Source organism: Tamandua tetradactyla, chromosome 12, assembly GCF_023851605.1.
Source record: "Tamandua tetradactyla isolate mTamTet1 chromosome 12, mTamTet1.pri, whole genome shotgun sequence".
NCBI lineage: Eukaryota > Metazoa > Chordata > Mammalia > Pilosa > Myrmecophagidae > Tamandua > Tamandua tetradactyla.
Window position 1 is genome coordinate 96,569,965 of NC_135338.1, and position 69,679 is coordinate 96,639,643.

General features: G+C 51.4%; 2 protein-coding genes across 5 annotated transcripts; both read left to right on the forward strand.

Moving 5' to 3' along the window:
- Positions 1–19,227: 19,227 nt before the first annotated feature.
- Positions 19,228–25,635, forward strand: AEN (apoptosis enhancing nuclease). Of its 2 annotated transcripts, none has more exons than XM_077124156.1 (4): positions 19,228–19,289; positions 21,594–22,181; positions 23,770–23,970; positions 24,478–25,635. In XM_077124156.1, exons 1-4 carry the CDS (start codon positions 19,230–19,232, stop codon positions 24,688–24,690), a joined length of 1,062 nt encoding a protein of 353 aa, XP_076980271.1. In that variant the 5' UTR covers positions 19,228–19,229; the 3' UTR covers positions 24,691–25,635. The 2 variants fall into 2 exon arrangements, with proteins under 2 accessions (XP_076980271.1, XP_076980272.1); XM_077124157.1 differs by lacking the exon at positions 19,228–19,289 and adding an exon at positions 19,351–19,479.
- A 3,831-nt stretch (positions 25,636–29,466) lies between these two features.
- On the forward strand, positions 29,467–42,959 carry ISG20 (interferon stimulated exonuclease gene 20). Of its 3 annotated transcripts, XR_013160130.1 has the most exons (5): positions 29,468–29,711; positions 30,182–30,412; positions 40,082–40,282; positions 41,756–41,949; positions 42,768–42,959. XR_013160130.1 is itself a non-coding variant. In XM_077122386.1 (4 exons), the coding sequence occupies exons 2-4, from the start codon at positions 30,185–30,187 to the stop codon at positions 41,870–41,872; spliced, it is 546 nt and encodes a 181-aa protein (XP_076978501.1). In that variant the 5' UTR covers positions 29,469–29,711; positions 30,182–30,184; the 3' UTR covers positions 41,873–41,975. The 3 variants fall into 3 exon arrangements, 2 of the variants coding, with proteins under 2 accessions (XP_076978500.1, XP_076978501.1); XM_077122386.1 differs by lacking the exon at positions 42,768–42,959 and having other exon boundaries at positions 29,469–29,711; positions 41,756–41,975; XM_077122385.1 differs by lacking the exon at positions 42,768–42,959 and having other exon boundaries at positions 29,467–29,711; positions 40,082–41,871.
- Positions 42,960–69,679: the final 26,720 nt, after the last annotated feature.

Genomic DNA, 69,679 nt, shown 5'->3' on the forward strand with positions numbered 1-69,679 from the left:
TCGCGTGCACAACAACGGCGGACTCAGGGTTTCGGGCCTCTGCTCTCCGCCTCACCTGCCGCGGCCGGCTGCATGCTCCTGCGGGAAAAGGAGGCACGTCCTGAAGTCTGAGTGCAGAAGTCTCGGGACTCTGCCTGAAGATACCCCGAGAGCCCAGCGCCGAAGGAAACAAAAAATGTGGAAAGCGTCGGGTGGCAATAGGGTAAGCCCCTGAGTGCAGAGGGCTCCTCTTGCCACCCTCTGCCACCACAGCAGATAATCCCACCAACCCCGGCGGGGCAATCAAGTGGCGCCACAAATTGCGCCCCGGGGGTGGGGGTGGGGTATTTCCGTCTGCTGAAAAAGCCCAGATAGTCCCAATCTCGCCTTTCCACGAACGGAACACCTGCCATTTGTATCCCGCCGTCCCGGGTCAGAATCGGGCGGTTTAAGAGCCCGAGAGCCCGAGAGCCCCTCCACGACGAATTTGAACCTCCAGTTTCAGCACTCGAGGCTGGACAGCGCCACGGCCCTGCCGCGCTCGCGGGCGGTCCCCGTGCGGCCCAACCTCCCGGCCCCCCGCGGCTCGCACTCTCCAAGTCTCAGACCCCACGCCAAGGAGGTGAGGAAGGGTTCCCGGAAGGAGTCATCATCTTCCTCATTTCTCCAGGGATTTAGGTGTCCGACTCTAGGAATGCATTCTACCTCCCCTTCACTACTACGGATGAAAGGATTTGGCGCTAAGTGCAGGCAAGGTGCCAGAGAAGAGGCCCGGGGGCCCGGGGTACGAGGATCAGCCGGGTGCCCCAGTCACTGGTTCTGTGAAGGATCACCACGTCCAAGCCCTGTTCTCCTCCCTCCCCCCCTGCTTGCCCCCCAAATCTCAGTACTCCTTAAGGGGGGGGGGGAGGTGGCAGGTAATGACGCCTGGGGTGGAGACAGAGATATGAAACACTTTTATCTGGGATCCAACATTTGGGTGCGGATAAAACCTGTCCAAAATGAACACGAAGGTCCACATTTTTAGCAAATGGAACCCAAAGTGCCCTTTGATTGGAGAGCAGAGATGACTGTTTTGCCAGAAGGGGGGTGGGGCAAAAAAGCCTCTGAGGGGAGACGCTACCATAAAAGGGTTAATGGAGGGGTGGGAGGAGGAGCCGGGACAGGATGGGGGCCCTAGAATGTGGTTACCAGGCAACCAGCTGCAGTCCCTGCCTCCTGTCACCTAGGTTACGGTGAGACCAGGAGCTTTGGCTATTGATTATCCGTGAACACCTTGATTCTTTAAAAATACCTGCTGGGGAGCCCATGCCTCCCCAGGGCTGAGTGGGAATCACAACCCAGCTCTCTGCATGATTTCCAGGGGTTACGTTAAGAAGAAATTCTAGGTGATTTTCTTTTTAACTCAAGGTATATGGCAAAACAGCTACCCTACCACCATCGCAACCCCTCAAAGAGGTAATCCATCCCATTCTACTGTTTCTCTGAGGTTTGCACTTAGGACTTTTTTTTCTTTTACCCTTTAGACTGGAGGGATTGGCTTCTCCCCTACCTCTCCCCCACCCCATTAAATGAGGAAAAACACACATTTACTTTTTATGAATAAACAGGAGGGAGACAGGGAAACTGTCCAAGAATCTCGATGGTGGAGGGAGAGGCTTTCTCCCTCCTTTGGCAGTCATTCCTCCTTCCACATAAACACTTACTCATATTTTAAGTTGCCTTGGTGGGGGGGGGGGGGGAAGGTAGTTCCTGAATTCTAGAAGAAACCCTCTTATCACCTTGTCCCATAGACCACACAGAAAGCCCAGGTAGGTAGTAATGGGTGCATGTGCTTTCTCCAGATTCTCTTCTCCTTTCCTTCTCCCAAACATTGCCATCATAATTAGCAAATACTGCACTTAAAGCTTCTAATCCTTTGATCTTTTCCATTTCCTTTGATTCACAGACACTGACTCTGCCTTTCACCTTGTCAGCCTTGCCTGCTTGTGTTCATTTGTAGCATCTGTACAATGCTTGCCTAGAGTTCATTTGTAAAATCATTAAGAAATCATTTTACTCATAATTTTCCAAAGGCAGCCACAACAGTTGCAAAACAATTCAAGAGGAAGTCACTAGTAAATTATAGAACAACTTTTGTTCTATGCACAATTTCATCTAGAATCCTTCTCAGTAAAAACCATGAACTTCCTCTTTCCAAAACAAAACCTTGTTTAAACAGAGTTATCACTGGGCAACACAGGAATGGAGGAAATCTCCATGTTTCAGCTAGTAACTATTATATCTTTTTCAGTGATACCACTGATTCAATGAATACACCTATCTTTCCTTTTCTCTTCTATACCTTTTCCTTTACCTATTACTATTATACATTTTCAAAAGATCATCATAATTCCAATTTAAATTTAAGGCCCAAAATTCCTTCTGTGGATTGGCTAGCTATAGTTTTGGGAACATTTACATTAAAATACTCTCCCTCAAATATCACTACAGAAACATGCGAACAACTGGTCTTTTGTTTTGTTTTTGTCCTTTCATTCCCACAGAGGTGCTTTCCATTATGAATTCTCTGGGAAGCCATCATCTATCACATCAGCAATGTCCCATAGCAACAGTGCTTTTTTATGATCATTATTCTCTTCCTGCTCATTTCTTAATGGGTGAAGGTCTGCTTTACTTTCAAGAAGAGAAGGGGGTTCTCACTGGCTGGGTAGGAAGAAGCATTCTCTCATTGGTTCGTGTGTGTTTCCTTGTAACCAATCAGAGTGTGCCTTTTATCCTGTTCTGACTAGCTGAGCAAGCAGAGTACCCAGAATTACTAAATCTGCCTTAGGTCCATCCAGGAGCAAAGGATGGAACTTGGGGTTCTGGGGTCCAGGATCTGGGATTTGCTTTGACTAAACCAGATTGCATTCAGCCCTACAAGGATGAACTTTTCTACCTAGGTACTTGTGACTATCTTGAACACAGCTGAATAATGTATTGCTCTATAGTTTTTTTCTTTCATTTAAATATATATGATCATTTTTCCAAGTCAGTGTGGGTTACTGGTATCAGCACATTAATGGTCCAGAAATTCTTGTATTTCCCCTAGAAGTACAGAATTGGTCCTCACCTGTAGGGATTTGGTAAAAATTTGGGGGGATGAGGATGGGAAACTGGAAGACGAAGAGACTGTGTTATCTATGATGAACAGGTATTTCAGCTTTGGGATTCAGTTTGCCCATTTTGGCATCACCTGGTTGTTTTATTTGTTTGCTTACCCGCTTTCATTCTTTCATTCTTCATAGCCACCCTTTTGGCCTGAATTTCCAGTGACAAGTGAAAAAGCTGGATGGATGGAGATAATGACCCTACAATTCAATGTAAGAGCACACCCTTCATTTCCCAGGAAAGCTTATGGCAGGTAGGTGATGGACGATTTCTAGGACTGCAGATTATCCCCGTCCCTGTGGGGTTGCATTTGGACAGCTCTGTTTCTCTCCTTCCTACACCTAATAGTTCTATTTAGGGATGCTGCGCTGGTCCTTACATCTCTCAAAGAAAGAGGAACCAAAGTGCCCCCTCCCAAGACAGAGACCCCCTGATGACAGTTCAGAGAAGCCTAATGTGAGTAGAGCCCACTTGGGTCATCCTTTTCTTGGTCCTGAGGTTGGAGAGGATGCAAGTAGTGGACAGCTCCTAATCGAGGTGGTGCCATCAAGAGCCATGTCCTTTGTTGGCCCCATTTGCGCCAGGACTTTAGGGGACCATGAGCCCCAGTGCTAGATTGTAAGCGCTTCAACTTGGGAGCCATGTCATATGCATCTTTCATTCCCCAAGGTGTGGTAGTCCTTAAACTAGGGGCTCAACAGTTGTTTGGACTGAATCCTACTGGCTAGTATTAGGACAAAGCCCTTGACTCACTTCTCTGTGAGAATGGAGGCTGTAACCTTAGACCCTCCCTCTCCCCTTCCCTGTCCTTTATAGAGCCTAATCGAAAGCCTTACATTCCTTAGCCCTCTTCACAAAAGATAAACGGAGGCTCAGTTCATTGTTACCATGGCTACATGGAGTGGCCACACTGAGGATCCCTGTCACCCACTACTGCCATGAGGTAAAAGAGAGGAGGGGGTCAGGATCACTGTCATGGGCGAAACCATGGAAACAAGCGTTGCCAAGGGGACACTCTAAGTTCAGCAGGAAGAAATTGGAAGTGAGCATGGGAGTTGATGGGCGCAACGTATACTTCTTTCTCAACACTATAGTAGCCTTTTTGCTACTTGCCTCTTCCTCCCACCCAGGCAGAGCCCAGAGTAGAAGAATTTTAGAAGATGGGGGCCATGATCAGGCACAAGTCCATCTACATTGACTTGCAAGGTAAAGGCCAACAGAAATAGATATACTATGCTCACACCTCTTGATCAAACCCGTATCTCTGAACTCTGCCTCTTTGCCAACCGGTCTCCTGTACCTGAGTCAGGCTCTGTCCTGGGCACTGGGATAAGAGTGAGAAACCCGGTCCCTGCTCTCATGGCACAGCTTCTAACGGGACAGTGACTCGGTGGGTGGCTTTAGAGCCAAGGTTGCTCACGTGGGCTCAACTAGATAGTGCAAGGTGGTACCCAGAGTGCTAAGCTTCCCTGTCAACTCTCTTTGTCACACCCTTTAGCTTGTGTATTACCACCTGAAGTTTACTTGAGAGCTCCCTGAGAAAGACCTGCCTTTCCTAGGACTACCTTGGGTGCTAACCTCACCAGTTCACGCCTGTGCGTGAGCCTTGATCACTGGTCTCAGCACCTCTGGTCTTTGTCTCTGAGACAGTATGTCAAGGATTATATACTAGCCCTCTCCCCAAGGTGGCAAAGAGATGATGACTTTAAATTTATTTTAGAAGACCTGAAAGAAAAATCCCCCAGGCAGCACCCTACTGGGGGAGGTGGGGGGGGGAGGGGGGTTGTGTTCTCAGCCTCCTGGGGGGGACATCTCCCCCTTACATCCCCAACAGAAAGACTTCTTGGCATGTGCTCAGGCCCTAGACAGGGCTGTACCCTATCTAGGACTGCCCCCCAGGAAGTGCTGGGGCCTCAGCGGGTGGGCCAGCCTGTCCTCTCTGTGCAGCCCGCCCTGCTCCTCAATTTCCCTATCTGCAGGCAAGCCCCTCCCCTCTGAATGGAGAGAGCAACCCAGAGATTGAAGGGGTGGGCTAAAGAGAAAGAGCTCGCAATTAAAAAGAAAAAGAACTAAAACTGCGGCAATAAGGGGAAGGATAATTACCCTTCAGCTGCTGCAGAAATACAATTAGGGCCACAGCTCTCTGAGCCTCCAGGATATTGTGACTTTTGCTAATTAAAGAGCGGATGTGCCCTGCCAGAGCAATCAGAGGCTGGCCGGGGCAGCAGGGGCCTCGCCTGTCCCCACCAACTGCCCAGCCCCAGGGGAAATTAGCCAGGGGCGCCCAGGGATGCGCCTGCAGTGGGGAGTGGGGGGTGAATAAGTGAGCAGGGTTGCCACCCTCCCTCCTGTCCCAGTCATGCCCCACCTTTCCTCTCCTTTCTCTTCAGTTTGCCCAGCACCGCCACACCCCTGGGCTCTGCCCTGTGGCTCAGGAACCAGCAGGAGGGTTTTTCACCCTGGGCTACGACCATAGACTTTGGGGTGGGGGTGGTAAAGAGGGGTCGCCATCCCCTGCAGCCTTTCCCCTTCTCCACATTAGTGCAGTGCTTTGGGATTAAAGATGAAAAGGCAGAGAGAAGAGCCTTCTGCCTATCGATGGAGAGTAAGACACACACACATTATTAAGGGAAGGCATGTTCATTATAGGAAAGTAGAACATTCAGGAAAGAAAAGGAAGAAAAGAAAAGGATTTAACTCCCCATCCTGAGCAGGGACTGAAGAGAATTCGGAGGGCGGGCAGACAAGGTCTTGGCCATGGGGTTGTGGGGGGAGACTTGGAAGAGCTGGCCTGGCTGGGGCATCCGGCAGGTGGTGGCCCCGGGGTGGGGGTGCGGGTGGCGGTGGCCACAAAAGCCCCTGCAGGACCGGCCAGCCCCGCCTGGAAGACTAGTGATTTTGTTGTTGTCTTGATGTGCGCTCAACAACAAGTCCCAGTCTGCCGCGCGGTGCTGGTCCCCACCGCAGGGAGCTGGCTGCCCCTCCCCTTTCTGGTCACTGCCCTCCAAGGTTTCTTTTCATGCCTTCTCTGTGCCCTAGAGAATTCCAAGAGGCAGCCCCGGGAAACCACTCTGACCGCCCCTGGGCTGCTGTGGCCCAGGCAGACTCTTCTGGAAGCAGCCAGGGGGAGGGCGGGGGCTTCCACGCCACTGGCCGGAGGGCAGGGAGAGAGACGCCCCCCCACCCCCAGCAGCCTCCCAGTGGCGCTAGGGGCCTGGCTGTCACTGGCACAGAGGCCGTGTGCTCATGCTCACGGTGCCCCAGCGCTTGGGGCCCCGGCAGCAGCGAAGAAGGCACTCCTGGGGGTGCTGGGGCTGGCTGCAGGAGCCTGGCCTAGTGCCTGCCGGGGGCATGGGGCACCCTGATGGCATTGCTGGGCCCTGGGGTGTCACTGCAGGAGAGTCTGGGATGGGAAGCCCAGTCCTCCCCATGCTTGGGGGCCAACCCCCACCCTGGCAGCGGGAATCAGAAAAACCATTTCCCACCCATTCTGCATGCTTGCGTGGGGGGGGGGGGCACCTTGCCCCAGTGATGAGACCTTCAATGGGGCTAAGTTTTTCAAGCAACAAACCCAACTGCCGTCCTCCTTCTCTTCCAAGTCTATTCCCAACCTCCTCCACGAACCTCATAGGAGACACTCGACACCCCTGGGCCTCTGGAGGAGAGAGGGGATCAACCTTGAGAAGCAGAAAAAGCTAGGAAAATCTTTCCTTTAGAACACTAGAGCATCGTACAAACTTAAACTGGGTTAGGAATTAAACTCCTGTAGGGAAAATGCAGGGATTAACTGAACTCACCCTACCTCTACCACTTGCTAGCTGTGTGACCTCTGGCAAGGCACCAAACCACTCTGAATCACATCACCTGTCACTTCTACCCAGAGGCTGCTGCTGGTGCTGCTTTAGCTGCTCCCCTCCTCTCCTCTCCTCCAAACTGGCTCTTTTCTTCCCCATTTCCTGCCTCTTCAGTTTCTGTTTATTCCCAACCTTGTCTGAAGCCAGCGGGCAGTGGCGGGTCCTATTAGAAATCTCATTCACACTTGAGAAGGCTGCAAATTGGTGTTGCTCAGTGGGTGTCTGCCTCTTCCCTGGGAGAGAGGGGCCCGGACTGGGCAGGAGGGGCAGAGCTGGGGAGCAGGAGAGCAAAGGAGGCCAGCACCTAGGACTGGTATAGGGATGGGATTGGGGGAAATCCTGCCTTGGGAAAACAAACATCTGGGAGAGAAATGGGGCACACTCCTGATTTGAGAAATAAATGAGTCCCTAGTGATACATAGTAGTATGCAAAACAGAGAGAGCAGGACACTTCCCGAGTGTCAGGGTGGAAAGGAGCCCTGGCTTCAAAGTCAACAAAGCCAAGTTCCAGTCCTGGCTGCACCACTTGCTAGCTGTGTGACCGAGCCAGTCACTTATCGTATCTGCGCCCAATTCCTCAATTGCAAAACGGAATCAATCTCATCCACCTTGCTAGGTTCTATGATAATTAGAGAAGTGTCATAATGCACAAGCACGGTGGAAATACTTAATGGTTATCTCTTTTAACCTCGCCTGTCAGGCTGTCCTCTTCCCCAACCTTGGGCATCCACCAGCCCCCTTCCAGGATATATGAACAAATGAGAGGCACTGTCTTTTATGAGTCTCCCACATCATGCAGGAATTTTATCCCATATAAATGTTTATCTTTCGCCTCCCCAGATCAGCATCGCGTCCATTCCAGGGTCTCAATATGTATTGAAAGAATGATTATAAGCCAAGTCTCCTCCCCGTTTCAAAAATGTAGGAGTGGAGGCTTGGAGAGGTTGTTTGACTTACCTCTAAGCCACCTAGCAAAATAGACAACTTATTACTTCTTAAGTCACATTCTAAGAGTCTCAGAACGCAGAAGGGTCGGAGACTCACTGGGGCTGCGGAGCCTGGGTCCCCTCCCCTTCGGCAGCGGTGTTTCCCGCGGGCGCCTCGGTTTTCCTATGAGCTGGGAGGCAGCGCCCTCTGCTGGATTCTCCAGGTAGCTGCTACAGCAAGTAGGATGAAAGCAGTGGTTCTCAGACTCCGCACCATGGAATCACCTGGAAAGCTTTAAAAATCTCCACCTAGACCCCCCACCCCAGACTAGGTAAATCATAAACTGGGGGATGGCCTAAGTGTCAGGATTTTTAAAGCTCGTCAGGCGATTCCAAAGTTCAGCCAAGGCTGCAGACCACTGGTTTAAGGTTTGATTTTGTATGTGAACGAACTGTAGCCTTGAATGGAGCCCAATGGAGAGTACTATCCCCTGGGTCAAATCCCTCCAATCTTCCATGAAAAATCACCTATGTGAGACATAGCCTGGAAATTCTCAGGAGTTAGGGGAAGGCATTAAGGCACCATAATTATCTTGTTGACAGACTGTGGGCGGGCCGAAAGTCTAGCCGCTATTGGATCAAGAATGCCCACAGTGGGGGAAGCTACGTGAACAAAACGAGGAAATTATTTACACTTGGCCCCTAGGAGTTTGTCGGCATGACACCATCTAAGGCAGTGGGTCTTAAACTTGGACTTAATCTCGATCAGAGACACCCAGAGGGCTTGTGACGGCAGATTGCTGGGCTCCACCCCTGAACTTCTAATTCAGCAGGTCTGCGGAGTCCACCAATCTCATTTCCCACAAATTGCCAGGTGATGCCAATCCTGCTGGTCCAGGGCCACGCTTAGAGAGCACTGCGCTACAAAGTGACAGCTTGACGGTTCCCTTCGAGCCTGTGAGTGCCCCGGCACCATGGGGCTCTCCACGGATTCCCCGCTACTCCTTGAAGCAGTCCCCGGAGGCGGCAGAATGGCCGTCTGACTGTGGCACAGTGATTTATAAATGCAAAACAGGTCCAGTCCTGTGTGTCCAGTGCTCCTGGGTTTGTGGAAAGGAAGGAGAAAGGCTGGGATCTGTAGGAATCCACTTTCCCCCCACAAGCTCCAGCTCAGAGGAGTGTGTTACAGAGGAGCCTGCCTTTGGGAAAGGAGTTGCTGTTTGCACTCCAAAACTTGGAGGGTGGAGTCAGTGAATTCCCTGAAGGTGGGGCAGGGCCGAGATGTGAGGTAACAGCGTACACCTGGGGATCTCAAAAGCTTTTCCTTGATATATATATAAAAAAGAAAAACAAAACCAAAAGTCTTATTATTGTAAGTTATTATCATAAGTTTAAAGGATATATTGTAAATATTGACATCTTTAAAAAATCATATCATTAAATGAATGCAATGGAGTCTAAACGTCATAGAAATTGATATCAACAATCTCCATTGTAAAAGTACAGAAAAAAACTCTTCTTATATATAAGAACTTACATTTCAGCTTCTGCTGTGGAGTTTAACCTAGTATGATATATCTGTGGTTGGCAAAATTTTATGACGTACCCTTTCATATTTTTTGCTAAGAAAAATAAGTATATGATTTGAAATTTAATTCTAAAACAATTTCCTGTGGCCATAGGCTTGGGATGTTGCAGTTATCACTAGTACGCATTTGATCAATATATCAAATATATAAGTGTTTCATATATGAAGATTAATTTTTAAACATACACATTTTCATTAGAAATGCCATTAAAAATTTATCTCTCAAAGGAAGTGGACTGAGTCAGTTATTGTTTTTTTCTCCATTAAGTTTACGGATCCAGGGATGAATATTACTCTTTGCAAGAATTGAGGACAATATTGAGCTTTACCCAAGCCCTGTGAGCCTTGAAAACAGCAAAAGTTGGGATCCACCCCCAATATCCTCCCCTTTGTGTTCTGGAAAGCTGTAAAGAGCCACCTTTCCCCTAATCACTTGGATGAGATTCACGGGCGCCCCCTTGTTTACTTATGGCAAAGCCAATCCAGACCCTCCAAATTCCCATTCTTGGCCTCATAAATGACGAGCTGAACTGCTGCTAGTGCTTGCTGATTAACTGGAACAAAATGCTCGTTAACCAAAATTTGGTTAGCTTCTGTCATGGTCAGGGAGGTGTGTCAACTTGGCCAAGTTGTGTTACCTGCTTGTCTGGTTGGGCGAGTGCTGGCCTGTCTGTTGCAATGAGGACATTTCATAGAATTAGTTGGCTGCATCCACAGCTGATTCCATTTAGTCAAAGGGGAGTGTCTTCTGCAGTGAGTGATGCTGAATCTAATCACGGGAAGCCTTCTAAGGAGGATTCAGAAGAGACAGGTTCTATTCCTGCTTCTGCGGGCGAGTCCCTCCTGTGGAGTTCGTCCAGACCCTCCTTCGGAGTCGTCGGCTTCACAGCCTGCCCTGCGGATTTTGGACTCTGCATTCCCGCGGTCACGTGAGACACTTTTATAAATTTTATATTTGCGAGTGTTCTCTATTGATTCTGTTTTTCTAGAGAACCCTAACTAATACAGCTTCTGTCCTCTCAGGTTCTCGAATTTTGGTCTGAGCTCAGCTGAAGCCAACATACGGCCTTTCCTTAGGGACCCTTCCCAGGGAAAGGCTGGCCTCAGTGTAAAACATCCTCTGATCTACGATGCAGTCATGCCGCCCTCTCATCCCACCACCTCATACTTCGTTCTTTCTAGCTTTGCTTGCTTCTCCCTTATAAAAGAAAAACCCTTTTGCCTAACCTTCGAGATGCTTGCAGATCTTATGGCTGGTGTTCTTCCTATTGCAATAACGTTTCCAAATAAAGTCTCTCCTTATTAAGTATGGATTTGTTTTTTATTTGAGAAAACAGTTGGGCTTTTTGTTCTGTTTTTATGGGTGTAAGTACTGGTGAACATTGTTCCTATAAAAAGCAAATAGGAGTGGAAGGACTTGTTGGCCACGCCATTCTATTTAAATCCCTATGCTTATCTATCATCAAAAGAATATTTTTAATTAGATCTTCCTTCAATCTTAGGGAAAGCAAAGAACGGGAAACCACCTGACTTGTATGAGGACTTCTTGCCCAGGCCTCAATAATAACCCATTATTGAGACTTGCCCTATTGTTTCTGTCTCCCGGGTAGATTTTTCTTTCCCAGAGTAATGCAGCGAATAAGATTTAGAGTGGGTGCCATGTGCCTTTCCTTTATAAAGTGGGAGATAGGTGGTTATAAAAGAGGGAAGTTGGATATCAAAAGCATCCCACCAGAGTAGAGGATGGGTACCACTTCCCTTAAAACTCTCCTTGCCCTCAAAGTTCCCTCTCACAAGTATGTATCTGAAGACCACTGCTTCACAGCCGCCTCCTCTTTCACGCTGCGCAATGCTACCTCCTAAGTAGTTTTTTTTTTTTTATTAACGGAAAGAAAAAAAAAAGGAAATTAACACAACATTTAGAAATCATACCATTCTACATATGCACTCAGTAATTCTTAACATCATCACATAGATGCATGATCATTGTTTCTTAGTACATTTGCATCGGTTTAGAGGAACTAGCAACACAACAGAAAAAGATATAAAATGTTAATATAAAGAAAAGAAATAAAAGTAGTAATAATAGTAAAAAACAACAACAACAAACAAACCAACAAGCAAACAAAAACAAAAAAAAACCCTATAGCTCAGATGCAGCTTCATTCAGTATTTTAACATGATTACTTTACAATTAGGTATTATTGTGCTGTCCATTTTTGAGTTTTTGTATCTAGTCCTGTTGCACAGTCTGTATCCCTTCAGCTTCAATTACCCATTGTCTTACCCTGTTTCTAACTCCTGCTGAACTCTGTTACCAATGACATATTTCAAGTTTATTCTCGAATGTCCGTTCACATCAGTGGGACCATACAGTATTTGTCCTTTAGTTTTTGGCTGGATTCACTCAGCATAATATTCTCTAGGTCCATCCATGTTATTATATGGTTCATAAGTTTATCTTGTCTTAAAGCTGCATAATATTCCATCGTATGTATATACCACAGTTTGTTTAGCCACTCTTCTGTTGATGGAGATTTTGGCTGTTTCCATCTCTTTGCAATTGTAAATAACGCTGCTATAAACATTGGTGTGCAAATGTCCGTTTGTGTCTTTGCCCTTAAGTCCTTTGAGTAGATACCTAGCAATGGTATTGCTGGGTCGTATGGCAATTCTATATTCAGCTTTTTGAGGAACTGCCAAACTGCCTTCCACAGTGGTTGCACCCTTTGACATTCCCACCAACAGTGGATAAGTGTGCCTCTTTCTCTGCATCCTCTCCAGCACTTGTCATTTTCTGTTTTGTTGATAATGGCCATTCTGGTGGGTGTGAGATGATATCTCATTGTGGTTTTGATTTGCATTTCTCTAATGGCCAGGGACATTGAGCATCTCTTCATGTGCCTCTTGGCCATCTGTATTTCTTCTTCTGGTAGGTGTCTGTTTAAGTCTTTTTCCCATTTTGTAATTGGGTTGGCTGTCTTTTTGTTGTTGAGTTGAACAATCTCTTTATAAATTCTGGATACTAGACCTTTATCTGATATGTCGTTTCCAAATATTGTCTCCCATTGTGTAGGCTGTCTTTCTACTTTCTTGATGAAGTTCTTTGATGCACAAAAGTGTTTAATTTTGAGGCGCTCCCATTTATTTATTTCCTTCTTCAGTGCTCTTGCTTTAGGTTTAAGGTCCATAAAACCACCTCCAGTTGTAAGATCCATAAGATATCTCCCAACATTTTCCTCTAACTGTTTTATGGTCTTAGACCTAATGTTTAGATCTTTGATCCATTTTGAGTTAACTTTTGTATAGGGTGTGAGAGATGGGTCTTCTTTCATTCTTTTGCATATGGATATCCAGTTCTCTAGGCACCATTTATTGAAGAGACTGTTCTGTCCCAGGTGAGTTGGCTTGACTGCCTTATCAAAGACCAAATGTCCATAGATGAGAGGGTCTATATCTGAGCACTCTATTCGATTCCATTGGTCGATATATCTATCTTTATGCCAATACCATGCTGTTTTGACCACTGTGGCTTCATAATATGTCTTAAAGTCAGGCAGCGCGAGACCTCCAGCTTCGTTTTTTTTCCTCAAGATGTTTTTAGCAATTCGGGGCACCCTGCCCTTCCAGATAAATTTGCTTATTGGTTTTTCTATTTCTGAAAAATAAGTTGTTGGGATTTTGATTGGTATTGCATTGAATCTGTAAATCAATTTAGGTAGGATTGACATCTTGACTATATTTAGTCTTCCAATCCATGAACACGGTATGCCCTTCCATCTATTTAGGTCTTCTGTGATTTCTTTCAACAGTTTTTTGTAGTTTTCTTTATATAGGTTTTTTGTCTCTTTGGTTAAATTTATTCCTAGGTATTTTATTCTTTTAGTTGCGATTGTAAATGGGATTCGTTTCTTGATTTCCGCCTCAGCTTGTTCATTACTAGTGTATAGAAAAGCTACAGATTTTTGAATGTTGATCTTGTAGCCTGCTACTTTGCTGTACTCATTTATTAGCTCTAGTAATTTTGTTGTGGATTTTTCTGGGTTTTCTACATATAGTATCATATCGTCTGCAAACAGTGATAGTTTTACTTCTTCCTTTCCAATTTTGATGCCTTGTATTTCTTTTTCTTGCCTAATTACTCTGGCTAGAACTTCCAACACAATGTTGAATAATAGTGGTGATAGTGGACATCCTTGTCTTGTTCCTGATCTTAGGGGGAAAGTTTTCAATTTTTCCCCATTGAGGATGATATTAGCTGTGGGTTTTTCATATATTCCCTCTATCATTTTAAGGAAGTTCCCTTGTATTCCTATCTTTTGAAGTGTTTTCAGCAGGAAAGGATGTTGAATCTTGTCAAATGCCTTCTCTGCATCAATTGAGATGATCATGTGATTTTTCTGCTTTGATTTGTTGATATGGTGTATTACATTAATTGATTTTCTTATGTTGAACCATCCTTGCATACCTGGGATGAATCCTACTTGGTCATGATGTATAATTCTTTTAATGTGTTGTTGGATACGATTTGCTAGAATTTTATTGAGAATTTTTGCATCTGTATTCATTAGAGAGATTGGTCTGTAGTTTTCTTTTTTTGTAATATCTTTCCCTGGTTTTGGTATGAGGGTGATGTTGGCTTCATAGAATGAATTAGGTAGTTTTCCCTCCACTTCGATTATGTTGAACAGTTTGAGGAGAGTAGGTACTAATTCTTTCTGGAATATTTGATAGAATTCACATGTGAAGCCGTCTGGTCCTGGACTTTTCTTTTTAGGGAGCTTTTGAATAACTAATTCAATCTCTTTACTTGTGATTGGTTTGTTGAGGTCGTCTATTTCTTCTTGAGTCAAAGTTGGTTGTTCATGTCTTTCCAGGAACCTGTCCATTTCTTCTAAATTGTTGTATTTATTAGCGTAAAGTTGTTCATAGTATCCTGTTATTACCTCCTTTATTTCTGTGAGGTCAGTAGTTATGTCTCCTCTTTCATTTCTAATCTTATTTATTTGCATCCTCTCTCTTCTTCTTTTTGTCAATCTTGCTAAGGGCCCATCAATCTTGTTGATTTTCTCATAGAACCAACTTCTGGTCTTATTGATTTTCTCTATTGTTTTCATGTTTTCAATTTCATTTATTTCTGCTCTAATCTTTGTTATTTCTTTCCTTTTGCTTGCTTTGGGATTAGTTTGCTGTTCTTTCTCCAGTTCTTCCAAGTGGACAGTTAATTCCTGCATTTTTGCCTTTTCTTCTTTTCTGATAAAGGCATTTAGGGCAATAAATTTCCCTCTTAGCACTGCCTTTGCTGCGTCCCATAAGTTTTGATATGTTGTGTCTTCATTTTCATTTGCCTCTAGGTATTTACTAATTTCTCTTGCAATTTCTTCTTTGACCCACTTGTTGTTTAAGAGTGTGTTGTTGAGCCTCCATGTATTTATGAATTTTCTGGCACTCCGCCTATTATTGATTTCCAACTTCATTCCTTTATGATCCGAGAAAGTGTTGTGTATGATTTCAATATTTTTAAATTTGTTAAGACTTGCTTTGTGACCCAGCATATGGTCTATCTTTGAGAATGATCCATGAGCACTTGAAAAAAAGGTGTATCCTGCTGTTGTGGGATGTAATGTCCTATAAATGTCTGTTAAGTCAAGCTCATTTATAGTAATATTCAGGTTCTCTATTTCTTTATTGATCCTCTGTGTAGATGTTCTGTCCATTGATGAGAGTGGTGAATTGAAGTCTCCAACTATTATGGTATATGTGTCTATTTCCCTTTTCAGTGTTTGCAGTGTATTCCTCACGTATTTTGGGGCATTCTGGTTCGGTGCGTAAATATTTATGATTGTTATGTCTTCTTGCTTAATTGTTCCTTTTAATAGTATATAGTGTCCTTCTTTGTCTCTTTTGACTGTTTTACATTTGAAGTCTAACTTGTTGGATATTAGTATAGCCACTCCTGCTCTTTTCTGGTTGTTATTTGCATGAAATATCTTTTCCCAACCTTTCACTTTCAACCTATATTTATCTTTGGGTCTAAGATGTGTTTCCTGTAGACAGCATATAGAAGGATCCTGTTTTTTAATCCATTCTGCCAGTCTATGTCTTTTAATTGGGGAATTCAGTCCATTGACATTTAGAGTTATTACTGTTTGGATAATATTTTCCTCTACCATTTTGCCTTTTGTATTATATATATCATATCTGACTTTCCTTCTTTCTACACTTTTCTCCATGTCTCTCTCTTCTGTCTTTTCGGTTCTGACTCTAGTGCTTCCTTTAGTATTTCTTGCAGAGCTGGTCTCTTGGTCACAAATTCTCTTAGTGACTTTTTGTCTGAGAATGTTTTAATTTCTCCCTCATTTTTGAAGGACAATTTTGCTGGATATAGGAGTCTTGGCTGGCAGTTTTTCTCTTTTAGTAACTTAAATATATCATCCCACTGTCTTCTAGCTTCCATGGTGCTGAGAAATCTACACATAGTCTTATTGGGTTTCCCTTGTATGTGACGGATTGTTTTTCTCTCGCTGCTTTCAAGATCCTCTCTTTCTCTTTGACCTCTGACATTCTAACTAGTAAGTGTCTTGGGGAACGCCTATTTGTGTCTAATCTCTTTGGGGTGCGCTGCACTTCTTGGATCTGTAATTTTAGGTCTTTCATAAGAGTTGGAAAATTTTCAGTGATAATTTCTTCCATTAGTTTTTCTCCTCCTTTTCCCTTCTCTTCTCCTTCTGGGATACCCACTACACGTATATTTGTACGGTTCACATTGTCCTTGAGTTCCCTGATACCTTGTTCAAATTTTTCCATTCTTTTCTGGATAGTTTCTGTTTCTTTTTGGAATTCAGATGTTTCATCCTCCAAATCACTAATTCTATCTTCTGTCTCTTTAAATCTGTCATTGTAGGTATCCATTGTTTTTTCCATCTTTTCTACTTTATCTTTCACTTCCATAAGTTCTGTGGTTTGTTTTTTCAGTTTTTCTATTTCTTCTTTATGTTCAGCCCATGTCTTCTTCATGTCCTCCCTCAATTTATCGATTTCGTTTTTGAAGAGGTTTTCCATTTCTGTTCGTATATTCAGCATTAGTTGTTTCAGCTCCTGTATCTCATTTGAACTATTGGTTTCTTCGTTTGACTGGGCCATATGTTCAATTTTCTGAGCGTGATCCGTTATCTTCTGCTGGCGTCTGGGCATTTAGTCAGAGTTCCCTGGGTGTTCGACCCCACAGGTTGAAAGATTTTTCTGTGCAATCTCTGGGTTCTGTTTTTCTTATCCTGCCCAGTAGGTGGCGCTCGTGGCACACGTTTGTCTACGGGTTCCACCAGTGAAAGTTGCTGTGGGTCCTTTAACTCTGGAAAATTCTCGCCGTAGGGGAGGTTCAGCAGCCGAAGTGTCTTGGAAGAATGCCAGCCGGCCTGGGGTTCCGAATGCGGGGAGGGTCGCCGGCCGCCGCAGCACGGGAGAGCGTCCGGCCGAATTAGCTAGTCGACCTGGGGCACCAAGCGTGGCGGGAGGGCGCCAGCTGTCGCAGCCCGGGAGAGTGCACTATTCCCAGCCAACGGGGGAGTCACGTGTTTGGAAGGGATCCCCCGGTCACTGTTCTCCACAGTCTGGGGATTTCCGACCCAACTATCTCAGTTGTTCCGGGGGGCCTCGTGTGGTGGGGGCACCAGCTGCCGCGGCCTAAGGAGACCGCCTGTCCAATTCTACCAGCTGGCCTGGGAAGGTGGAAGGGAGGGACTCCGGTCGCTTGCCGTCCCACCCAGGAAAGCCCGTGCCCCTTGGTGATCTCACCGGAGCTGGTTCTCCCAGATAGTCAGCCGTTCCAGGATGGGGTACGCCGTCCCTTTGATCTCCCTCGTGACTCCGGGAGCTGCTCTGTATTATCTCCACTCCCCCAGTAGCTGTTCTGGAGGAGGAAAGGTGAGGGCGGCAAGGCTGTAGAGGCTGGTGGTGGAGGAGCCGGTGAAGGCGGGGGAAGAGGGCACCGTGGTGGTTGGAGAGCGGCTGGAGCAGGAGGGGGAGGAGGGGGGAGAAGGAGGGCGGGTGGGTCGGCTGCTGCGGGGCGTGGGCGCCGCGCGGCGGGCCGGCGGAGAAAGAGAGGGGAGAAGGAGGGCGGGCGGTCCTAAGTAGTTTTTTAATCTGTCCCTACGTCTTTGTTTCTTTCACCATTCTGTCCATCACTGTCTTCTCTGGCCTGAATTTCCATGCTCACCTCCCAACTCCTCTTCCTCCAAGCCTTATCCATTCTTCTTATACCGCAGCCAGTGTGAGCTTTCCAAAATGCAAACCTGCTGGTGAATGAGCAGAGGCCAAAAGCTTCCAGGTTCCCCAAAGCTTTCAGGAGTCGTTTTAGTTTGTAAAAGCTGCCGGAATGCAATATACCCGAAATGGAATGGCTTTGAAAAGGGGGAATTTATTAAGTTGCGAGTTTACAGTTCTAATGCTGTGAAAATCACCAGATTAAGGCAAGGCTATAAAAATGTCCAAACTAAGGCATCCAGGAAAAGGCACCTTAGTTCAAGAAGTCTGATAACATTTGAGGTTTCTCTCTCAGCTAGAAAGGCCCAAGGCAATATCTGCTAGCTTTCTCTCCAGGCTTCTTCAACAACTTCCCTGGGGGGTTGTCGGTTCTAGTGGCTATTAAGCTTTTTCCAAAATGGTTCCCTCTTAAAAGGCTCCGGTAGGCAACCCTACCTTGAAATGGTGGAGACACATCTCCATGGAAACCATCTAATCAAAGGTTACCACCCACAATTAGGTGGGTCGCATCTCCATGGAAACAATCAAGAAGATCCCACCCAGCAATACTGAATGATGATTAAAAGACATGGCTTTTCTGTGGTACACAACGGATTCCAACTGGCACACCTCCCTCGCATCCTTTTCCCATGATCTGCTTCCTTCAAGTCTAGACTTCAGTCAGATATGGCTGGGAGCAGCTTCCTCTGTCTATACCCCTGGACTTCTGAGTGCCTTTGCCTTGTCCTCCTGCTTGCAAATCTGGGGCCAAACGGAGTTGGTATGGGTCATTTTTTTTTTTTTTTACTCCAGCTGTTTGTCAGTTTCTTCAACTGTAAAACGGAAATAGTCACTGCATAAGAATCCCATGCAGAATAAATAAGTATATTGTTCGTGCTCACACAATCAATGCGGTTTATCAATTGTTCTTGTTATTATTCACGTTGCACTGAATTCTCTGTAAACCTGCCTGTTACCCCGGCCAGACTTGAGCAACTGAGGTCAGGACTGAGGTTGTTCAGTGTATTCGGTGTCCAGCCGGTGACAGAGACTTGATAAAGACGAGCGCCGAAGGAGCAAACCTGACTTCCTGTAGTTCCCATCACGGGTATCATGTCACTGAATCCCTACAACCTGCGAGGTAGGTGGGGGTGATTAACCGCATTTTGCAGAAGTGTATGTACTCTGTGAGTCACTCGGCTTTCGGGACAGGGAGCTCACAGAAGCCCACATCCCGTCCAAAGAGGCGGGAGGGACCGGAGCCAGGAGGACGAGCGGTGCACACGCTCCCTTCCGGGTCCTTTAAAATTTCCCGCCAGCTCGGTGGGCTCCGGACACAGGTCACGCCCCTTTAAGGAATCCCCGCCCCTCCGGTTGTCTAAGCCAACCAGCTCGAGGCAGGCTCCCGGCCAATCGGAGGAGGCCTTAGGCGGGCGCTGTCGCTCCAGGAGCCAATAGGCGGGCAGCTAACCCCGGGCATGCCCGGGCATGTGGCCCCGCCGGCTGCCGGGAGCCACGTGCGGACCGGAAGCGGCGCGCGGGCGGCAGGTGAGCTCGGGCTCCGCGCGCGGGGGCGCGGGTCAGGGCGTCTGGGGCGGGGCCTCGGGGCCGCGCGCGTGGGGTCCGGGCCTGTGGGGCTGCAAGCCGGGCCTCCGGCGCCGCCTCTCCGCCCTCTGCGGCCTGTTCGGGGGTCCCGGGCCTGAGGAGGCGGCGATGGGCGGCGGGACTCGCCGGGCCGGTAAGTGAGCGACGCGCGGCCCTTCCCTGGGCGAGGCCGGCCTCCCACGGGCAGCGCTGGGCGGACGCGGCCCGAGGGCGTGAGCGCCCCGAGCTCTTCTCCAAGTTTCCCGACCCTCCTACTTTTTAATCGCACAAGGGGCCTTTCTCGAGCCCAGTTTTCCCAAACTGGGGCGATGGTTAAAATCATGGGGCGGGGGGGCGCTCGGGCTCAGAGTGCAGATTCTCAGGCCTCGCCCCCAAAAGCGGCCGTAAGGCAGCGGGGCCGGGCCTGGAAACGGGCGCTGTAAACAACCGTCCCGATTCTTCTGGTAATTGAGTGCGTCAGGGAAGCCCCTGTCCTATCAGCACCCTCCGTTTACGCCGAAGGGACGGTGACTTGGCGCAGTCCATTTCGCCGCTGAGCGCAGAGAGCCCCCGACCCTGCGGCCTCCTCACCGGCCATTTGCTTGGTAGCCCCCAGCCTCTGGCTGTTCAGATTTCCTGGTTCCTTTAGGGTCCTGTCCTTCCCATTGCTGGGCTGAGGCAAGTTGAGGGTCTGCATTCTGTCACCCCTGATCAGTGAGTTGGCTATATTGAGGAAGGTGGTTATAAATTCAGAGGGAGAAGGGGTGAACAAGCAGGGAGGGTGGATCAGTCAGGGTGGTTCATGGGGCCTTCTCCAGGCACCCCAAGCCCTGCTCATGCGAATGCTGACCTCACCCCATACCACCCTGTCACCAGACTCTGACACTTCACCACTCCTCTCCCCATTCCCTTTCCCTTTTCTCTTAATCTCTGCTCACATTCTTATCTTCTCCAGACTCTCCCCATAAGGCCGTTGTGAGCCTGTTGCTTTCTCCCTAAAAATCTTGTGCTTCCCCATCATTCTCTGGATTATGCCCCAGTTTACCCACCCTCCGGGATCATTCCCTGTCACTGGCCCTGCTCCACCCCTCCCCTCACCCCCATCTCCTTGCTTTTCAGCTGCTGCACCCAACTCAGTGCCCCCCCCCCCCCCCACTATGGTATGCTTTGCCTCTGTGTTTTCTGTCTGAATGCCCTTCCTTTCCTGGGCTACCCAGTAGACCTTCCTGGAACCCTTCAGCGTGCCTCTTCCACTGCCAGGCCTCCCCTCACCAGCAGTGGGAAGGCATCCCTCTGCTCCCATCCCGAGCACATTGTATAATTGCCCAGCTAATCTCTTCCCACCAAACCAGGCGGTCAACTCTACTCTCTGGGAAATAGCAACCTGACTTAAGCTCCCTTCGCACACTTCTGAAGCAGGGTCTGCTGTGTGCCATTTCCTAGGCTGGCTGTTGGGGAAGTGGCAGGGCAAATGGGCTCTGATTTACTGGTGATAGAGGTCGACTGTACATAACCATCTAGCTTGAAGAGTGTGATAAATTCTTCTCTGGTTGTGCTGAGAGCACACAGGGGTGACTTTCTTTGCTCCCCAGGTAGGCTGTAAATGTCCTGGGTCAGGGTCTGGGGCACCTTCACTCACTTGCCCAGCAGAGACTAGTTTAGGGTAGGGGAAGCTTGTGGAGTGGCTGATAGGAGGACCACCAGAGAGGGGGACAAAAGACCAAGCAAAACAAGGGGAAAGGAGCAGCCCCTGCCCTCCCGCCCGTGGTGCAACTTGTGCTTCACACCTCAGAAACCTCTTCCCTCCTCCCTCCATCCTGGGTCCCTCCTCCAGGCCTTTGCCACTAGCGAGGGACTAACTCCTCCTCTCCCTTCCACCTGGAGAGTGACTGATCTGCAGCACATGTAACCTCTTAGGAAGCCTCCCCACAGTTGTCATACTGCCTTTTCTGCTTCCCTAGACCTCTCCCTCGGCCCTTAGCATGCTTTCTGGTAACGTTTCTGCCTCGGTGGCTACAGACTGAACTCTTGGTAGTGGTTCTTTGTCCAGTGCGTGGCACAGAGCTGGGGGATCCTAGAGGCCCACGGCGTGGCATATCCTGTGGAGCCCAGTAGACGAAGGGACTGTTCCAAAGGGCTTTTGGAGGATGCAGAAGAGCAGCACCTGCTTTTAGTTCCTCTGCTCATTCTGGGCGCCCTGAGATAAAGCGTGGGGCTGTCTGGCACCGCCCTCACCCAGCCCTCCTGGCTTGCATGCTTTCTCTCCAGGGTGCCGCACTGTTGGAAGGCCACCTTTCAAGACTTGCTCAGAGCCACGAGCCAGCTGGGATGGTGTCGCAGGAGGCCCCCGAGGCTGCCCAGTATCTGTGCCCACCCCTCTCCGGCCTGAATGCCAAGGATGCGCTTCGGAGAAAGCACAAGAGGAGGAGCCGACAGCACCAGCGGTTCATGGCCCGGAAGGCCTTACTGCAGGAGCAGGGGCTGCTGAGCGCCCCCTCAGAATCAGTTCCCTCCCCCCGGCCCGACCCGGAGGGTCTGCCGAGTGCGAGTGCGGAAGCTGTGCGCAGCAGGAGGCGGCGTCCCCGGGTGGAGTGTGGCGGTGCGGCGTGCAGCCAAGGAGCCACGGGGCCCTTGCCCAGCAAGTGTGTAGCTATCGACTGTGAGATGGTGGGCACGGGCCCCCACGGGCGGGTGAGCGAGCTGGCCCGCTGCTCCGTGGTCAGTTACCACGGCGACGTTCTCTACGACAAGTACATCCGGCCCGAGATGCCCGTCACTGACTACCGCACGCGCTGGAGCGGCGTCACTCGGCAGCACATGCTCAAAGCCATCCCCTTCCGGGAGGCCCAGAAGGAGGTGAGGGTAGGCCGAGGGTAGGCCCGGGGCAGGCCGGCAGGGCGGAGGCAGGCTGGCAGGGCGGAGGCAGGCTGGCAGGGCGGAGGCAGGCCGGGTTTGGGTCGCCAGTTTGCCATTAGGGGCTGAGAGATTTTGGGAAATTTACTTCATTTCTCCAGTCATTGGATTCCTTCTCCTTTGAATATGGTGAATAAGAATCCCAGCCCTACCTGCATAGAAGGATTGCAGGGATATAGAAGAATGCTGGACCAACTGTCAGGCGTTAAATGTCTTAATTTTTAACTCTTCTTTTTCATTACAGAAGTAGTATGTATCCATATGAAGTTTGTTAAAAAAAAACAAAAAAAAACAAAACAGTGTATGCCCCCCAGTTCTGTCACCTCCAGTAGTTAGCATTTGGCATATGTCTTCATGTTGGTGTTCCAGTTCTCTGAAACAAATTAGGGGGCCCATACTGGGAATTCCCAACGTGCTTGACCACAGGTGACACTAAAGTCTTAGTAACTGTTGAGTCCCCTTGTCCCCAGACCCCTCCCCTGGAGATTCTGATTCCGTAGGTCTCCTGGGCCACCCAGACGCTGGGCAGCGTGGGGTATGCTCAATCCCTCCCCAGCTCGTGGGTGGGGCGGGGCTGTGAATGTGCCTGAGTCTTAAATGCATCTTTTCTCTCTGCTGTGAGCTCTGGGTTCAGCGATAAACCTCTACCAGCAGAGGGAGTAGGGAGCCAGCGGCCCGCAATGGGGACCTGTTCTCAGCAGAGGGGGCTTGAGAAGGAGACTGCAGGCTGATCTGCTTGGGACATGCCCCCCGAGGTCTGAGGGAGGCTGGGCAGAGCGCAGAGGAGCACCTGTGTGCACGTGTGTACAGAGGGTCAGCTGAGCAGGAGAGCAGGGTCACAGAGCTGAGGTCCGAGTACAGCAGAGAGGGGCAAAGGTACAGGATCCTGAAAGCAAATAGTATGCGAGCTGCTGTTTATGATGTGTCGCTTAATGTGCGGCACGATTCTGTTGACATCACCCAGTGCCGTGTTGGTCATCTGCCGTGTGCTGCACTCCACTGGCCTGTGAGAGCGTCACTGGGCAGCACATCCCCACACCCTGCATTTGCAGAGCGTACACTCAGGGGAGCGGGGTGGGGGGCAGTCCATCCTCAGAGCTAGTGTGTAATTGAGAGTGTCCTCTGGAGGAAGAGAACAGGATGCCGAGGGAGAGTAGCAGGGCTAGTTTAGAGGGGGAAACCCCGGAAAGGCTTCCTGAGGGGTGACCCTGAAGCTGAGACTTGCAGCCCCATAGGAGTTGGCTGGGATGGGAGGGGTAGTGAAGTCCTCTGCCCGCAGGCAGGAGTTGCCTGTGTCAAGTAACCGGGAGACCTGACCATCATGATCTTCTCTGGTCCTTGGCCTCCCCAGGAATGTGGCTGGCGCTTCCGTTATAGATGGCGGAGAACTCAGCTCTGCCCCTGGTTGTGCAGCTGCAAGTACAGGGACGTGGGTTCGGACTCGGGTTAGCTTGCGTGCCCCCGGAGCACATGGTCGGGCCCTTTGCTCCAGGCCAGCCTGACCGTGGGGTCTTCCTGCCCCCCCCAACAGATCCTCAAGCTCCTGAAGGGTAAGGTGGTGGTGGGGCACGCACTGCACAACGACTTCCGGGCCCTCAAGTACGTCCACCCTCGGGGCCAGACCCGGGACACCACGTGTGTCCCCAGCCTCCTCTGCCGGCCTGGTCTCCACGCGCGGGCGCGCGTCTCTCTTAAGGACCTGGCACTGCAGCTTCTGCACAAGAAGATCCAGGTGCGTGGAGGAACCGGGTTGGGGAGGCCCACTCTGCCCCCGCAGACTCCCCACGCACAGGCAGCCCCGTTCTCGGCCCACCCTTCCTCCCCAGGCTGTACCTGACAGCCGGCCGCGTTCCAGGCCAGTCTTCCCTAGATTTGTCCCAGCACTTGTAGTCTCCTGCCTCCAGAGGTGGGAGCGTCGGTCAAGGAGGGCCGGTGGCTTTGGCTCCTGCTGGGCTTCCCGTCCACAATTCCCATCTGGTCTTCCTAACAAGCCTTCGAAGTAGAGATTTTTACCCGGTTCACAGTTGGGAAAACAGAGGCTGAGGAAGTTGGGCGATGTGGGTTCCCCTGAGGTTCAGACCTGCTCCATCTGACCCTAAAGCCCAGGGCTTTTCACTGTCCCAGGCTGTGCACCCTGTTCTGTGGGTTTGAGTTCTTGTGCGTGTTCGGAGACCCCTGGGAGGTGACAGGCTCCCAGCCCCAGGCCTTGTGGGTAGCATGTGTCCGCTCTCATCCACAGATGGGCCCGCATGGGCACTCATCAGTAGAAGACGCCATGACGGCCATGGAGCTCTACCGGCTGGTGGAGGTTCCGTGGGAGCAACAGGCGGCCAGCAGCTCCCAGCCCCCCGAGGACAGAGATCCTGACAGCAGCACAGACATGGAGCAGTACATGGAGGACCAGTACTGGCCCGAGGACCTGGCCCAGGACAGCAGAGGAGGGACAGAATGAGGGAAGGCCCTGGCCAGCCCCCGAGGGCAGAGAGTGGGCAGGGCCGCGTGCAGGCACTCACCCTCCGGGCAGGGCCGCGTGCAGGCACTCACCGTCCGGGCAGGGCCGCGTGCAGGCACTCACCCTCCGGGCAGGGCCGCGTGCAGGCACTCACCGTCCGGGCAGGGCAGTTGGCTCTCTTCTCTCCTAGATGCCCTCTGCCCCCAGCACAGCCCGTTTCTCCAGGACCGTGGTTGCTCCTTCCTCCCTCACATGGTTTTACAAGTGGCACTTTACAGATGCCATGGGAATGTCAGGTTGACTGTTTCTGGGCCCAGCAGGACTGGGACTGTCAACAGACTGTCCCCCGCCTTCCCCCACCCCCAATCTACAGTTACCACTAAGGGATAATGTCTCCCTCCCTGGGGGGTGGGGGTGTCAGCACCTCATATTCTGGAGGCTCCCTCATCTCATCTCAGTGACCTGGGTGTGGGGACTTTGTTAAAGTTCTATTCTTTTTGCCACCTACCTCCTCCAGAGTTGTTTTTGGATTCAGAATAAATACGCCAGGAAGTTCGAGTTCAGCCTCCGAAGGAGCTGTTTCTAGTCCCCATCTCCCTGAGCTAGAACTCTGGGCTCGTCGTAGGCACGCGCAGTTCCTCCCGCTAGGCCAGCCCCAGGCCTCCCCTGGGAGGTGGCCCCCACACGTTTGGCATCTGGTCACCAGGCCCAACTTGGGGAGGAGGAAAAGCGGTTGACAGTTGGATGAGGACTGGCATATTAATTCTGACCAAAATCAGGAATCCCCCTACCCTTCCCAGCACTCAACTCTTAAGGAAAAGCTTGAGAAGCAAGACAGCTATTTGAATTCTGAGGTCCTGAGCAGAAGGGCTCGGGGGACCTTTATTTGTCAGGAGCGGGGCCTCGGGCTGCGACAGGCCCTGACAGCTCTGCAGTGTCCCCGCTTCAGGCTGATGCCCGTCGCACGCTGTGACTGGCAATCACTGCTTGTTAGGTTCTCCTCATTTCTAAAAATGTTCTCTGACTGGCTTTCATCCCCCACCTCTCTCCTTGTTTCCTAAGGGGCAGTTCTGGGTTGTCAGGGTAGCCAAGGGTTTGAGTCACCCACCTTGGTTCTACCCCCATTTGCTTGCCACTTACTAGCTTTGAGACCTTCATGCAAAGGGGTGACTGCACCCTGCAGCCTGTTTCCTCCGGTGTGAAATAGGTTAATGGAAAGCCTACCTGGTAAAGCTGTGAGGATTAAATGCTAATGCATTTAGCACAATGCCTAGGGCATAATAAGCCTCTGCCAACATGAGTTGCTATTTATTCTTCAAGGATTAACTTCAACCTCTTCCAGATAAAACCTCAAACAGTGACCTTTGACCTGGACAGAATGTTCTTTCCCTAGTGTTCCAGCAATGGGCCACAGGGTGATGGGTCAGAATAGAGTGTGGAGCTTCCGAGGTTCTGGACGCATGTCCCCCCCCCCCCCAAGCTTGGTTTCACTACCTGTCTGCCTGACCTGTAGCCCCCAGGTGCTGCTGGCTTCCCGCCAGCGTCCTGCTGCTGTGTTGAGCTATCAGCGGTTTTTCGTGTTAGTCTGAGAAGAGAAGCAGGGGGTGGGAAGGTAGAGATGTTACTGAAATGACACTACTCCGCTTTTCATTGGAGGGGCCACCTCTGCTTGAGCTCAGAGTCAGGTGGTTTCTGTCCCTGGGCCCCTCCCTTCCTGTTGGCACAGCCAGCAGCTGACCCAGTCACTTCCTTCTGGCCTGGCTCCAGGCACTTGTTTTTGAGTTCCTAAAATACCAAGTGGACCCCCAACTCATAGCTGAGCCGTCGCTTTGACCCCTTGGTTTGTGGGTTGAACTGGTCCAGGAAGATGGAGCCAGTACCAGTGGGAAAATGAGTTTTTCTGGGATTTAAATTAGCTTTTTGTAAATCCTTTGTTCTGAAATAAAATTCAATTGGAAAAGTGGGTAAAACTGACTTTTCTGTGAGTTCTCAGGCCTTGGTCGGGGGTGGGGACCGGGACCTTGCTGGGTTCATTGGTCTTTGCGGGGCAGCCGGCAAGATGATATGCTGAGATAAGGCAAAGTTCATACAGTTGTGGGTTTTCAGTCCATTCTGTAATTTCTTTTTATGTATGTGTTTTATAGTGTATAATCCATTAGGATTTTAATGTGTTGAATTGAACCACATAAAATTGCTGATATTCACCTGTTTTTTCTGTGATTTCATACTGCTCAATCTATAGTACGTAATTTACTGATTTCTTTGACCCACCGATTAAGAGCATTTTATTTAAACTTCATATATTTGTGAAATTTCTAGTTCTCTGGTTGTTACTGATTTCCAGCTTCATTTCACTATGGTCAGAGAAAGTGCTTTGTATAATTTTAATCTTTTAAACCTTATTAAGGCCTACTTTGTGCCCCAGCATGTAATCAATCCTGGAGAATGTTCCAGGAACACTTGAGAAGAATGTGTATATCCTGCTGTTCTGAAAATGTCTATTAGATCTAGTTCATTTATCATGATTTAGGTTTTCTGTTTCCTTATTGATCCTCTGTTTAGACGTTCTATCTATTGAAGAGTGGTTGTTAAAATCCCCCACTTATTGTAGAGACATCTGTTACTCCCTTCAGTTTTGCCAGTGTGTTTGCCTCATGTACTTTGGGGCACCTTGATTAGGTGCATAACTATTTACGACTGTTATTTCGTCTTGGTGAGTTATCCCCATAGTATATAATTTAGAATACACATTCTAGAGATACATGCTAGGGCTGAGCTAGAATTCAGTGGGCAGGTTGCTTGGAGGGGTGGTACCTCTGACCCCTGTCCCCCATGGTGAGTCATGCACTTGGCCTGTGCCCTACCCTTGGTACTAGCGTCTCGAAAGGTCACAACAGCAACAGCCTTGGTACCTGCTTCAGTCATGAGAGATGGGCCAGCTGGCAGGACATATTGCTTGTAGAGCTGAGACGTTTTCCCAGTGTCATCCACTTCTCTGCTGTCACCTGATCCAGTGAGGCATGTGGGCTTCATCTGGCTGGTGGGTGAAGCCCATTAATCCTGGGAGGCGTCACCTCTAACACTCAACATGTGAAAAAACTCAGCATGACTCAGGTAGGGTTCTTGGGGATGGGGGCTGGCAGTGAACAAAACGGGGGGGGGGGGGAACAGTAAACAACAGGTTAAGCATGCGGTAGTGGCAGGTAGTGCTATTGGTAGAGAAATCAGTGAACGGGACGGGAAATGCAATTTTAAATATGGTGGGAAATGCAACTTTAAATACAGCCGGAAATGCAATTTTAAATGTGGCGGGCAATGTTGAGAGGCAGGGCGTGAGTTGGTGCCAGGGAGACTTGAAGGAGGAGATTTGGAGCTGACTCCAAGGAGCAGACACAACCCTTGGGGAAGAGAACGGGAGGGTGGGCTGTGTTGTGTCTAAGGCTGAGGGGCCAGTGAGGGGTGGGGGAGAGGCCTGCCCGCCACAGCGGGCTGGGAGGCGCCAGAGGGCACCGGGCTTCCCTGAGTGGTGGAAAGAAGCACCTGCTTGGATCTTTAGGGGCTATTTAAAAATGCATTTTCAAGTAAAGTGACAGGAACTTTGCTTCATTTCCCTCTAAGTCAGGATCGAAAAACTTCATGGGTCCAAAAAGTCCCAAACAGATTGAATTCAAACAAAACTTGCTTTCTGGATAGGAATCAAAAACAGCTTCTCACACCTCACACTTGAACCAACTGAAAGATTCATAGGGACAGGGCCTACCATTTAGACAGTTCACTATTGGCATTTATTTTTGAGGCCTCTGAAAGTCAGAAGTCTCACTTGGCAAAATTGCCATGAATCTGTGGCGGTTCTTTTCCGAGCCATGAGACTCAGCTGGCAGTAATGGGATCACATGGATCGCTGCTTATTCCTTGGGGGTCTGGGGGTAGGAGACAAGTATGGGGACTCAACTCGTGGTGGCCAAAAGCTTGCCACACTGCTGGTGGGGCTTCCTCCCTATAGGAGTCGGCGATGCTTAACACGCGTCCGCAGACGCGCCAGTCCTCACCTGCTGTCAGCGCGCAGGGCCCAGTGATGGGTGGGGCGGCCCTCGGCCACAGCCCCAGATCCCGGCGAGGACCCACTCGCAGCAGTGACACTATACGACAGTCTGCTCCAGGCGATGTCGGTTCAGTTTGGCCATTAGGATGGGCGTTTTTGAAAGCTGTTTTTGCCCCAGTTGTAAGCCATCCATTTACTTAATAAATAATATTTCCTGTGTAGCAGGCACTATCCTAAGAGCTCAAAGTCAAGCCTGGGAGAGCAAAGACACTAGGAAATGTGGCCCAGCGGGTGGGGGCTCCTCAAGGCCTGCTTCTCCTGGCCCTCAGACCGCATCCGCACAGCTAGAGGGACAGCCCTTTGAGGACAGAAACGTGGCCTGTTCCTGAGTTGTCCCTGAACCTGTGGAGGCCCCTAAGGCTTCCTACTGCCTTCTTGGCTTCCCCGGGCTGGGCATGAGGACTGGCTCTCCCCTCCCCACTCTCCTGCCCTTGCCAAGTAATGCCTTTAATGTCCCAAGAGTCTGTCCCCCTGTGCCCCCGCCCCCGGAGAAGCCCCCGCAGCGTGCGCATCAGATTGGTGGCAGACCCAGAAGCGATGGGGCACTGTCTGGACTCCAACCCTGGGGATGTTTATTCTGTGGGCAGAAGGTGAGGAAGGGAAGATGTTGCAATCTGCTCCATCCATGTCGGACGCGTCATCTGAAGGGGGCTGGGGCTGGGGGTAGGGGCAGAGGAGGGGCGCCTCCCCGGCTCGGAGCCTGCCAGCTGGGCCAGCGCTGACCCGGGCTTCCTGGCTCCCCACCTGCCAGAAGCCTGAGGAGCTGGGGCAGCCCAGCCCCCTGGCCCCCGCCCTGGGCCTCCCCTGATAACAAAGCAGAAACCGAAACAGGCTCAGGATTCCCGGTTCAGACCCGGAGATGAGTCACTACCAACAGCAAGGGCAGTAGCTACAGAAGCACAGGAGACAGGAGACGCAGGTGAGAGTCAAGGGCTGGGGCGGCTGGGGGGGAGGTGGTGGAAGGGGCTCCCCAGGCCCCGAGGAACCTGGAAGGCAGGGCTGGAGAAGCCGGGGGTGGGGGTGGGGGGGGCTGGTACGAGGCTAGCAAGGAAAGTTGTCTCAGGTGACTCAAAGCCAAGTGGGTGAGAAATCTTACGACCATACACTGCCTGACCTCTCCTCTCAGCCTGGGGCTCTGACCTGTTCTCCAGAGCCAGGGTGTTGGGGGATGGAGGGCTGGGGCAGAGGGTCTGGCTGGGGTCCCCCTACCAGGGCGGGGCTGCTCTGGGTACTGTATCTGAGGTGGCAGCTGTGACAAAGGGCAGGTAGAGGTGCGGGTAGGCGGGGCCATGGCGGTGGGCCATACGTGATGTCTGCCCACCACCCCTCCCTGCAGCCTGGGCCAGACCCCCCGGCCCCTGCCCACCCCTCCACCTCCCTTCCCCCCAGAGCATGGCGAGCGGCGCCGAGGCGGTGGCCATGGACTGCGAGATGGTGGGGCTGGGGCCCAGCCGGGAGAGCGGCCTGGCTCGCTGCAGCCTCGTGGACCCCCGGGGCACCGTGCTCTACGACAAGTTCATCCGGCCCGAGGGCGACATCACCGACTACAGGAGCCGGGTCAGCGGGGTCACACCGCAGCACATGGAGGGGGCCACGCCGTTCGCTGTGGCCAGGGTAGAGGTGAGTGAGGGGCCATCAGGCCCGGGGTGCCTGGAGGCAGCCCCTTCACACCCCTTCCCAGCTCCTGGCACCAGACCTGGGGAGCCCCCAGGGCATCCAGCAATTTAGGCTCCCTTCTGAGAGCACCTGGCGGCCTCGGGTCCAGCTTCCTGTTGTCGTGATGGGGAAATTGAGCCCCACCTGTCATGCCCCCTACAGTGCCATAGAGGGGAGAGTCCTGCACCAGGGGGGCCCTGGTGAGCCCTGCGGGGAGACACAGAAGAACCCTGGGCTGGGGCCTGCCTCTCCACTGTATCCCCTTTGGTGGGGGTCCTTCAGCAAGAGCCGCTGCTGCTCTGGTTCTGAGACCCCACACCGCAGGGAAAGGTCGGCCAGCACGAGGTCCCCCAATTTCTCACCCACTTGGCCTTTAGCTTGCTATGTTGTCTTCTCCAGGTGTCACTTTCCATTTATCCAAATGACTAAAAGGAAAGCAAAACTCAGCCACTCCAAAAGTGTTTGTTCTCTGGGAAGGCTTAGAAGGGCAAGCCAGCTCAGGGGCTCTAGGCTGGCGGGGAATTGCTGGCTGCAGATTCATTTCATTTCTTCAGGCCCATGCTGGGCCGGGCTCCAGGCACTGGAGGGCAGATGACAGCGGCCGCTGCTAGTTACTGAGCACTCAGTAAGCGCTGGACGCTGCCGCTTGTGAGCCCACTTGCTCTGCGCAAAACAGCCCCGCTGGGTGGGTTCTCGGAAACTGCTAACTTCGAGCTGAGAGGGATGGTTTGAAAGCAGGCTCCGTCACTTAGCAGCTCGGTCACGCTGGGCAGGTTACTCAACCTCTCTGTACCCAGTTCCCTATCCGTAAACAGACACGGGGAAAATATTAGTAGCGGTTTCCTAGGGTTGTCGTCAGGATTGAGGAAGTGCCTAGAGCAGAGTACCTGTACCTAGCTTATAGGTCAATAGATAAGCTAGATAAATGCTAGCTATTATTATTGCTTCCCTTTTTATGTCCACATTATGGAGGAGGAAAGCGAGGCTTGCTGGATGAAGGAGCTTATGTGAGCTCAGATACCTAGGATGTGGGAGGCTGGCCGGGATTCCCAGCTCAGGCTTCAGACCTCTAGGGCTGCACTGTCCAGTTCAGCAGGCGCCAGCCACGCGTGGCTGCTGTAAAACACACACACCGGATTTCAAAGACTTAGCATGACAAAAGGAACTGTAAAATATCACACAACTTTTTATATTGGTTACACACTAAAATGATAATATTTTGGATATATTGGGTTAAATAAAATACATTGTTAAAATTCATTTTACCTGTTTCTTTTCACTGTTAAAATATGGCTATTAGATTTTTTAAAACTACATATGTGGCTCATATTATATTCCTATCAGACAGCACTGTTCTAGAGGTACCAAGAGGTACCAGGTAACTGGGGAGCCCTGGGGTATAGCACACCTGGGTGGTTCTGGAAGGGCCTCATGAGGCTGGTGGTATTTGAAAATCTGTGGGTGCAGTTCACTGGGCCATAGGGAGCCGATGACGATTCTTGAGCAAGAGCATGGCAGGATCAAAACCAGTTTCAGGAAAACAAGAAGGGGAGTGCCGTGGAGGGGAGATGGGAGTGAGGGAAGACATGACAGTGGAAGAAGAGTCCGAGACCCTTAGGAGCAGTTACGAGAGCCTGAGTCTTCAGGGACAGACAGGATTGCAAGGAAGGAAATGTTAGGATTTCCACAGGCGAGTCGCCAGGAAGAGGAGGGCAACAGAAGGAAAAGGCAGGGCCTGCTCAGGTGCCGAGGGGTGGCCAGGGACACCTCAGACCCTTGAGCAGTGAGGGTGGAAGGCGTGTCCCCATCCTGCCCCCACCCCAGCTACTCTCCATAGCAGCGACAGGAGGGGACAGAGGAGGCCCCCAAACAAAGCCTCTCCCAGCCTGGCCGCGGCCCCCTGGACGCCCTTGAGCACTGGCCAGGGAGTGCCAACACCCAGGTGGAGCAGGAAGGCTTCTGCTTTCAGCTGGCGATTCTCCAAGGCCCAGGGCTTGGCGTGGGCCATGCATGGCGCAGCCGCTACGCAGTCGATGAGAGAGCGAGGCGGCCTGGAGACCAGGCTGATGTTCGGAATCACGTTTAGGTTCAGATTGCCTGCCCACCGCTGACCCATGGATATGGTCTGTGGCAAGTTAACGACCCTTCCTGAGCCTGTTTTCTCATTGGTAAAAGGGAAGAGTTTCAGTTTGCTAAAGCTGCCAGAAAATAATATACCAGAAATGGGTTGGCTTTCTCAATGGGGATTTATTAATTTATAAATGTAAATTAATAAATGAAAATAAAAATGTCCAAATTTAGGCATCAAGAGGGAGACACCTTCTCTGAAGAAAGGCTGCTGGCCTCTGGGGCTCCTCTGCCATGGGAAGGCACATGGCCAAGTCTGTTGGCCCTTCTCTCCCGGGTCTGGTTTCAGTGGCTTTCTCTCTCAGCTCCTGTGGGTCCTTGCACGCTTCTCCCGGGGCGTTTCTCTCTAAGCTCTCTCTGGGCTTTTACTGTCTTTTACCCTCCTCACAAAGGACTCCAGTAAGGGATTAAGACCCCCCTTGAATGGGCTGGTCACATCTCAGTTGAAATAACCTCAATGAAAGGTCCCGCTCACCTATTGTGACTTAAAAGGACAAGTTCTTTTCCAGAGTACACAGCAAACCAGCCCAGGGAGTAATAACGCTTTCTCCCTGGCTGACGCAGTTACCTGGGCGAAAGCCCAGCGCACAGCTCGCAGCCTCTGTTCACTAAACATGCATTGCAGAGAGAAGGGCAGTAACCCAGATTAAACGTCCCAGACACCTCTCCTACTTTGCCTGAAAACAACAGTCTTACTTTCTGGCCCTTAATTTCTGCCTGCTGCAGCAGATGTGCTTGCTGCCCATCTCTCCTACCCCATCCAGAGAAATCTCCCCTAGCCTGGTTGAGATCATATGCACCCCTCCTTCAAATACCTCCCATGGCTAAAGTCTCCTTAGCTCAGCATTCATGGCCTTGCAAACCCATGCCTTCCTACCTTCCTGCCTTCTCTCCCAGCTCAGCACATGCCCAGCCTGTGCTCCAACAAAATCCACACCCTCTGCAGCACCCCAGCCCTGCCCCTAAAAATGCTACCATGCAGACAGGCAGGCTGAGAGCAGGGGCGCCCTTTCGTGATGCCCTTCCCGGCACCCACTCCTCGCCCCGCCCTGCCCCCGCAGGCCCTCCTGGCTATCCACCCACACCCTCCACCAGCTCCCACAGCTCCCGGCACATGCTTGATCTGCCCCCAGAATGGAGCTTGTGCTTTGCACACAGAAGGGGCCCTGCGGATGTCTGTGTGATTGCAGTGGCATTGGTTTTCATAGTGTTCTGGCAGCGGCATGGGACAAAATTGCCTCTGCCCTCCACGGGCTGTGCTCGGCTTTGCTGTTGATCCGCTCACAGCAGGGTCACAACGGCACACGCAGCACGGGGACGAGGGGCCTGCACTGTCCTGAGACCTGGCTGGACCTGGGTCCAAACCTGGCTGTGCCACCTGACAGCTCTGTGTCTTCAGGCCTGTTGCTAAACCTCTCTGTGTTCCTCTCAGTAGGTTCCTCTAGAAAACAGGGAAGGTAAAATGACGCCATATGCCCGCACCAGGCCATTTCCCCCCACACTTCCTTTCCTCCTCCCCACAAGCCCGGAAGGTAGGAAGCTAGACCCATCGCCCCCACAGTCCAGGTGAGGGAACCAAAGTACAGCAAGGCTGAGTGACAGGTCCAAAGAAGCCGGGAGGAGCAGAGACTCAGATTCTGGTTCTAGAGCTTTAGTCGTGGCATTCAGACGCACCGCTTGCCGTGGGTGCGCGTGCTCCATCGGCCCCGCACGTCGGGGACCGGCCCAGCAGTGCACACGAGGGAAGCTGTGGCACCGGGCAAGGGCCCCCTGTTTTCATGACCGAGGACGTGGGGTACCAAGTTGTCTGAGGCCCCCTGAGATGGCTTGACTCCCACTCAATATTCACCATGTTTGTTTGTTAGCTTAATTGAGGCTAAATCACATAATAGAAAATTAACCATTTTAAAGTCTACAATTCAGTGGTATTTAGTGCCTTTACAAGGTTGTGCAGCCTCGACCTTCATCCGTAATGTTTTTTTTTTTTTAACATGAACAGGCACCGGGAATCGAACCCGGGTCCTCGGGCGTGGCAGCAAGCACTCTTACCTGCTGAGCCACCGTGGCCTGCCCTTCATCCATAATGTTTTAACCACAAAGAGATCAGGCTCTCAGGACCCCAGGATGTGCTGGGGGCCCCCCAACAGGCAGAAACCTAAAAGCCACTTACCAACCCCCACAAGGCAGGGCAAACACCTTTCAGCTGAATCTGGGGCTCCTCAGGTTTCATGCTGCATTTTTCAAAGGCCCCTCACCTTCCAGCCTCTTTGCTGGGCGGGCAGTGTCCCCAGCCCAGTGGGTGTAGGGAATGGGCCCAGCTCGCAGAGATAAACCAGCCAGGGCAGCCCGCAAGACTCTGCAGGTCCCCGAGCCCCTCTGAGGGCACCAGGAGTACTGGGACGGGAAGTCTGTGAGTGGCTTTCCCCAGCCCCCCATCTCCTTTTCACTTTTTTTTTTTTTTGGTGGTGATTACATTTCTTTAATAATGTAAAATAATTGTCTTATCTCTGACATCTAAGCCTGACCACTATCTAGAGCAGTGGTTCTCAGTGGGGCGGGATTTTGCTCCCCAAGAGACATTTAGCAATGCCTGGAAACTTTTTTAGTTGTCACTAACTGGGAGCAGTTGGGCTACTGGCATCTAATGGGGTCAGCCGCTACTAGATATCCTACAATGCAGAGGGCAGCGCCCCTCAACAACTCATCAGGCTCTAAAATGTCAATAGGGCTGAAGTTGAGAAATGCGGGTCTGTAAGGCACCCCGCGAATAGGAAAGTGTAAGCGGAGGGGGAAGCCAGCGACGAGGCAGGTTCAGCGAAGGACACACGCAGGCTGAGACTCGAATAGGCGCTGAGATCCGCGGTTCCCACCTCGCAGGCTGCTGTGCTAGCCCTCATCCCGGCGTGGCAAGTGGGCCGGCCACCTGTACTTGGAGTTGAGGGGGGACAACTACGTTTTTAGTTTGCAAATAAGACACTGAACCCCACCAGGCATGGAGGCTGAGGAGTGAGGCACAGACAGGAGGCCCTGGAGGCACATGAACACACTGGGACCTCAGCTGCAACCAGCACCAGCCGCCCTGGCTCAGGCCCCGCCACACGGCAGGTCTCTGGGGTTTGGATGGATGCAGGAGGCTGAGCCTCTCCTGGGGCTGCAGGACCCCACCTCTTCCCGTCTCTGCCCGCCTCAGAGAGCTCTGTGCCACCCGCAGCCCACCCTTCCAGGCCCTCGCCTTACAACGGGGGAAACTGAGGCCCAGAGAAAGCCTTTGGCATCCTTGAGCAACATAGCAAGTTCCAGGGTCTTTCCCTGGCCTGTGCCCAACACATTTGACCTGAGGCATTGTTGGAATTCTCTGCTGAATAGTCATCCTTCCTTTTCCCTTTTGCTCTTCTTTTCTCCTGCTTGGCCACCTCCACTTATTTTCTTCCTCCTCTTTTTTGTCTCATGATGAGTCCAGCAGTGCCTAACGCAGCAACCCAGGGACCCTCGGGCTCAGGGAGTGTCGAATTTCCCGGAAAGCCCCGTCATGTGACTTGGCCCTTCTCCGCCTGGGACCGGCTGAGGCTGAGTCTGGGGTGGCGGATGCGTTCCTTCAGGGCCGCGTGGGAACTGGGCGGCCCCAGGCGGGGACAGGCCACACTGTTCCTAGAACTCCGCGAGGACAGGCGCTGGGAGCGCGGCCGCCAAGCCCGCCTCCTCCCCACCTAGCCCCACCTCCCGACCGCCCAGCCCCGCCTCCCTATCGCCCCGCCCTTCCCCATCCCATAGCGGCAGGTGCCCCTCCCTCTGCGCTACCCGCGCACGTTTCCCCTCCTTGCACCTGCCTCGCAGGTGCACAGGGGATTTCCCTTCAGCGCCTGCTCTAAGAGAGCGTTTTCACGAGGGTCTGTGTCCTGGCTGTTCTCTCTCTTTTTTTTAATTGTAATAACATGTATGTTCATTAAAATCTGCAACTTTAGCAATTTCTAATTCTACAATTCAGTGATAGACTCGGAGGAGACCGTTATGTTTCCTCCACCAATGTTAAGAGTTTCTGGAATAGTAGGGTGAGGGACGGCTGAGTGAACCTCCGCACCTCCATGTAGAGGCGGAAGACCACATTTGATCATCTTATTTTTATGATAAGCTGCCATCACCACCTTCCATTAGTAAAACCTTTTCATCACCCCAAACAGAAACTCTGTGCCTTTTTTTTTTTTTTACATGGGCAGGCACCAGGAATCGAACCCGGGAACTCTGGCATGGCAGGCAAGCATTCTTGCCTGCTGAGCCACCGTGGCCCACCTCTCTGTGCCTTTTGACTGCTAACTCTACATTCCCCTTCTCCCACCCTGGAAGCCTCTAATCTGCTTTCTGTGCCTGTGAATTTGCTGACCCTAATGATTTCATATAAGCGGAATCATACATCGCTTGTCCATTTGTGTCCGGCTAGTTTCACCCACAAGTCGTCTTAAAGGTGCGTCCCTCTGTCAGAACTTCATCCCCTTTGACTTTCCCATGTTGTCACCTGTTCAAGCCTCTCTACTCAGTGCCATCCTCAGGCCAGCTGTATCCGCATCACCTGGGAGTAGCTGAGAAAGGGCCACCCGGGGCCCTGCCCAAGGCCTCCCGAATACAAGTCTGTAATTTAGCAAGGATCCCAGTGTGACTTCGTAAGCACACTGATGCTGGAGAAATGGCGCTTCATCCTTCAGGTGTGCTTTCTCCAAAACCTGAGTTAAGTACGGGGCTCTGTCCAGAGAAAGTCCTGAACAAAACCCTATTAACTGGGAGCGGTCTGGTGAAGTGGCCTGAGGCCCAAAGCCCTCCTCCCCACACAGAACAGTGGGGGATGGACGCAGCTCCCTGCGCTGTGACCTTGGAAAGTGCATATACCTCTCTGAGCCTTCTTTGCCTTCCTCCCTCTTTGGCAGCAGTAATCCAGTGGGTGTGAAAGGAGAGTGTGTAAAAGGGACTACGTGGTGTCCCAGGAGTCTGCTGAGCACCTAGAGGAGAGGCGGGACGTGGGGAGGGAGGTAGCCTTCCAGAAGACTCTTTCCTGGCACACCATGGATGCGGGCTAAGCAGAGGGAGAGGAAGAACAGTGGGGCGCTTGCCAGCAGGTGCCAGAGACAGCAAACTGACCCGGTTCTGCTGCTGATCCAGTTTTCTAGAGGGGCATCACCGCAGAACGCGGTGATGAAAACAGTGTCAGTATTTATTTCACTCATGCAACTGCAAAGAGCAGGGCTCGGCAGGGACAGCTCGTCCCTGCTTCACTCAGCGTTAGCTGAGTTGTCTTGAAAGCTGGACTATAGAATCACTGGAAGCTTCTCTCACCCACACGAACTCCCATGGGTCTCTCCAGCACGGTGGTTTTGGGGTGGCTGGACTTCTTACGTGTTGGCTCCAATCTCCCAGGACACCTGCCCCAGGGAGGGAAAGAGAGTGAGCGGGGAGGAGGCAGTGTGGCCTTTTCTGGTCTGGCTTCGAAGTCCTCCAGGCAGGCCTATATTCAAGGGGAGGGGCATAGACTTGTGGAGTGCCAAGGAATTTTCAAACTCGTTGAAGTCATGATAACCTCAAGCAAGTTATTTCACTTCTCTGTACTTGAGTTTTCCATCTGCAAAACATCTGTTAGAAAGAGCCCTCTTTCATTAGGTATATTAGCTTCCTGTGACTGCTGTGACAAAACCCATGAACTAATGGCTTGAAGCCACACACGTTTATCTTCCTACAGTTCCGGAGGTCAGAGGTGTTAAGACCGAGGTGTGCCGCGGGGCTGGGCTCCCTCCTGGGCTCTGCGGGAGACTGCCCCTCTCGGCATCTCCGGTTCCCACTCCTTGGCTCGTGGCCCCCCCTTCTCCTTCTCCACAGCCGGCAGTGGCAGGTGGAGGCTCTCTCACCTCGAATCACCCTGCCCTTTCCTACATATAAGGACCTGGTTACTACCCTGGGCCCACATGCATACTCCACAATAATTTTCCTATTTTTTCGAATAATAAACTTTATTTTAGAAGCAGTTTTAGATTTACAGAAAAATGCACAGAAAGTACAGGGTCCCCATTTACCCCCTGTCATACACATAGTAACAGCTTGCCTTAGTGTGGGACCTTTACTGTAATTGATGAACCAATAGTGGTACATTATTAGTAACTGAGGTCCCTAGCTGACAGCAGGGACTCTTTGTGTGGTACAGTTTCATGGGTTTTGACAAATGCCTAATGTCATGTAGCCACTGATATCGTATCATACAGAATAGTCTCACTGCCCTAAAGTTCTCCTGGGCTCCACCTATGCAACAAAACCTGTGACAACCACTGTCTTTTTTTTTTTTTTTTTTTTTTAATGATTTATAAGTTTGAAATTCTGGGTGTCTTTTAAAATTTTTTTTTCTTTTTAGAGAAGTAGGTTGACAGGAAAATCACTTGGAAAATATGAAGTTCCCATATCTCCTCCTCCACACACACACGTTTTTCCCTATTAATATCCCTTAGCATTAGTATGGCACCTTTGTTACAATTGATTGAACAATATTTTTATAATTGTACTAAACTATAGTCCGTGGCGTACATTAGGGTTTACTGTTTGTTTTGTATCGTCCTAGGTTGTTGTTTTTAAAGTGCTTAGCCTAGTCACATATACTCACCTAAACCCTCCCCTCTTAAGCTTACTCAGACATGTGATTCAGCAGGTTTGCTGCATCCACGTTATTGTGCTGCCATCACCACCATCCAGCTGAATGTTGCTGTCTCTGCAGTTTTGCATCTTCCACAATGTCCTGTAGATGGAATTACACAGCCTAGAGGTTGTTCAGATTACGGCGTCTTTTATGTAGCAATGTGCATTTAAGGTCCCTTGTGTCTTTTCATGACTTGAGAGCTCCTCTCTTTTTATCGCTGAATAATATTCCATCGTATGGGTGCACCACAGTTTATCCATTCACCTATGGAAGGCTGTCTTGGCTGCTTCCAAGTTTTTGGCAATTACGAATAAAGCTGCAATAAACATTTGTGTGCAGGGTTTTGCGTGGAGATTGGTTTTCACCATCTTTGGGTAGCTACCTAGGAGCATGGATGCTGGATCACAAACCAAGCCTATGTCTAACTTTGTGAGAAACTGCCCAGGTCTCTTCTCATCTTCCTATTTTCAGGCCACGTGATTAGCAACTTAATTGCACTTGCAACTTCAATTCCCCTTTGCCGTGTAACATATTAGCAGTTTGGGGGGATTAGGGAGCAGGCATCTCTGGAGGCCCCTTGTTCATGTATTCTGAGAGGATTAAAGGACTAGATGTGTGTGAAGCCCTTAGACGCGTGCCCAGCACATGGTAAGCTCACCGTAAGGATGGACCATCCCTGTTACACACCCAATTGCAGGCGTCCTGACGGGTCCTGGACAGTCAAAGACCAGAAAGGGAGAGTGACTTGCCCGAGGTCACACAGCGAGTGGAGGCGGGGCTATGACCGTGCTGCGTCTGGGGGACCCCAGGCGATGCGGACATGGGTGTATCTTCCTGGCCAGATCCTGCAGCTCCTGAAAGGCAAGCTGGTGGTGGGCCACGACCTGAGGAACGACTTTAAGGTGCTGAAAGAGGACTTGAGCAGCCACGCCATCCACGACACGTCCACCGACCGGTGGCTGAAGCGCGAGGCCAATCTGAGCCACTGCAGGCGGGTCTCCCTGCGGGTGCTGAGCGAGCGTCTCCTGGGCAGGCGCATCCAGGTGGGTGCCGAGCCCCTCGGGCCTGGCCAGACTGGGGACTGGGGGCCGTCTCTGGCCTGGAGCCCCCACCTCCGGGAGCCGTGGCCAGGACGTTCTTGGGTGGTCCTTCTCCCCCCATGGTCCTCTGAAATCACCCCAGTGGCCCCAGTGCAAATACCTGGCCCCAAGAATGCTTCCAATGGGCTCCATGCTTGTGAGAGAGGAAGGACATCCTGGGGAATGAGGCTCTGAGAGCAAGGAGTGCATTGGAAAGGCGAGGCAGGGAGCCTCGGTAAGGGGTGAGGATGAAAGTCAAGGAGGGAAGCGGTTCCGCCGATGCAGCGGTTCTTGCTTTGCCGCGCCAGTTACCTGTGCTAACCCGAGCTCAGGCCCGCTGGAGGACTCCGGGAGGCGGCAGGAAACCCACGCTCCGGAGGGTCCGGGCAGCTGCGGCCGTTACACACCAGTCCCAGCAGTGCACGGTCAAACGCAGCTCCTGAGAACTCGTGCCTCAGCACTGCGGATCTGCAGCAAAGCGGCTCCAGCCAAGCCCTGGGGCAGAGCACGTGGGTGCTAGCATGGGTGCTGGCATGGGTGCTGGCATGGGTGCTGGCTGCTGCTCTTGGAGGGCGAGCGGCCAGAGGGAGGTGGTGCCCTGCGGTGCGCTCCAGGTTGACGTCGAGCATCACTGGGAGGCAGGCCTGATGCTGGGGACAGGGCAGAGCAGGAGCCCAGCCTGTCCTTGAGGAAGTTTCGTTGATGAGGAGCGTGGCCGGGCACCAGGTCACCCCCAACACTGTGGGAAGGTCGGTAGAGGGAAGGGCCGTCCTGGGAGCAGGGTAGCGGGCAAGGAGATCAGGGCAGATCTGAGCTGAGTTTACAGGTAAGCCTTAGTCAGGAGGGGTGGGAGAGGGGGTGCCAGGGAGGGGGCAGCAGGAGCTGGAGCAGGGGGTGTTGCAGGGCAGCTCTGGGTGGGCACACGGGCTGGGGAGCATGGACCAAGCACCCCTCCCCTCCCCATCCTAACACCGCCTCTCATGCCCCCTTCCTGGAGCCCTTGTTTAACTGCACACACCTTCATGCTTCCCAAATGCTTGCAATATTTGGTCTCAGCTCATCCGTGCCCCTTTCTGGCCTGAGAAGCCTCCCCTGGAGTCCCCCACTCCCATCCCAGCACTTTGTTAGAGCCACAACTGCCACTCTGTGTGTCTGAGAGAAAATCCGCAGCAGTCCCTTCCCCCCGGGCCGTCGGCACCTTGCAGTCTCAGCCCAGAGACCCCCTCACACCTGGACCCTGGGTTAGCGGGGGGTGGGGGTGGGGGGTACCCCAGCCACCCGCTGTCGACTGAGTCCAGGTGGCAGAGGCGCGGGGAGGCTGTCACCTGCTGTCCTGCCTATGGGCCCTGGACGTCAGGGTGTGAACAGGGAGAGCCCCGGCCCCTGGCCTCGGGATTCTGCACCCACCAAGTCCCCACCCTGGACCTGTGTCTGCAGGACAGCCGATTTGGACACAGCTCAGTGGAAGATGCGAGGGCAGCCATGGAGCTCTACCAGCTTTCGTGTTGGATCCGGGCCCGCCGAGGGCTGCCCAGCCCGGCTGTCCCCAACTGAAGCTGGACACGGCTCCTCCGGGCGAGGATGCCGCTTCTGGACCAGCGACAATCCTGCTTTTGGAAAATGTCTCATTGGTAATAAAATGGCTCTCTATTTTTCTACTCCATCATTGGATCCTCTGCTTGTCTTTTCCTTTCTGTTCTCTGAACTGGGTGAGGATGGGCAGGACACCGTTTGCTCAGTCCCAGCGGGGCGGGCAAAGCCTGAGTCCTGTGGAATCTAGGGGCCACATGACATCATCAGCAACCCGCCCTCTTTTCCTGTTGCGTTTATGCACAGAGAGGCGGTACTATTCCTTGGGGGTGGCACTGCATTTGGGGTCCAGTCGTCCCAATTTGAGATTGGTGCCATGGCACTCGTGAGCTTCGAAGCAAAGTTTCCGGAAGCATGAGGGGCGACTCCCCCAGTGACCCTGAGCGAGTCACCCACCCCTCTTCTCATTTGGAAAAATGAGGAAGCGAAGGGGGTAGACTCGGGTGTCAGATAGAACTAGGTAGAATCCTGGCTCTGCTGTGTGACCTAGGGCAAGTGCTTAACCTCTCTGTGCCTTGGTCTCTCCATCTGTAAAATGGGGACCCTATAAAGGGTTCTTGTGGAATGTTGCATGCAAAGTCCCTAGCCCCCACCTGTTGAGCTTAAGCACCGACCAGCTGCTGACACCCAGATGTTACTCCCTGGAGCACCAGAAGGCTGAGCCGGGGAAGAGAACAGCTGCCCTCTGCCCAGGGCTGGCCCGCCGAGGAGGGGCGTGACATGAGGGGAGAAGGGTCTGCGTGTTAGACTCGCTGTGCAGTTGTGTTGTTTTCACCCATGCCGGTCCCGCCTCAGGCCCACTAAATCAGAATCTCTGTGTGTGGAGCCTGAGCAGGGATTGCCTTCCTCACCTCCACAGGTGAGTCCCATGCCTAGGACATTTGAACCACCTGAGGTATTTTGTCAACACTCCCGGTACAAATGCACAGTGGCCTCCCACTGAGCAGGCAGCAGAGCCCCTGGATGGCCGCCCCCACCCCCACAGTTTTGGACTCTGTGGCTCGAGGGAGGGTCCGAGAACATGTATTTCTAACAAGTTCCCACTGTTGCTCGTCCTGGACCACCCTGGTGACCAGGCACTGCCCACATTTCAGGTGAGTGTGACGTGCAACGCGGCCTGAGGCTCAGGGCATGGGGCACCTCGGCCCCTGTCATCTCCCTCGGCCACCTGCTCAGGCCGAGAGAGGTCACAACCGTGCGACGTGTGTCTCCAATAACCCCTGTGCACAGATGACACAGTCAAGGTGAGGCGGATGCACTGGTCTCCTGGCTGCTAAGACAAATGCCACGCAGTGGGTTGGCTCACCCACAGGGGGTTGTAGGCTTACGGTTTCAGAGGCCACTCCTGGGCCCCCCCGCTCCTCCACAGGCTGCGGCAGTCTTCGGGGTTCCTTGGCTCTCCCGTCACACAGCGATGCACATGGTGGCATCTCCTTTCTCTTCTGGATTCCACTGACTTCCAGCTCCGGCTGCTCCCCCTTGGCTTTGGCTTTGTGTCCATTTTAAGGTCCACCCTCCTTCAGTTTGGGCACAGCCCTAGCTAATGACTTCTTCAAGGGTCCTGTTGACAAATGGGCTCACCGCCTCAGGACCCGGGGTTGGGACGTGAAGCAGACCCTTCGTGGGGGCATGATTCAATTCCCAACAGTTAAGGACCCCAGGGATTCAAAGCCAGGTTTCCCAGACTCCAGGAAGAGTCCTTTTCATTGGGACTGTGCGCTTCTGCGAACCCAGGGCTCCTGGCACATGTGGAAGGGGAGGGAGAGACAGCTTGTCCTGTGGACTCGCTCCTCCCTGCCGTCTGGGTGTAGAGTTGTCCCAGCCAGTCACTGCTTCTGGATTTTCAGGAGACCTTACAGCTGCTGCCCGGGGCTGCCGTGTCTGGCGGGGCCTGGCCGCCAGGGGGTGACCTTCGGCCATCTGTCCGCCTGTGTCCTCAAAACTGCCCAGACAGAGGCTCAAGGGCCCCTTGAGGCTGCCCACACTCAGCTACGGAAGCTGCGGCTCTGAGAGGGGCTGGAGCTTGCCCAGGGTCACCCAATGATGCCCCCGGCCTAGGAGGTGACCTCAGGGTCCATGACTCCCAGCCCAGTGTTCCTTCCACAACTCCAAGCTTCCCTGGGGAAGGAAGGAAAAACGAGGTTCCCCATAGGAAAAGCATATCCAAAGGAAATCTTCACTCCCACTTTCTGCTTGGAGCCCCCCCAAGGTGGGGGGAGAGCAAACCTGGAGGGGCACCCCCCCCCCTCAACCCCATCCCATCCCAGACAGTCAGAGGGAGGCTGAAGCTGGGGTGAAGGTCGGGACCGCATGAACTGCAATCTCTAGTTCAGCAACGTAAGTGAAATACCTGGGGAGAGCTCCAGCGCTGTTGGGAGGCGGGCAGCAGCAGATACCCTCATACCGCTAGCTGAGGGCTAGGCAGAGGCTCCGAGAGTGTGTGCACAGGGAGGCAGTGTGTACACAGAGAGGCAGTGTGCAGACAGGGAGATAGCATGTACACAGGGAGGCAGCATGTGCACAGGGAGGCAGTGTGCATACAGGGAGGTAGTGTGTGCACAGGGAGGCAGTGTGCACAGGGAACCAGTGTGTGCACAGGGAGGCAGCGTGCATACAGGGAGGCAGCATGTGCGCGGGGAGGCAGAATGTGCACAGGGACGCAGCGTGCGTACAGGGTGGTAGCGTGTGCGCAGGGCGGCAGTATGTGCACAGGGAGGCAGCGTGTACTCAGGGAGGCAGTGTGCATGCAGGTAGGTAACGTGTGCACAGGGAGGTAGCATGCATACAGGGAGGCAGCGTGCACACAGGGAGATAGCATGCATACAGGGAGGTAGCATGCATACAGGAGGTAGCGTGTGCGCAGGGAAGCAGCATGCACACAGGGAGACAGCATGTGCACAGAGAGGCAAGGCCAGCCATCACTACCTGTCCTAAGCAAAAAGAGAGCTGCCTTTGGCCTACCCCCTCCACTCCCGACCTAGCTGGGTCCCAACACCTGCCAATTGGGGTTTATTGGCTCAGAGAAGGAGGATGCATTGAGTGGCTGCTCTGTAACCCATTCCAGGCGCGATGCTGCCCACATGTAACCTCATTCAGTCCTCTGGGGATCCTCGCCTGAGGGCTGTCATTTCTCATTTCACAGGTAAGTGGGCCCTGCTGCACCCAGCAGGCCCACTCGCGGTGGTCTGGTGGAGGGTGGGCTGGACAGCTCTCAGGAGCAGACCCCGGAAACTCCCGGGATCCCAGCGGTTCCCTGATGACTAGGTCCATCCCTGGGCAGCTTCCACCTCAGTCTTCCCCTCTATAAGATGGAATCTTAGTACCCCCTCCCAGAGCTGTGCGGGGAAGCAAATGGGACACAGGCGGTGGGCCCACCATGAAATCTGCGCTGGGAGAAGCAGCAGCATCCTCTGGCCTGGGGCTGGCCAGACACTGTGCATTTTCAAGCAGCACTTTCAGCCTGAACGAAGGCGCCTCCCACCCCCCAGCCCTGGCAGGCATCAGGGAGAATTTGGGTGTGGCTAGAAACAGGCATCCTGTCCCACTGGACACACCTGAGTCACCTGTGACTCAGTCCCGCTTGCCCCGCCGGGCCCCAGCCTGAATACAAAAGAGTGGTTCTGCTGGGTGGGGTGGGGGGAGAGTCTTTCAGGGTTTTCTTGCCGCCCCCACCCCCCGGACCCGCAGAACATCCTCTGGCGCACGCCCGCCCCTGCTCTCCCACCAGCCCCAGCCCCAGGCCCGTTGTCCCCAGCTGACGCTGCACAGCTTCCTGCCCAACCTCTGTGGGCCGGGCCGCCCGCTGCCAGGAGGCTTACTCAGCCGCGGAACAATTTCTCCTCTATATGGAAAGAGCGTACGCTTTTCCTGCTGGGGGAGGGCTTGGCTGTTAGTAGCTTTGCCGCGATGCAGAAGAGGTCTGGAGGGAAAGGCCCGTGCTGGCCTGGCCCCAGCACCCCGATCTCAAGCCACATGGGGCGTTTCGGGGCAGAACCCGCCGGCCTCTGTCCCCAGGCCCAGGCCCAGGGAGCACCAGCCCGTTCCCTTGGGTTAATGACAAGCCACCTCGCTCAGGGCTGGATGTCCTCACATCTCCTTCTCCCACTTCCATTCCTCCCCGTCCCCCCCATGATAGGACGGGAACAGAGCGGCAGGGGACAGACTCGGCTCTGCCACCTCTCCCAGACCATCCCGCAGATCCTCCACTGGGGCCTGGAACAGTTCTGCCCGTTGGGTGCAGGCGAAGGGCAGGCTGGCGGGGCTCAGCTGCTTGGACCCGCAGTGCCGGGGACCACGCGGCACAGATGACACAACGGCCCACGTTTATTAAGGGTTGGCTATTCACCAGGCCCAATACAAGGTGCGTGGCAGGGGTTCACGCACGTAGTAGGTACAGTTATTCCACCGATTCTGTGGATGACGGAGCTGAGGCACAGAGAAGTTGGACAACTCGGCCAAGTCACACAGGGAGTAAGTGATAGAATTGGGACTTGAACTCATATGAGGGCAAAAGATGCTTGGAAATGTTCACGCTGGTAGGAGAACTGACCAAGCACATCTTGTCTCCTTCTGCGTCAGGGCAATTCTGATCCCTGGCTTGAAAATGAAAGTTCCCTGGCTAATGGGGGAACTCGGGTCAGGACCCAGGAGTCCTGGCTTTCAGCACCAGGCACTTGGAAAATGGAAAATAGCCAACATTTATTGGCACCTACTGCATACAAGTCATGCTGTCATATTTCCCAGGATCCCAAAGTCCTCGCTCCTACACCGTCTCCAGTTCCGCCCCATCTTCCTGCACCCTTGCACTGCCGAGCAATTGAACACAACCTCTCCTGCCCATTCTCTCCTTTCCCTCATCTCTCCATTCCCCCTCATCCCCAGCTCTGACTTCTACCCCACCATTCCATAGAAATGGTTCTCACCAAATCACCAATCAGCTCCCCCTTGGGAAATTCAAGATACATCTAAGTTCTCATCGTACTGGGCCTCCCGACACAGCTCAGCCGAGTGGAGGAAGTTCTTCACTGGAGTGATATTCCTCCTACTGCTTCGGCCTCTTCCTCCCTCCACCTCGGCTCCTCTGAGTGTGGAGTTCCTCAGGACTGGGGCCTGGCCTTGTCTTCTCTGTGCACCTCCCTCCCTCATCCGGCCCAGTGGCTTTAAGATTCCAATCAGTTAAGAAATGTTTATTGCTCACCTACTATGTGCCAGGCCATGGGAAGAGAGCCAAGAACCAAACTCACAGAGTTCCGGTCCCTCCCAGAGCTTACATTCTAGTGCGGAAGGCAGGCAATAGACAAACGAGTGTACGATATCTCATCCTTCGGTGGAAAACCCTGTGACAGAAGTAAAGCAGGTAAGAAGAGAGAGTCATGGAGTATGGGAGGTGGGGAAAGCGGTCATTGTAGAAGGATGGACAGGGAAGGCCCCTTTGATGATGTGACGTTTAAGAAGACACCAGAAGGAAGTCTCAGTCACAGGACGATGACTCCCGAACTCGTATCTCCAAACCTGATCTCTTTTCATAGACCCCTGCCCACCTGCCATCTCCACGCGGATGTCTCCTGTCCAGTTCAGCTCAACCTCATCTCTTGAATTACACACGAGTGCACATGCATACACACTGATTCTTCCCCAGTCTTCCTCATCTCAGTCAATGGTGCCACCGTCACAGACAGTCTTCTCAGAACACCCATGACCCAGCCGCTCTTCTCCACCTCCAGAGCCACCACCTCAGTCCAGATCCATCAGTCCCCTCACCTGGACTCTTGCCATCACCTTTTAATTGATTCCTCTATTTCTATTCTCGACGCCTTTCTATCCATCTCCCACACACAGTAGCCAGATTAGTTTAAAAAAAACAAGAATGAGATCATGCCATCGCTGTTTAAAATCCTTCATAGAGATGCTGTCGATGCCCCACTCAAACCCTTTAGCCCTTATCATTTCTCTGTCTGGTTGCCGATTGCCAGCACATGCTTCCTTTTGCTAGAGCATCTTCTCCAGCCACCTGAGCTCCCTCTACAGAAACACATTCCCTCCTCCTTCCCTTAGGAGCAGCCCACAGCCTACGGTTAATGGGGTTGGTGGATTAATAGCCCACCTCCTGCACCTCTTGGGTGGGCTAATTCTAAGGTGTGTGTCCTGTGTTGTTTTCCAGAGCTCCCCACCAGGAATAAGCTTCCGTTGCCCAGTGTTAACTCTCTTTTACCGACTTCCTTTACTTCCCTCTCTCACTTTCCCACCTCCTACTGGGAAACGTTGGATCACTTTCCAACTAAACCACTTCCACTCAGAGCCTTGTCTCAAGGTCTCCCTCAGAGGGAGCCCAAATTGAGGCAACTTCCAAGGACAAACATGCATCCCCTAAACTTGGCCCACGAGTTTGTTCAAGCTCAGACCCTTTCTACCTCTCCTGCCTCTTCACTTTCCTCTCTCCAGCCTTGAGAATTTCATCCAGTTCGTCTTTATCACATCAGGGTCTCGGTAGATGCAGCCCCTACCCCTTGGAGCATTTGTCCCCCAACTCCTCACCTATCCAGGGAATTCATCAAATTGCTTGCTCAAAGAGACTTGCTGTGATTGTTTGAAGCTGTGTTCATAAATTTAATCCATTCCTGTGAGCAACTCAATCAAGATGGGTCTTAATCTTATTATTGGAGTCCTTTACAAACAGGATGAAATTCAGACAGCGAGAGAAAGCCATGGGAAGCAAGAAATTGAAGGTGAGTGGAACCCAGAAGAGAAGGGTGAGGCCAGGAGAGGCCCCCATGTGACAAGGGAGCCCAGCTAAGGATCGCAGGCAGCCAGCCCCACAACACTGGCCTTGGGAAAGAAAGCATTGTGTTGATGATGCCTTGATTTGGAGCTCCGCTAGCCTCAAAACTGTGAACTGCTAAATCTCCATTGTTTGAGCCAACCCATTGCACGGTTATTGCTTGAACAGCCAAGGAAAGTAAAGCACGTGCCCTGAGAACAGGTTGTAAATCAAATCCTGTTTATATCTACTTGTTAAGTGACATTGGGAACCAAGTGTGGTCTCTTTGCCTCTTTATCATCTAGCACTTAGAATAATGTCTGGCTCATAGCAGGCTCAATAAATACTTTGTCAAAGGAATGACCCCGTACTGCTTTGAAAGGATATATGTCCCCTACAGAAGCCATGTTTTAATCTAAATTCCACTTCATAAAGGCAGAATAATCCCTATTCAATACTGTATGTTTGAAACTGTAATCAGATCATCTCCCTGGAGATGTGATTTAATCAAGAGTGGTTGTTAAACTGGATTAGGGGATGACATGTCTCCACCCATTTGAATGGATCTTGAAAAGTTTCTGGAGTCCTGTAAAAAAAGAAACATTCTTGAGAATGGGAGATTCAGAGAGAGCAGAGAATGCTGCAGCACCACGAGACAGTCCACGAGCCAGTGACCTTTGGAGATGAAGAAAGAAAACGCCTCCCGGGGAGCTTCATGAAACCGGAAACCAGGAGAGAAAGCTAGCAGATGACGCCGTGTTTGCCGTGTGCCCTTCCAGCTGAGAGAGAAGCCCTGACTGTGTTCACCATGTGCCTTCTCACTTGAGAAAAAGACTTTGAACTTCATCGGCCTTCTTGAATCAAATCATCTTTCCCTGGATGCCTGTGATTGGACATTTCTATAGACTTGTTTAATTGGGACATTTTCTTGGCCTTAGAGCTGTAAACTAGCAACTCATTAAATTCCCTTTTTAAAAGCCATTCTGTTTCTGGTATTTTGCATTCCGGCAGCTAGCAAACTAGAACAGACCCGAATGACCCTGTGGCTAACAGAGTCGCTGGCCTGGGGGGCAGAGGGCCTGGTCCTGACCTGTGACCACTCTGGGACTTTCTCCTATTAGTTTTCATGGTCCTACATCTTCAACCTCTCCCACTCCACCGTCTTCATCTACAAATGCATGACCAAATATCAACTATCTTAAAAATAAGCCCTTCCCCTTTGCCTGAGTTATTAAGTGGATGGGGAGCACCTTGGATTGATAATATGGAGGTTGTCAGCAAGATGATGGCCCAGACTAGGAAAGATGGGGAGGCTAACGGATCTTTTGTTCTGACAGGTGGTAATGGGCAATGGCTTCTGTTTATGGTGGGAAGTCTGTGTGTCTTTTTTAAAAAAATATTTTTATTGACACATCTTTGCACACATACAGTCCATACATGGTGTACAATCAATGGCTCACAATACCATCACATAGTTGTGTATTCATCACCATGATCACTTTTAGAACATTTACAACACTCCAGAAAAAGAAACAAAAAGAAAAAAACTCATACATACCATACCCCTACCCACCCCCATTGATCATTAGTATTTCCATCTACCCAATATATTTTACCCCTTATCCCCCCTATTATTTATTTATTTTTATCCATTTTTTTTTTACTCATCTGTCTATACCCTGGATAAAAGGAGCATCAGACACAAGGTTTTCTCAATCACACAGTCATATTGTAAAACTTATAGCTTTATACAATCGTCTTCAAGAATCAAGGCTACTGGAACACAGCTCAGCAGTTTCAGGTACTTCCCTCCAGCCACTCTGAATATATCATAAACTAAAAAAAGGATATCTGTATAACACGTGAGAATAACCTCCACGGTAACCTCTCAACTCTGAAATCTCTCAACCACTGGAACTTTATTTTTCTCATTTCTCTCTTCTCCCTTTTGGTCAAGAAGGCTTTTTCAATCCCATGATGTCAGGTCCTGGCTCACCCTGAAAGTTCTGTTCCACGTTGCCAGGGAGATTTACACCCCTGGGAGTTATGTCCCATGTAGGGGGGGAGGGCAGTGAGTTCACCTGATGAGTTGGATTAGAAAGAGAGTCCACATCTGAGCAACAAAAGAGGTTCTCTGGAAGTGACTCAGGCCTAATTTTAAGTAGACTTAGCCTATCCTTTGCAGGGATAAGTTTCATAAGGGTGAACCCCAAGATTGAAGGCTTGGCCTATTGATTTTGTTGTCCCCACTGCTTGCCAGAATATCAGGAATTCTCCAAATGGGGAGGTTGAATATTTCCTCCTTTCTCCCCATTCTCCCAAGGGGACTTTAATACTTTATTCACTGCCCAAATTACTCTGGGATTTATCAGGGCATCACACTAACCTGGACAAACCAACAAAATCTCACGTCCTACTCATGAATCCACATACTTATGGTGTTCAACTAAATTGACCATACAAGTTAAATTAGGAAATACATTACCCAAAAAATTAATTTTGCACCCAATAAACATCTCTCCCTTTAGTCCACACAGAAGTTCAAGTTTTAAAATATGGGTAATATCATCCTTTACCATGTATTCTGATATACCTTAGTCCTATCCAGGTCAGCTTCATTCATGTCTCTACTCGAAGTCTGATCCCTTTTTAAACAGTTCCTGTATGGAGTACTGCTGACTTTCATTGCTTCAGAGCTTTAACTCTGAGTCTCAGGTGTCATAAATACCTGAAGTTTCTGGGAATGACCAGATTATATACAAACAGCTCAGGATCTCAGAATTTAGGCTAATGGATCTTAAAACTGCACTCAGGGACTAACCCCCAAATTGGGAAACCCCTGTTGAGACCAAAGGAGGTTGGATCCCAGTGTGGGGAAACTGTGGTCTGGAGAGGTGAGAGTATGGACTGAGAGAGGCTTTCTAGGTATGTCCTCTTCCCTCCCCCACAGCAGGAGTGGACTATCACTCACCCCATCATGGTTAGGGAGCAGGAAAGCAGAACCCCAACCAGGAGGGCCAGTCTACAGAAGAAGAAGCAGCGCTCACTGAGTAAGGGGCTCAGGGAACGCTGGAGGGAAGGAGGTAGACGTGGGGCAATAGAGAGTAATGAAACACAGGAACACTGGAGAGTCCATTCTGAAATGTCCCCCTCCCGGGTCACCTAAAGGAGAGGTGCCGGGAAGTGGGCTTGTGCCCTGACTCGTATGCAGCCAAGACAGCTGAGTGAAAGAAAGGTAGGAGATCAAGAGGAAAGAAAGTGTTGCCACTGTTCTAACAGCCTCCCAGTGATTCCAAGGATCTCTGTCTTCTCCACTCCCACCCCACCGAATAGTGCCTGACCCATGTGTGCTGGTTTGAAGCCATTATGTACCCCAGAAAAGCCACATTTTAATCCTGATCCAATCTTGTGGGACCAGACCTATTGTTTAGAGTGGGAAACTGATTGAACTGTTTCCATGGAGATGTGACACACCCAGTTGTCCCAGTTGGTGTGACATTTTGGTTAGATGACTTCTATGGAGATATGACTCTATCCATTCAAGGTGGGTCTTGATTAATTTACTAGAGTCCTTTAAAAGGGGAAACCTCCGATGCAGATGCTTGGAGAACAGCTATTTCAGAGCGGACCGAGACACAGATGGTTGGAGGTGTGCCAACAGTGAGAGTAGTGCCAACAGAGAGAGTAGGTGCCTAAGCAAGGGCAGAGCCCAGCAGATGTTGTCGTGTGCCTTCCCATGAGATGTTAAGCAAGTCAGAATCTGGAGAGAGCCGAGGGAAGACAAGAGCTAGAAGCCAACCCTGGAGAAGCAAAGTGAGGAACTTCCACAAGAAACAGAGGATGAAGGCAAGAGAGCCCAGGAGCAAGGGACCAGCAGATGCAGACACACGCCTTCCCAGCTGACAGACAGCAGCCTTGAGTGAAGGTAGTCTCTTGTTGGTACCTTAATTTGGACATTTTCACAGCCTTAGAGCTCTGAACCTGCAAGTTAATGCATTCCCTTTCTAAAAAACATTCCATTTCTGGTATATTGCATTCAGGCAGCTTAAGCAAACTAATATACCATGTAACCAAAAATTATTTAACATTTTGTTAGCAAATGTGTAGCTAATAGGTGTGACTGGGGAAAAAAAAGGAAGAGAAAAGTATTTTGGGTAAATGTAAATCAAGTAAAATCAGGGTTGCAAATTTAAATTTTGACAAATAAAATTTGAGCAAAAAACATCATAAAGGACAAAGAGACAGTTTATGAATTGATAAAAGGAACATAGATCAAGAAAACATAACAAAAAAGAATAAGGAATACATAACAAACAAATATATATATATGCATCTGACAATGTAGCCCTGAAATTTATAAGGCAGAGCAGTCTCTAGGTCTTTCTATGATGGTGGAAATGGTCTATATTTTCATTTCCAGTACAGCATTCACTAGCAACACGTGGCTATTGAACACTTAATATGTGGCAAGTACAATCGAAAAATTAATTTTTATAATTTATTTAATTTTAATTCATTTAAATTTAGATGGCTACATGAGACTATGGGTTAATATATTATACAGTGAAGGTAAAACAACAATGGAAAGAATTATGAGGAGAAATAAAGCAATAATAGCTGGGAATATTAATGCACTCCTCTCAGACCTGGATTGATGCAGCAAGCAAGAAAGATAGAACTCTGAGTTCATGGCAGTAGGTTTATTCACAAGATCAGCGTTTATCGTCTTTGTTTGTATTTTTTGTTTTGACCAGAAAGAGTTGAAATGTTCACATTGTTTGATACTAAACACACATTTTCCACTATGTACATAACTGATTTCATTCACTGTCATGATGATTCATGTTTTATCATGTTTTTTGGCATTAAAAGTATTTTTCCTCTTTGGAACCCTGGGTCAATATTTGGATGTTCCATTGGATTGAAGTCAAGAAACAGTAAGTGTCCCCCTACACACCCTTCATCTATGCTCCCTTGACACTGGGCCCCTCTCCGGCTACTGCCGTATTTCTCCTTCCCTTCATGACCAATCTTTGCCCCACGAGAAGCCTGCACGTGCTGTCTTCTTTTCCCTTTCTTCTCTTCAACACACTGGATTCTGTCCTCGGGACGTCACTACCGAAGGCCCTAACCAAGACTCTCAGTGACCTTCCCATGGTCAAATCCAATGGACTCTACAGTGCTAATCTGATGTGACTTCTCTGCAGCATTTAACGATACTGTCCTTGTCCTCCTTAAAACTCTCTTCTCTACTATTTTTTATGACATGGAAAGGTCTCTGCTTACTTGTATGCAGATTCCTCTTTTGTCTGCCACTTAAGTATCAGTGCTTCCTCAGTGCTTCCTTCTCAGCCCTCTCTGCTTCTCACTCTACCTAATGTCTAGAACCTCAATTACCCCTTATAGGCCGATGACTCTCATCAGCTTCTTTCTTGAACTTTAAACATCTACACTCAACTAGACAAACCACAGGTACTTCAAACTCAATATATTCAAAAATTCTACCCAGCATCATCATTTCCATTTTGACCCTCCTCGTGTATTTCTATTGTGGTCTTATGAAGCTTCCATCCACCCAGACATTCAAGCCAGAAACCAGAGCTTTCCTTGGTTCCTTCCTTCTTTCACCTCCCATATCCAATCATTCTCCAGAACCTAAAGATTCCATTTTCCAGGGCAGGCCATGGTGGCTTAGGAGGCAGAGTTCTCACCTGCCATGCCAGAGACCCGTGTTCGATTCCCAGTGCCTGCCCATGCAAAAAAAAAAAAAAAATCCATTTTCCAAATGTGCTAGTTTGAATCTGTGGGGGACCCCAGAAAAGCCATGTCCTTTAATCCTCATTCAATATTGCTGGCTGGGAGCATTTTGATTTTTCCCTTGGAGATGTGACCCACCCAATTGTGGGTGGTAGGTAACTTTTGATCAGATAGCTTCCATGGAGTTGTGACTCCACCCATTAATCCTTTAAAAGAGGAAACATTTTGGAGAGAGTTCCTTTCTGTAGAGCCATAAGAAAGTCAGCAGACGCTGCCACGTTTGCCACGTGCCCTTCCAGCTGAGAGAGAAACGTTGAACGTCATCAGCCTTCTTGAACCAAGGTATCTTTTCCTGGATGCCTTAGATCGGACATTTCTATAGACATGTTTTAATTGGGACATTTTCTCAGCCTTAGAACTGTAAACTAGCACCTTATTAAATTCCCCTTTTTAAAAGCCATTTTGTTTCCGGTAAATTGCATTCCGGCAGCTTGCAGACTAGAACAGCAAATATCTCCTGCGTTCATTCCTGCTCTCAGCTTCACTCCGAGTTCATGACCATCGCTTTCCTGGGTCATGTAAATCTCCCCCACTGCTTACCCCCAATCTTACCTTCCTTCACTTCTTATTTCATACCGCCTTTGTAAAAGCAAAAATTTGTTATTACCCTACTCAAAATACCATTCGTGGTAAAGCATAGTGGATATTTGTTACACATTACTAATTTCCCCTTCTTTTGGATCTTTGGGATCTCCCTGTAGTATGGGAACCTGATGTGATCATGAATAAAGGGTTCCGGACCTTCCCAAGACAGGCCAATTAGTTACTTTCTTCCAGGGCATTGAATCTTGTGTGGATTGACAAAAGGGTGCAAAAATATCGTTCATTCATGTCAGCACAACACTGTGACAAATCCCGGGAATTCTTGCTACTTAGACTCTTTGCATTCTCCTAGTCCCTCCCCTTTTTCAAGGCTGAATCATAAGCTTTTTCTCCAATTCTGTGAATTGTTGTATAGCCTTCAAATAAAGCCCTTTCCTGAAGAAATTAGCCAAAATCTATTTTTGTGGTTTACACTAGGAAGTCTGTTCCAAAATTCAAACTCATTAGTAAGGTACAGGAGGGCCCTTGGTAACTGACCCCACTTTCTTCTGTGACATCATCTCCAGTCATGGCCTCCCTGGACCATTCACTCCAGCCTCCAACACACACACCTACGGCTCAACTTGTGCCACCTCCATTCTGAGGCCCCCCTGTCGCCTTCTTTGGCCCCTGTACACTTCTCTATCACATTACACTGAAGCTACATCTTTGCACGTCAAACTCCCACCCACTAAACTGAGACCAGAGTGCAGCGTAGCATGCAGTAAGTGCCAGAAAATGCCACTCTAAGCCTCAGTTTCCTCATCGAGAAAAATGGAGATAATAGTCTCTCCTTTTAGAGAGCAAGTGATTTTTTATTATAACCAGCAGAAAGCATCTCTAGCTACTTAAACAGAGAACAACCCTACTAGATGTGTACTGGGTTGCTTGGAGAATTGGCAGGGAGACAAGCCACAGGAGGGGATGGACGACATCTCCATGTGACAGAAGGAAGACGCAAATCAAGGAACCCAAGGATTACAGCAACCAGCATCACAACACTCCAGAGTTCAGGGAGAAAGCATGGCTTTGCAGATGCGTTGCTTTCGGACTGCCAGCCTCCCAAAGCACGAGCCAATAAATTCCTGCATGAAGCCAACCCTTTGTGTGATGCTTGTCATAGCAGCCTGGCAAACCAACACACTGAGCAGGCCCTGTCTCTCAGCAGGACTCATACAAAGATACGTCCTCAAATACAGGGAGGGCGTTCGGCTGATAGTGCCCCATCCATGGAGGTGTCCATCAAACGGTGTCGTTGGGTGGTTGGAAGGATTAAACGAGAAAATGGAAGACCTGGTGCTTTCCAGACATTTCCTTAAAAGCAGAAAGAAAGGAACAGATACCTCTTAGGTCGGGAGTTCAGACTAGAGCCTCAGGCTGCAAGTCTGTCCTATATTCACTCAACAAGCATGACCATTATGCCAGGCACTCTTCCCCGTGCTGGAAATGCATCAATGAACAATGTAGACAAAACCTCCTTCTCTCGTGGGTCTGTATTCTAGAGTTTATCTTTGAAGTCTCATCTTAAACGGAGTTGTGGGAGGAGAGAAGAGGATGCCAGAGTGCCAAGGCCCTGTGGGAGTGGGGCAGATGCTAGAGGGAGCCAGGGCCTTGCCAGCCTCTGCCAGGGCCCAGGAACAGAATATTCTGGAAGCCCCTCCTTCTGCCTAAGCCTCCAGGAAGAAACATGCTTTTTTTTTAAACACCTTTATTGTGAAAACTAACATATATAAAAAGAGTAGTAAATTTCAAAGTACATTTTAACAAGTAGTTATTTTTTAATTTAATTTAATTTTTATTTTTTGCATGGGCAGACACCGGAAATCAAACCCGGGTCTCAGGCATGACAGGCAAGAATTCTACCACTGAGCCACCGTCACACCACGCAACAAATAGTTATTGAACTAAGTTTGCTATGGATTACAGTTCCATAATTTCAGGTGTTTCCTTCTAGCTGCTCCAAGACACTGGAGTCCAAGAAGAAATACCAACATGATGATGCAGTAGTCACGCTAAATCCTACCTTCTCTGTTATAACTCTTCCTTCTCCTTTGATCCTTCTCCCAATCTTTAGGGATAGTTGCCCATTCTAACTTTTTTCATGTTGAAAAGGGGTGGTGATAATATGGGATTGGGGATGGAACTGGTTGATGCTCTTGGAGAGGCTGGCTCTCTGGGTTTCAGGACTTATCTGGCCTAGGAATCCTCTGGAGGTTTTAGGTTTCTGTAAAGTAAACTTAGTGTGCACAAGTTTTGTAGGATCTCAGATAGAGCCCTGGGTATTCTTTAGGGCTAACAGGGATGATGTTAGTTGGGGGTTGGCAACAGCAATTAGCAATATCTAGCTGAAGTTTGAGTTAAGAGTGGCCTCCAGAATAGCCTCTCGGCCCTACTTGAATTTTCTGAGCCACTTATACCTTATTTTGTTACGCTTTTCCCCTCTTTTGGTCAGGAAGACATTGTTGATCCCACGGTGCCAGGGCCAGGCTCCTCCCTGGGAGTCATGTCCCACGTTGCCAGGGAGACTCGCCCCCTGGTGTTATGTCCCACGTAGTGGGAAGGGGAACGATTTTCCTTGCAGAGTTGGGCTTAGAGAGAAAGAGACCATGTACTCTTGTAAGGGGTTCACATAAAGAGTGGACCGAACTGGCCGCAGAGAGCTACCTCGTGGCTGCAGTTCTGGGCTGACAGACTGGGCTTGGACGGCTACAGTCATCGGGCAGCCTGGGGGGATGGGCCAGGGGGAGCTGGGGGCGGGGGTGGGCAGGCTGCAGCCAGGACAAGGGGAGCAGCCTCCCTGCCGCAGTGGAGCTGGGAGGGTGCCGAGGGCGTGGGGCCAAGTGAGGGCCAGCTGCAGTGAGGGGGAGGCCCAGGGCCCCCGCCGCCCCAGGAGCAGCCAGCTTGCCCGGTGGCCTGGGAGGGCTCTCTTGACTGAGGACACTCTCCCCACTTCCCGGGTAACTGCTGGATTTATGAAAAACAGATGCTGCCGGATTGGGGGAGGGATCTGGCTCCACCTTCCCGCAGCAGGGGATGGGGAGTGGAGTTGAGCCGAGGTTCCCCCCACATCCCCGCCCGCTGACCAAAAGCAGACCCAGAAAAGACAAAGTGGGGAGAACCCTCCCTCGCCAGCCTGTTTGGCTACAGGAGAGGCCCTCGGACTAGAGGTCACGTGTTCTGATGGCTAACAAAGGAGGATCTGGGCGTGAGAGGGACAGTTGTTGACCTAATTATGATATATCACATGGATAGTGCCCACCGCGTCAGGCACTGCCCTTCACTCTAAAATCGTGTTTATTCCTCCTAACAGTCCTTTGAACTACTTACCATCGTCTCCATTTTCACAGGCACAGAGAAGTGATGTATCTTGCCCAAGATCACACAGTCAGTAAGAGGCTGAGCTGGGATTTGAACTCGGGCAATTGGCTGCAGGATCTGACATCAACGTTGTGCCTAATACCTGAATGGGAGAGGCTGGCCAATATTCATTTTTAGAACCAACTGTCTGCCTAGGTTATTCATCGCCCCCATTTCATTTCCTCTTCAGAAATATTTTTATCTCATTCCCCTTGCATAGACGATGAAACCGAGGCTCCGAGAGCACAGTAAGGAACTCGCTGGTCACACAGTCACTCAGTGGGACAGGGTGGACTTGAACACAGGTCTGCCTCCCACTGCAAAGCGTGGCACGTAGCAGCGCTGGATAAATGCTGCGGCCCGTCCCTCTTCTCACAGTCCCGCAGCCGCCTCCCGGCCTTCTGGCTGGCTGGCCGGGCTGTGGCACCCCACCCAGGGGGCTGCAGCAGCTGCTGCCCATCTCGGCCAGACCACTTCCCGTTTCCAGAAAAAGCCAGAGAGAGCGTGGAGACCTCGAGACAGGGGCTGCTTGCAGGCGGGCCGCCCCCTCCCCGGCCGCTCGCCGCCTCGCGGGGACCCTGGGCCTGAGCCAGCTGCAAAGACAAGGCCGGCATGGACGGGCCGCGCAGGGGCCGGCGGCCGCAGGAGAGAAGGGGCCTCTTCTCTCCACTCAAAGGCGGATTGAGGAAGGCTGGCTCCGTGATTTTTCCGAGAAGCGTGTCCGGAGCCAGGGAATGGGAACATCTGCGCCTCGGGCGCTGTCCTGGCCGCGGCTCAGGCCGCAGTCTGGGGCTGGCGGCAGCGGGCGGCGGCCCTGCTGGAGGAGGCGCTGCCCTGCCCGGGGCTGACGGCCGGGGAGCGGGGCCCAGGCCCAGCAGGGGAGCAAGGGCGGGGGTCTGGGGCTCGGCCCCAGGGGTATCCTCCCGCAGCAGAAGGGCTGGGGACCCAGCAGGTGGACCTGGGCGCCCCGGTGCCCCTCTCTGCTCCCCACCCCACGCCCTGACCCTGGCCTCTCCTCCCCATCTGCCTTTTGTAACTGGCATTTTGGGGTATCCCCATCTCCTCTGCCAGCTTGTGCATGAAGAGTCGCCCTCACCCTTCTTCTTCATTTGGTTTATTTTTAAGATTTAAATTAAGTTTTTTTTAAGGTGATATAATCATGCAGTTCAAAAAGCAAGAGCAAAATAAAGAATTTAAAACTGCTGTGAAATAGTGTGCACCGGGAAATGCCACTTCCAGCCCTGACTGCATCTATTCTCTCCCATCCCCACCTGCCCTGCACCACAGCTCCGTCCTTCGTCAGCTCCATGGACACTTCCAGTGCTTCTGAAAGCAAGAGATAGTTATTCATGTCTCTTCCCTCTGATTTCATGAAAGGTAGCACGCTAGACATCATCCTGTAGCTTGCTTTTTTTTTACTTAATATATCCTGGAGATAGTTCCTTCTTATTGTCTTGAGGCATCCTCATTTTTTCCAGCTACAGAGGATTGCAGCGCGACTATTCTGTCTCGTGGCTTCCCGAACAGGACGAGAGAATCCAGCTACTGAGCTGGGCTCCTAAGAAGTGGGAAGTTAAGACTGTAGAAACAGGGAAGTCTGGAGGCCCCAGACTTTGGAGACACATGTAAGCAATTTGTGCTTTTGAAAAGAATCACTGCAGAGTTTTACGACTGGTAAGTGACTGAGAAACATGTTTTATGAAAGAGAAATAGGTTCATAGCCAAGCTGAGGGTGAGGGGAGGGGAAGTCCGATTAATCAGGATGGATTTAACCAATAAACAGGATCCCAGCTGGGCCAGAAGAAAACCAACAGAGAGGGGAGGTAAGGGGGTGGGGGGTTACATCCCAAAGGCCGAATCGTCAAGACTGACCCAGGGATGGGGGGCCCAGGGGGCTCAGCCACCCTTCACCCCATCTTGTAGATGAGGGCACTGGTTTAGGAAGCAGGGAGGTGGCTTGGGGCTTGGGGCTTGAGGCGGGTTTGACCAACAGGGGCTTTTAAGCTTTCTTTGGAGCTGGGAAGCCAGGGGACTGGAGGAACCCGGTCTTGGAGATGCAGCGGTGACCCCCTCATTCCCCTCTGCAGAGAGGGGTGCAGCCTTCGCCAATCAGCAGGCTTGGGCAGGGAGCCCCTCCACGCGCCCGGGACAGCCCGCTCCCAGGGGTTCTGGGAATTCCCCACCACCAGAAGCGGGGTCTCAGGGTTACACTCAGCTTGATTTAGGTCAATCTAGGAATGGGATTCCAGGTGCCCAGAGCCCCGGGGTAAAATGCACACCTGAGTCATCCGATTCACCTGCCATGGGCGCCCCTCCCGTGAGCTGTCCCCACCCGTCCACTGCCAGAGTCTGTGGGGTCAGGACAGGACGGGAGGGTCGCTGCGCAGCACCCCTGGCCCAGGTGACACAAGGGACAGTGCTCCCAGGCAGGGAGGAGGAGGGGACCACGTGACCCCCAAGGCTCTGCTCCGGCCGTGTGTGCACACAGGGGCCACCCTGCAGGAGAAGCACCCCAAGCTCGGGCCGGGCTGGCTCAGCCTCCCTTTGGGAGTCAGGGCACGGGTGTTGGGCCACCTGGGCAGGGCCCAAGTGCTCATTTCCCCAAGCTGGGTTATGCCTAACACCAACAGCCCCCACCTCGGCCCTGGCTCCCGCTAAGGTGGGAGGGGAAGGGCCTGGGGCTGGATGTGCCAGTGCCCAGGGGTCCCCTGGGACGGCCGCAGAGGGGAGCAGGTGTTTCCCAGCCCAGGCCACGACTGTCAGCAGCTCCCAGCCCTAGGCAGGTTTGGGGACAATCAGGTTCTAGTCATCTAGAATCAATGGCTCAGACATGGGACAACTGCCCAGGACTCACCCTCCCCACATATAACCCCCTTAGCCTGGTCATCGAAACTTGTCTTACCCCAAACCCCAAATACAGAGTCCCTTATGTGTCTCCCCTGCGCAGTGTCCCCTGTTTTTAACATGCTGCATTAGGGTGGGGCATTTGTTACAACCGATGGACCAATATAATTATAATTACACTGTTGACTGAAGTCCCGAGCTTACATCAGGGTTCACTCTTACTGCTGTGCAGTTCTATGCTTGTTTTCCAGTGTCCATTGTGGTAACCCCACAGCGGGAATTTTGACTGGCCTCAGAGTGACGAGCTTTTCTAATCGGTCAGGCCTGTCGTGTCCACACCGACACAGGCCCGTGGGACTTATGACGAGCCCTAAGCTGCACAGCTGCCTGGGGTCGAAGTCCCTTTTGGGGTGGTTTATGGCCGTTATTCCATGTGCCGAGAATGTTCAAACATTCAGATGCAGAAACGCTGACATGTTCGATCACAGGCTCTTCCAGGCCCACGGGGTGTGCGTCCTGTGCAGTGCATGCGCCAGATTAGCTTCCCGAAGTCTGAAACATTCTGAATTCCGGAGCGCATCTGGTCCCAAGAACTTCAGAAAAAGGATTGCAGGCTGAATTATGATCCCATTTTACAGATGAGAAGACTAAGCCCTGGAGAGTTAAGTGCCTCCCTCAAGGCCTTGCAGCTGCGAAGTGGTATCGCCCAAGTACGAGAGCCAGCACCCGGCGCTCAGACCCTTTGCCCCACAGTCCAGCGCTCCCACACGGCCCGTGGGCGGGAGCAGAACCAAAGCTGGGGCCTCCAGAAACCCGGCCAGGCTCGGGCTGCAGAGAACCGCGGCCTTCTGTTCCACGACCTCCAGCCCGGCAGCCCAGAGAAACAAGTCCTGGCCGTTTCTCCCTGCAGCCAGCACCCTAAGGTAGGGTCATCAGAGCTGAGGCCGCCCCTTCTGGAGGGGAGCAGAAGCCTAGCAAGGGTGAATGGGGACACACGATGGGGTAACAGCAATGTCATGGTGACAACATGATGCATGGAGAAGTAACTGTTCTGGATTTTCCGCCGATTTTACCTTAGCCTCCACCCCTTCCCCATCTGAGAAGGGGGATCCAAACCCAACATGCCTCCAAGGTGGAGCCTCAGGGAGGAACCATAGAATAGAATCAAAAGAATATTTGGCTTGTGAGTTCCATAGTTGCCATACAGGTATAATTCCAGAAAGATCTAGGAGGGATGCTGACTGGGCGGGGATGTTTCCAGCCAGGGAGGAGAAGAGCGTTGGAAATGAGCAGTGGAGCTGGCCTTGGATGCAAACATGGAGACCTTTCATCGCATCCCGAGGAAGGCTGTAAAGCGCATGGGAGAGGATAGGTGCCCTGTAAGGACAGGCGCCTGGAAGTGCAGGGCTCCTTAGCCCCTTCTCAGGTGGAGCTCTGGGAAGTGGCAGCCCCGGGGCTGCTTCCAGGACAGCGGTGGAAGCCGGGTCAGCCGGATGGAGCTGGCTGGGTGGGATGAGCCAGGTAGCCAAGCAGGCCCCATGCGATCAGGACGGAGGCCGGATGGAGGCAGCCTTCTCCGCGATTTGAGGAGGACCCGGGATGTGGCGCAGAGGGAGAGGCAGGGACCGAACGGTCTCGAAGCAGGGGCCACTGCCTGGGAGACCACAGATGGCCCAGGTCATGTGCCCCAGATAGCGCCACCCACGAGAGGCAGTGCCGCCCACACAGGGGCCTCCTCGAAGGGTCCTTGGCAGGGGGACGGGCAAGAGTGCCCCCCTGGTCCTGTCCCTGCCCCTCTCTCCCCCACGGAGAGCTGCCCCATTTAAAGAAGCTGTTTGCTGAGTGGCGCCACAGGGCCGGCGTCCTGAGAGGGCAGCCAGCCTTTGGCCGTCAGGGCCGTTGTGACTTCTGCTCCCAAGAAGCCCTGGGGAAAGCTGTGGCTGGAAAGAGAAACAGAGCAAACCCCAAACCACCTGGGTGACTCCCAAGGCCCCCCTGATTGCCAGTTGAGCCAGAGAGAGTGAGAGTGAGAGTGAGAGAGTGCTGGCCATGACCTGAGCTGCTTGGCTTTCCAGTGGGCAGAGGGGGTGGGGATTGCACTGGGTTCCAGCGAAGCCTGGGAGGGAAGGTGGGAGGACTTCACTGTCCACGGCCCAGGTGTTCCCTGCCAACCTCCCAGAATTCACCCTGCAGTTTCCAGCTAAGGTGGAAAGACAATTCTGAATCTACTTAATGCCACAGAGGGAGAGGCTGGGGAATGAGCAAACAGGTATGGGAATTCCAGCTGGGTGAACCTGGGCTAGACTGCACCCTTATGAGCCTCAGTTTCCCCAGTTGCAAAGCAGGATGGTTGCCCGGCCTCCCTAACAGCCTCTTTCGATTCTAATCTATGCGCATGTAAATAACGGGTGCTCCCAGCACAGTGCATCCAGATTTGGCCGGGTCCTACCTGCACATCACCTAGGCACATCGCACCTGGAACAGGGTGAGACAGGAAGATAGGCGAGGGGCAGAGAAAGGAAGGAAAGAGGCTCAAAGAAGGAGGTGGCAAAGTGGAAAGCTCAGAACTATCAGTAGGCAGTGGGGCATGGAAGAGAGGCTGCCAGGGGAGGCAGCTCTGAGTTCGATCCTAGCTCCATTGCTTCCTAGCTGGGTGGTCCTGTGCGAGTTATTAGCTGAACCTCAATTTCTCCATCAGCGCAATGGACTTACTACTTATTTTGTGCCGTTTAATGAATAAGAGCATGAAACATGCTTAGTAGGGGGCCCGATGCGTGCCACGCTCTGTAGGTTAGCTGTCTTTTCCACCCTTCCTTCCCTCACACCCCAAACAAGGATCAGAACCCCTGGCTCACTCTGGTTACAGGCGCGTGCAAGCCACATTTCCTCTAGATCAGGGGCTGCAAACTGGTGTATGCCAGAGCCCCAGATGTGCTACATTTTCCTGCACAATGTCTTCTGGAAGACATGGTATAGAATTAGTATTATTTCTTAAGTGTTTGGCAGCTGCCCATCATTAGAATTCCACATAAAAGTCCAGATTTCCAGTTTCTTCTGAAACATCAGGAAATCTGGTAACACTGGGCCAGGAAGCCTTGAAGACAAAGTTTGGCTGATTTTATGTATGTGTATATATATATATAATCATTATTCTTCTTCTTTGTTTAATTTTATGTATTTTTCTTATTCACATACAGAATTTGACATAAAGCAGGGATATGATCATTTCACATATGCTCTGTTTCCCCCTTTTGCTTGGCTTCTCTCTCCATCCCCTCGATCCAGGTAATATCCACGGCACTAACCTCTCAACGGCTGTTGACATATTTCACCTGCTCTTAAATCACATTCAGACATACATGTACATGCTTGACACATCAGATTTTCCCGTTTTATGAACACGGGATTGTGTGATGTGCACTTCTCTGCACCTTGCTTTCCTGTGGCCCCCCGGATGTGACCTTTCCACCTCACTTGGCCTCTGTCCCCTCTGCTGTCCTTCATTACTCACTTTCCCTGGGGTCCTTGGGTTGCCCACCCCCGTCTAGATGGGTGGGTCCAGCCTGTGAGGCTCAGAAACTAGGGGACCATGGGGTTATGACAAGGGGAGCTGGGGCCCCTGGGACCACATGCCCTAGCTCAGGCCCATGGACTTTCCTGTAAATTGTTTTAAAATCTGACAAATACTCTATTTTGCATACCTAGAAATTCATCTCAGCCCTTGTATTGGATTTTTAGGGCTGCCACATGTTACCGTAAACTCGGCGGCTTAAAATGGAAGGAATTCGTTCTTTCATCGTTTTGGAGGCCAGAAATCAGGAGCCAGGTGTTGGCTGGGTCCTGCACCCTCCAAGGGCTTAGGGGAGACTCACTCCTCACCGCTTCCAGCTTCTGGTGGCCCCGGCATTCCTTGGCTTCTTTCAGCATAACTCCAATCCTGGGCAATCTCACTGGCCTTTTCTCTCTGTCTCTGTATATCCGAATCTCCTTCTCCTTTCTCTTATAAAGATGCCCGGTCATTGGACTGAGGACACCCCCTAACTCCAGGATGAATTCCTCTTGAAATCTTTCATGAAGAACCTCTGCAAAGATCCGATTTCCATATAAGGCCACGTTCTGGCAGTTCTCTTTCAGCTCTTCCTGTCCTTTTTCCCAGCGTTGACCCGAACACGTTCGATCGTTACAAGTGGATTTATTTGCAGACTCTGTCAGATTGGGGTTCTGTGCATCGACACTCTTGGAGCCTCACCCTCTGCATTTCACTCATGGGGGATTGCTTCCTCGCCTGCTTTGTCATTCTTTAAATCGTGACCCCGTTTTTTCAGGACTCTTTTTTTTTTCTCTAAGTATTCCCGTAGCTGGAGTTTGGGGAGCATCCATCTGGAATGAGTTTGCATTTGTCCCCACTTGCAGGCAGTCCAGGCCAGTCACCTGTTGGACACTAATTTTTGTTAATTTCTCAGATTAGGGGTTTTTGTGAATTTGGGTTCAAACCCATGTGAAGAGCAGACCTAGAATTCTGATCTCTCCTATGGAGACATTTTTTTTTTTAATCCAGAGCTCATGTCATTCCCTCTGGCAGGCAGGCGTGCTCTCCCCTCATCCACCTTGGCTCTGAGGCTGCACATCCACGGGGTCCTGGTTTTACGTGTCTCAGGCCCAGCTCCTCACTCTGTGCCATCCCAGAGCCTTGTTTTCTGACCCCAAGTCCGTGGCAGGTTTCCACACCTGAGCCTCCCTTCCACCTTCTCCCCAACGCACCCCATCCAGACAGCAGTGACACCAGCTCTGCCACATAAGATCTGTGGGATCTTGAGCAAATCACATAATCCTAAAATCCCCTTATTTTTGACTTGTTAACCCTGACTTTTCTTTCAAAATGTACCTCCAAAAAAAAAAACTAAGAACAAAAAACCATACCTCCAACACCTCCTGCAGGACACCTTCCTAGGTTCCACCAGCTCTGTCTCCCATTGCCCCTCTGAGCCTTTGCTCTGCCCTGAAGCAGCACGGTGTGCACAGGGCACCACAAGTGCCTGGTCTTACCAGAAGGCGATAATTGAGGCAGAGAACACAGGATATGCTACAACAGCAGCAGATTGGGCCCATGGCTTGGAGGGCCTGACAGCCAGGGAAGAAGTCAGATTTGAGCTGTGTGTGATGAGTGATGATGCTTCACGGAAATATTCTAAGGAGAGGGCACACAATTAGATGTTCACTTTGGAACTGTTACTTTGGCTTTGGGGAGGAAAATGGAATGGAGGCTGGCCAACAGGTCAGGCAGCCAGTTTGGAGGCTAATTCCACAGTCCAGGTGGGTGGTAATGGGCCTTGATCAAAGGCATTTCCAGGATGAGGGGTGGGTGGCAGATTTTTAAAGTTCTTGGGAAGCAAGCATTCACTAGTTCTTGGGATATGGAGGGGCCAAGAGTGCCTAAATCTGCTGTTCCTGATGGCAGCCGTAGCCTCCTGTCTCTCCCCCACTCCCTTCACCCTTCTCAGACCCCTCCCAGGCCCCCCTGGGCACTGATACATGAGTGCTGGTGCAGGGAGTCCAGGGCAGGGGGACAGAGCTGAGGCCTCAGAGCTGAGGCCTCCCTGATCCCCACCTTCTGCGAGCTCCTGAGGACCTCCCAGAATCAATGTATTCACCCTCCTCCTACCTGTGCCTGCATGCTTGGCTTGTGTGTTTCAAGATGGGTTGATTTTTTTGGTTTTTAATTAAAATTCTCGGCCAGGCAAGCCAATCGCAGTGAATTACCACACATGAAATGGGACAAGGGCCTCTTTCACAGTCCTGACTGTGCTGAGCCGGCCGGGAGGCAGGAGGCAGCTCTCCATGAATCAGCCTGTGCTGCAAGGTCAGCGAGTGGAAGCCACGCTTTCCATCCGGTGTGTGAGCAGCGACAGGAGCATTCACGGTGAAACCTGGCAGGGGACTGTGTGGCCTTGGTGGACAAGACCCTCCAAGGTGATTTATTCCATTTATTCATTCAACAGAATGCATCGTGTCCACACCAGGCCAGGGTGTGTTCTAGCCCCAGGGGTCCTGTGGTGAACCCCGAAGCTGAGTTCCTGTCCTCACGGAGCTCCCCTCCTCCGGGGAGTCAGATGACAGGCACATACACGAAGAATTAAGACAGCTTCCAGCAGTGATAATGCTACTGAGAAAACAGACAGGGCCCTGGGGTGGAGGATGGTAGGAGGGGCTTTATGGAAGGCCCCACCGTGGAGCTGACATTGCAGCCGGGAACCGCATGTGAGAAGGAGGCAGTGTGCTCCAGGACCGGGGGCCAGCTCGTGCGAAGGCCTTCCAGTGAGAACAAGCTGGTGAACAAGAGATCGCTGTGGGTTTGCAGAGTTAGGAGTGTCAGGGAACGATGAGCATTTGGGGATTGATTGTCACAGGAAGTGTGTGAGCCAGTATGCATATGCAGTGGGCAGTTTTACATGTCAGCTTGGCTATCACAAAACTTAAATTCCAAGCCACGTTTGCTCACTCAGATCACACACCTGGAGTTGTGATGATGTTGAATTGGTGTAAAAGTTTCTAAATGCTCCGTCTCACTCTGTAGGCATCTCTTTGTGGAAGCATAGCAGACAATTTGCAAACAGTATGGGTCGACAAATGCAGCCCTCTGTGGGAAATGCTGGGTGAACTGAGGATTGGAGCGGAAGGTGGAGAGCTGAACTAAAGCTCCAATGTCCCTTTAACACAGGGATGCTCTGGATCTGTGGTTTGGGGAGGAGAGAACCAAGAGAATTTCGATGCTCAGAGAAGCTGCCAAATTTTTCTGAACACCCTCTCCTAAAGCTGTGGGAGGTCGATGCTTCAGACCGCCAACCCAGCCAGAACCCTAAATCATGCTCCCTGACTTACCGTTGGGTTCAGCAATATTAAGAAACTCTATTCCTTGGGGACTTATGAGAGCGCCCCTTAGAAGTTCTTTGCCTTTTGTGGGACACAAATCCCTTTGAGAATAGGGCTATGCACCCCTCTACTCATACATATAGTATATGCATGTACTGTACCCCAAATACTGCATCCAGTTGCAAGGCTTTTGTAGACCTCCTATAATCCATCCAAGGACACTCAAGGTCTCCATGGGTCTCAGGTAGGAAACTTGTCTTGGAGGCATAAGTCAGTTGGTTCCTGCCCCGCCTTTCTCTCAGGTGTGGGCAGACAGAGTCCTGGGCTCGTGCTCAGGACTTGCCCATGGGGCTCCAGATAGGAGAGAGGGTCCTCTGGGGCCACGGCCAGGGGCCTGAGTCCTGACAGTGATGCCTCCTGTTCATCTATGGGTCTGTTTTCCTCTCCACCTCTAAGTGGCTTGGAACCACGTCTGGGCGGCAAAGCCACCGGGAATGGTGGATTGCTGTCGGGCGCTCCAGCATTCGGATTAAATCTTTTTGCAGAGAGTTGATGTGGTCTAGAGGATGCACCCTGAGGAAATGAGGGGCTGCTGGTGGGGGGCTCCCCATAACAAATGGGGCAAAAAGACGTGGGTAATGCTTACATTAGAGAGAGGGAGAGCGGGTCAGGACAGGCCACTCACAACCTCACATGCCACACCAAGCATCTGGGGCTCAGGGAGCCGTCGTCAGGCTGTAATCAGGGGAGTTGCGGTTGGTGAGGGAGAAGGCTCTGGAATTCCCAAGAATTTCCCAAGAGGAAAGGGGCAGGAACCCAATCAGGGGTGTTCAGTAGGTGAAAAGCAACTTGGGCTCAAACACACCTCCACTGCGGCTAGATCCCTTCTTTGCGGTCGACAAGCTCAACCAAGAAAATCACACTGACTGTGAGGCCAGGGAGATGCTAGGTCATGTGTGTGTGTGTGTGTGTTCCTGCTTCTGATCAAGCAAGAGAGGAAGTTACCTGAGCCACCTGTGGGAGTAACGGATCGTCTGCAAGGCAGCGTACGGAGGGAGCTTGTCGGGAGCCTGGATGAGTCAACCTTAGGATGGGGCTCAAGGGCCCTGGGGTGCAGGAAGCATGTTGTACTTAGAAAGTCAGCAGGGAAAGCTTGCTGAGGTCAGACGTCAGGGTGCCCGGGGAGGGGGTGACTCCCGGAGTCCGTGGGGCAGCCTACCCAGGAATGGCTGCTTGCAGGCCCAAGGAGCTGGGACCTGGGGAGCCTGACCCGAGCCTGGACCAGGCAGAGAGATTTTCCTCCACTCAGCCCGCACCAGGGGGCCAGGGCGCATGGGCAGGGCACGCGGGCCAGGTCACCCAGAGCCGCTGGGCGGTGGCCGGGCGCAGCAGCGACCGCGGCCCCTTGGCCCTCTGTGGTTGGAACGGGATCGGCCTGGGCCCCGGGCCCCTGTCTGGGCCGCACCGGCCCTGGGGCTCTTAGGTCCCCTGGGGATGGAGAGAGCAGCTGGAGGAAGATATGGGCTCCCTACTAGACTAGTGGG

What these genes read in the sequence shown, in the direction of transcription:
- ISG20 (XM_077122385.1), top strand. Translation starts at nt 30,185, where the DNA reads ATGGCGAGCGGCGCCGAGGCGGTGGCCATGGACTGCGAGATGGTGGGG. An exon ending in TCGCTGTGGCCAGGGTAGAG is followed by an intron (nt 30,413 to 40,081) that starts GTGAGTGAGGGG and finishes CTTCCTGGCCAG; the next exon opens with ATCCTGCAGCTCCTGAAAGG.
- AEN (XM_077124156.1), top strand. Translation starts at nt 19,230, where the DNA reads ATGTGGCCCCGCCGGCTGCCGGGAGCCACGTGCGGACCGGAAGCGGCG. An exon ending in TCCGGGAGGCCCAGAAGGAG is followed by an intron (nt 22,182 to 23,769) that starts GTGAGGGTAGGC and finishes CCCCCCCAACAG; the next exon opens with ATCCTCAAGCTCCTGAAGGG. An exon ending in TTCTGCACAAGAAGATCCAG is followed by an intron (nt 23,971 to 24,477) that starts GTGCGTGGAGGA and finishes TCTCATCCACAG; the next exon opens with ATGGGCCCGCATGGGCACTC.